This window comes from Thalassophryne amazonica, chromosome 4, assembly GCF_902500255.1.
Source record: "Thalassophryne amazonica chromosome 4, fThaAma1.1, whole genome shotgun sequence".
Classification (NCBI taxonomy): domain Eukaryota; kingdom Metazoa; phylum Chordata; class Actinopteri; order Batrachoidiformes; family Batrachoididae; genus Thalassophryne; species Thalassophryne amazonica.
In genome coordinates, this window is record NC_047106.1 from 94430066 (window position 1) to 94500726 (window position 70661).

At 44.7% G+C, this 70661-nt stretch overlaps 1 long non-coding RNA gene and 1 pseudogene across 1 annotated transcript; one reads left to right on the forward strand and one right to left on the reverse strand.

Annotated features, from left to right (window-relative positions):
* Nucleotides 1-10483: 10483 nt before the first annotated feature.
* Nucleotides 10484-24823, reverse strand: LOC117509236. The gene is made up of 4 exons (XR_004560325.1): nt 24810-24823; nt 16321-16327; nt 13524-13529; nt 10484-10632 (listed from the first exon to the last, which is right to left on the reverse strand). It is a non-coding gene; the product is annotated as an uncharacterized LOC117509236 (long non-coding RNA).
* Nucleotides 24824-42016: 17193 nt separating this feature from the next.
* Nucleotides 42017-59984, forward strand: LOC117508499 (annotated as a pseudogene).
* The last annotated feature ends 10677 nt before the right edge of the window (nt 59985-70661 follow it).

A 70661-nucleotide genomic window follows, 5' to 3' on the forward strand; every position in this document is an offset into this window, starting at 1 on the left:
GGTATCGGTTACGAACCATGATTTCGTTCAGCCCCCTGTAATCAATGCATGGACGAAGTCCGCCATCTTTTTTTCCCACAAAAAAGAAACCTGCACCCATCGGGGAGGTGGAATTCCGGATCAACCCGGCAGCTAACGAGTCCCGGATGTAGGTCTCCATTGATTCGCGCTCAGGTCATGAGAGGTTGTACAGCCTGCTGGACGGGAACTCAACGCCTGGAACCAAATCAATGGCACAATCGTACGGATGGTGCGGGGGAAGGGTGAGCGCCAGGTCCTTACTGAACACATCCACAAGGTCGTGGTACTCCACCGGCACCATCCCAAGATTGGGCGGGACTCTGACCTCCTCCCTAGCCTGGAAACCGGGAGGAACCGAGGAACCTAAACATACCCGATGGCAGGTCTCGCTCCACTGAACCACTACCCCAGACGGCCAATCGATCCGGGGATTGTGTTTTAACATCCAGGGGAACCCGAGAATCACACGGGACGTGGCAGGAGTCACAAAAAACTCGATCTCCTCCCGGTGGTTCCCTGACACCACCAGAGTTACTGGTGGTGTCTTATGTGTGATTAGAGGGAGTAGGGAGCCATCTAGTGCCCGCACCTGCACAGGTGAAGTAAGCACCACCAGAGGGAGCCCTGCCTCCCTGGCCCATCTGCTGTCTAGCAGATTCCCTTCAGAGCCCGTGTCCACCAGTGCTGGGGCCTGAAGGGTTAAATCCTCATAAAGGATTGTAACTGGGAGTCGTGTGGCAATATGGGTATGTCCCACGTGAATGTCTTGGCCCACCCCTGGCCCAGTTTCTAGGGGCGGGCGTTGGTGTTTAACCGTTCGGGGCAGTCCCTCACTTGATGCTCTATTGAGCCACAAACAAAGCACGCTCCGCGGACCAGCCTCCTCTGTCTATCTGGTGGCCTAAATGTGGCCCTGCTCGTGTCCATAGCTTCATCAGCAGGGGGAGCTGTAACCACACGGAGCGTAGAGGCCGTGAAGCGTGGGGAGGGCGGAACTCGGTCGGAACCGGAAGGGAGAGGGACGGCGCGTGCCCGGCCACGCCCTTCGTCTCGTTTCCGACGGCGTTCTTCTAACCGATTGTCTAATCGTATAGCAAGATCAATAAGCCCGTCTAAATCCCGCGGTTCATCCTTAGCCACCAGGTGCTCCTTCAGGACCAATGACAGTCCGTTTACGAAGGCGGCACGGAGGGCAGTGCTATTCCAGCCGGACCTCGCAGCCACGATGCGGAAGTCGACTGCATAAGCAGCTGCGCTCCGGCGCCCCTGTCTCATTGACAGCAGCACGGCTGAAGCGGTCTCTCCTCTATTTGGGTGATCGAACACTGTTCTGAATTCCCTCACAAACCCATCATATGTCTGAAGGAGCCGTGAATTTTGCTCCCAGAGCGCTGTAGCCCAAGCGCGTGCCTCACCGCGAAGCAGATTAATCACATAAGCTATCTTACTAGCATCAGTCGCGTACATGACGGGACGTTGTGCGAAGACGATCGAACACTGCATAAGAAAGTCCGCGCACGTCTCCACACAACCCCCGTACGGCTCTGGAGGGCTTATGTATGCTTCAGGGGAAGGTGGGAGGGGTCGTTGAACGACCTGTGGAACGTCACTGTTGCGAACAGGATCGACAGGAGGGGGAGCCGCAGCAGCACCCAGAGGGCGCGCTTCCACCTGCGCGGCGAGAGCCTCCACCCTGTGGTTAAGGAGGACGTTCTGCTCGGTCATCAGATCCAACCGAGCCGTAAAAGCGGTGAGGATTCGCTGCAACTCACCGATCATACCTCCTGCAGACGCCTGTGCACCCTGCTCTTCCATTGGCCGTTCAACAGCCGGTTGACGCCCCTCGGGGTCCATGACGTTGGCCGAGATATCCTGTTGTGAAAGTGTAGGAACACGGACCCACAACAGGGGGCGCAAATGAACGGACAATGGAGGAAGTCAAATAACAACACTTTACTGTTGTGAATAAGCACAACAAACACGGCGAATTACAATAATAGATAAGAAGTCAATTCACAAAATGTGTCACGTGGGCAGGCTCGAAGATAAGAGACGTCTGTCCAAAGCAGAACCGGAACCACACGATTTCCTCCGCCACCGAACCCCGGGAATACTGGAGCCGCCAAGTCCCGAACTCCCAGGTGGCCACTGCCTCCGCTTGTCGGATCTGGTACTGCTGGCGAGGAACAAAAACAGTTAGATGTGGGTGCGTTTGCACCCAGCAACACGTATGGTGGGAAAACCACCTCCACCTCTCGTCGGAAAAAAAAAACAAAATATCTGCTATCCAACACACAAAGCAACAGGTATTCCTGTCAGGAAGACAACACAGTCGGCTGAGTATATTACCGCCTCGGTAGAGCGATATCTCGGCAAAGAGGTGGAGATGTCATCTTGCTGATATACCACTGAAGAGCAGATGATTGGTGACAGCTGTCATAGGTGATAAGTGACAGCTGTCACCCCGGCTGCTCCTGTGAGGCGGCAGCGCCCTCTGGTGCCTGGAGCCTGCACTCCAGGCAGGGTGCCCTCTGGTGGTGGTGGGCCAGCAGTACCTCCTCTTCAGCGGCCCACACAACACTACCTTGAGTTTTTAGAGTGTTTACATAGTCTTTGAAGGATTACGTCAAAACTCCATCACGGATTCTCACCACATTTGCACCACAGATAGATATTAGGACATGGAAGACTCCACTGAATTTTGGAAGTGATCTGGATCCAGATTCTGGATCAAGATTTCTCTTTATATAGGCTTTCTCTTTGTTTTGGCTTTTATATAGGCTCTTAATGGTGCGACTGTGTCATCCCATGTAGACGCACCACCTTTGGCCAGATGGCTCTTATCTGTCAAGGGTGGTGATTTCTGGAATACCGTACCATCCATTGTTAGGGAATGCTCCACTTTTAGTACTTTTATAAAACATCTGAAGGGATGGTTGACGTCTACTCAAACCTGCCCTCAGTTATTAGTGTTTGATATTATGTGAAACTTGGACATTGTGTAAAGGGCTGGGAATGTGCCACAATCAGTTGTAGCAGCTTTGCAGAGTACACTGTGTTTAATATGATTTTATTATGTGTTTTTTATTTTACAACTATAGGAATTTGCCTGTACCATCTGGCAGGGGGACTGAAATCAGCCTATGGCTGCAATTGTGTACATTTATGATTTTATTGTTATTTCTTTTAAAAAGAAAATGTTCATTATTTTACGTTGTCCCTCTTCACAAATAAAATTGAGAATTGATAATTGAGAAGGGTTGAGTCAAATCTACTTCACGGTATCTCACCAAATTTGCACCACAGATATGTTGGGAAAGTGAAGTACATGGACCCACACCAGGGGGCGTAAATGAACGGCCAATAGGAAGTCAAAATAAATGACAATTTATTATGCAAATGTGCAAACAAAACCAAATATGCTTCAGTCAGTCAGTAATCAAAAAGGTGACGCGTGGGCAGGCCCGAGGGGCACCTATCCAGAGGAGAGCCGGAACCCACAAAGTTCCACCACCAACGGAGACCTGCAACACACCAGAGCCGCCAAGTCCTGATTCCCCCAGGTGGCCGCCGCTCATGGCTGTCAGACCCGGTACTGTTGGCAGGAACAAAAACAGGTTAAGGGTGGGTGAGTGAACACCCAGCAAACAGTCAGCAACTCACAGTAATCCTCTTGTAGGAATAAATCCAGATACTCCCAGAGTGCAGAGGAAAAACTGGAGGACGTGCAGTGTCAATTGTTATACTTAGTAAGTCAGAAGTGAGGAGTGGAGACGCCAACTCCTCCAACTTCCACAAACTCGGCTACAAGCTGCAAGTATAAGTCACAACTGCAAAGACTTCAGAAACAATGAATGTACGAACGGCACAAAATGGCTGAGAAAGTTTACCTGCGTGGTAAGCTGATAACTCGGCAGAGTTATGGTGTCTCTCCCAGGTTCTTATGGATGTGGTGATGAATAATGACTGGCAGCTGACAGCCAAAAGGGTGCACCTGGAGGATCCAACCGGTACGAGCGCCCTCTGCAGGGCAAAAGGTGCCAGCATGGCAGGGCGCCATCTGGTGGTGGGCCAGCAGTACCTCCTCTTCGGCGGCCCAAACAACAGGACCCCCACCCCCCCCCTCAACGGGCACCTCCTGGCACCCGACCCTGCTTGTCGGGGTGTTCCATGTAGAAATCCGCCAGGAGGGCGGGATCCAAAATGAAGCTCCTCTTTACCCTGGAGTGTTCTTCTGGGCCATAACCCTCCCAGTCTACCAGGTACTGGTACCCCTGACCCCTCCGACATACATCCAAGAGGTTTCTGACAGTCCACGCCAGTTCGCCGTCGATGATGCGGGCAGGAGGCGGCGCCGGTCCGGGGGTGCAGAGGTCAGATGTGTGATACAGTTTGATTTTGGAGACGTGAAAAACTGGGTGAATCTGCAGTGAAGCCGGGAGTTGAAGCTTCACTGCAGCGGGGCTGATCACTTTGACGATCTTAAACGGTCCAATGTAACGGTCGGTGAGCTTTGGTGAGTCGGTCTGAATGGGGATGTTTTATTGGATAGCCAAACCTCCTGCCCGGTGTGATAAGCTGGGGCCAGGGCTCGTCGGCGGTCTGCATGGTCCTTAGCACGCGTCCGGGCCTTCAGGAGAGCAAAGCGGGCTTTCTTCCACACCCGACAGCATCTGCTGAGGTGGGCCTGGACTAAGGGCACCTCGACCTCTCCCTTGACAGCTGGAAATAACGGGGGTTGATACCCCAAGCACACCTCGAACGGGGAGAGGCTGGTAGAGGACGACACTTGGCTGTTGTGTGTGTACTCGATCCAGGCCAGGTGTTGACTCCAGGCCGTCGGGTGCGCAGATGTGACACACCTTAAGGCTTGTTCTAGGTCCTGGTTAGCCGCTCTGCTTGACCGTTTGTTTGAGGGTGGTACCCGGACGACACGCTCACCATGGCCCCCAGCTCCTTACAGAAGCTCCTCCAGACCTGCGAGGAGAACTGAGGACCACGATCTGACACTATGTCCGTCGGGATACCATGCATATGCACGACGTGGTAGACCAGGAGGACTGCAGTCTCCTGGGCAGTCAGGAGCTTCAGGAGGGCCACGAAGTGGGCCGACTTGGAGAACCGGTCCACTATCGTTATGATGACAGTCTTACCCTGGGACGCAGGGAGACCCGTGACAAAAGTCCACTCCTATGTGGGACCCTTCTCCGGCTGGTGTGTAACCTTGCCCCTGGCGCAGATGGTACATGCCCGGATGTAGTCCCTAGTGTCGGCTTCGACTGACGCCCACCAGAACCGCTGCCGGACCACTGCCACGGTTCTTCGCACCCCTGGATGGCAGGAGAGCTTGGAACCATGACAGAAGTCCAATACCGCAGTCCGAGCATCTGGTGGGACGTACAGCCTGTTGGGAGGACCACCTCCAGGATCTGGGTGTTGCGTCAGGGCCTCCCTGACCACTCCCTCCACATCCCACATGAGGGCTGTGATGATAGTGGATTCCGGTATGATGGTGTCCGGTGGGTCCAACAGCCTTGCTCCAACTTCCTCTTCATGCACCCGGGACAGGGCGTCAGACCGGATGTTCTTGTTCCCAGGGCGATAGGTGATCTTAAAGTTGAAGCGTCCGAAAAACAGTGACCATCAGGCTTGTCTGGGGTTCAGACGCTTAGCGGTCTGGATGTATTCCAGGTTCTGATGGTCAGTGAGAACCACAAATGGGACCACAGCTCCCTCCAACAGATGTCTCCACTCCTCGAAGGCCTCTTTCACCGCCAGGAGTTCCCAATTGCCAACGTCATAGTTCCATTCAGCGGGGGTTGACCTGCGGGAGAAGTAAGCAGAAGGGTGGAGAACACTATTGGACTCCCTGCTCTGGACAGCATGGTTCCTATCCCTGAGTCAGAGGCATCCACTTCAACAATGAACTGGTGGTTAGGATCGGGCTGCACCAGAAGTGGTGAAGTCGAAAACCGGTGTTTCAACTCCCAAAATGCGGCTTCGCACCGATCCGACCAGGTGAAGGGGACTTTTGTGGAGGTCAGGGCTGTAAGGGGACCGAGTACCTGACTATAGCCCTTAATGAACCTCCTGCAAAAATTGGCGAACCCTAGGAAGTGTTGCAGCTTCCTACGATTTACCGGTTGGGGCCAATCTCTCTCCGCCACTACATTAGCCGGATCGGGTGTGACGGAGTTGGAGGAGATGATAAACCCCAGGAAGGACAAAGAAGTGCGGTGGAACTCACACTTCTCGGCCTTCACAAACAGCCAGTTCTCCAATAACCGCTGCAGGACCTGACAGACATGCCTAACATGAGTCTCACAGTCCGGGGAGAAGATGAGGATATCGTCTAGATATACGAAGACAAATCGGTGCAGGAAATCCCGCAGAACATCGTTAACCAAAGCTTGGAACGTCGCGGGGGCGTTGGTGAGGCCGAACGGCATGACCAGGTACTCAAAGTGACCTAAGGGGGTGTTAAATGCCATCTTCCCCTCGTCTCCCTTCCATATCCGAACCAGATGATAAGCATTTCTAAGATCCAGTTTTGTGAATATTTTGGCTCCATGCAGAGGCGTGAACACTGAATCCAATAGAGGTAATGGGTATCGGTTGCGAACCGTGATCTCGTTCAGCCCTCTATAATCAATGCATGGATGGAGACCGCCGTCCTTCTTGCCCACAAAAAAGAAACCTGCACCTAACGGGGATGAAGAATTTCGGATTAGCCCGGCAGCTAATGAGTCCCGGATGTAGGTCTCCATTGATTCGCGTTCAGGACGTGAGAGGTTGAACAGTCTGCTGGACGGGTACTCAGCGCCTGGAACCAAATCAATGGCACAATCATACAGTTGATGCGGGAGCAGGGTGAGTGCCAGATCCTTGCTGAAGACATCAGCAAGGTCATGATACTCAGCCGGCACCTCCGTAAGATTGGGGGGGACTCTGACCTCCTCTTTAACTTCATCGCCGGGTGGCACCGAGGATCTTAAACACTCCCGATGGCAGGTTTCGCTCCATTGAGCCACAACCCCAGACGGCCAATCAATCCGGGGATTGTGCTTAACCATCCATGGAAATTCCAAAATAATCCTGGAGGTAGAAGGTGTTACAAAGAACACAATCTCCTCCTTGTGATTTCCAGAGACAACGAAAGTTAAAGGCTGTGTCTGGTGTGTGAGTTCTGGTAGTAGGGTGCCATCTAGTGCCCGCACCTTCACTGGTGAAGGAACGGCTACCAGAGGGAGCCCTACCTCCTTAGCCCACCTACTGTCCAGTAGGTTCCCTTCCGACCCCGTGTCGATCAGTGCTGGAGCAGTAAGGGTTAAATCCCCACAGAGGATTGTGACTGGGAGTCGTGCGCATTTGCGTGGGACACCTGTATGGTTAGTATGACTCACTCTTAGCCCAGTCTCTAAGGTTGAGCCTTGTTGTTTAACCGCCTGGGGCCCCTTATTCTATGCATGCTCATTCGAGCCGCAGTAAACACACTCTCCATGTGTCAGTCTCCTTTGCTTTTCCTTTTTTGTCACTTTTGCCCTGCTTGTTTTCATAGAAACATCAGCAGGGGGAGCTGGTGTAATGCGGAGAGCCCTGGCTTTGGAGCGGGGAGAGGACGGCACTAACTCTGATCTGGTTGGGAGAGGGACAGCGCTCACCCGGCCATGCCCTTCGTCTCGCTCCCGCTTAAATTCCTCTAACCGATTGTCTAAGCGAATAACCAGATCAATAAGCCCAACTAAATCCCGCGGCTGATCCTTAGCCACCAGATGCTCCTTTAGGGCCGGAGACAGCCCGTTTACAAAGGCGGTGCGGAGTGCCCTTGCTGCCGCAACACGGAAGTCTATTGCGTAATCAGCTGCACTCCGGCATCCCTGTCTCATTGACAGCAGTATATTTGAAGTGGACTCGCCTCTATTGGGATGATCGAACACCTGTCGAAATTCCCTGATAAACCCAGTATATGTCGAAAGGAGCCGTGAGTCCTGCTCCCAGAGTGCCGTAGCCCAGGCGCGTGCCTTTCCCCAAAGCAAATTAATTACATAAGCCGCCCGGCTGTGGTCTGATGCGTACATCACGGGGCGTTGCGAAAAAACGAGCGCGCACTGCATCAAGAAGTCCACGCACGTTTTGACACAACCCCCGTATGGTTCCGGGGGACTTATGTAAGCTTCGGGTGACGGGGGGGAGACCTTTGAACGACCACTGGATTTTCTGTGTTTAGCGACAAGTCCACAGGAGTAGTGGCTGCAGCCGCGCCTGATGCGCGCGTCTCCACCTGAGCGGTGAGAGCCTCCATCCTACGGCTGAGGTGAATGTCCTGCTCAGTTAATAGATCCAACCGAGCAGTGCGGTTGGTGAGAATGTGATGCAGCTCACCCAACGCACCTCCTGGTGGAGCCTGCGCACCTTGCATCTCCATTGGCTGTTCAATTGGTGGTGAATGCCCCTCGGAGTCCATGACATGGCCGAGTTATCCTGTTGGGAAAGTGAAGTACACGGACCCACGCCAGGGGGCGTAAATGAACGGCCAATAGGAAGTCAAAATAAATGACAATTTATTATGCAAATGTGCAAACAAAACCAAATATGCTTCAGTCAATCAGTAATCAAAAAGGTGACGCGTGGGCAGGCCCGAGGGTAGGAGACGCCTATCCAGAGGACAGCCGGAACCCACGAAGTTCCACCACCAACGGAGACCTGCAACACACCAGAGCCGCCAAACGCGGCTGTCGAGCTGAAGTCCTGGTGAGGCTACAGAAAACGGCCGTATAGACCGCCGCTCCCCAGTGTTTTTCTTTCTAACGTGAGATCACTGGCGAATAAGATGGATGAGCTGAGGATGCTTGTGTGTAAGAACAGACTCGTGAGGGAGTGCTGTATGCTGCTTCTCACTGAGACCTGGCTCCACTCATCCATCCGCACCTTGGCCAGTCAGATCACATGTCCCTGCTTGTGAGGCTAGCATACATCCCCCTCAGGACAAGTGCTTCTGTTATATCCAGAACTGTTAAAATCTCGACTGATGGTGCTATTCAACAAGTCCAGGACTGCTTCAAGTCCACAAACTAGTCTGTTTTTGAACATGAGGACTTGGAGCAGTATACAGCAGCTGTCTTGGGATATATCAGGTTCTGCACCGACATGGTCACTGTGGATAAGTACATCCGTGTTTATCCCAACACGAAGCCTTGGATGACTCGTGAGGTGCAGAACCTGCTCCAGGAGTGGAACTCCGCCTTCAGCTGTGGTAATGGGGAGCTGTACAGCGCCGCCAGAGCCAACCTGAAGAAGGGGATCAGATGTGCCAAGACAGCTTATAGGAGGCGAATAGAGGACTGCTTCCAGAGTCAGGACTCTTGGCGGGTGTGGCAGGGTGTTCAGCACATCACGAACCACTGACCCAGCACCCTGTTGGCAGACTACAGTGATGCCAACAGGGCAAAGAAGCTATTGAGGTTCTCTGCCTCACTGGCAGAGAACCTCAAATGCTTCTTTGCCCGTTTTGAGGTGCAGTTATCAGAGACAGTCATCGTCCCCTCACCTGCCCTCAACAGCCACGCCCTCACACTAGAGGAACAGGAGATGAGGCAGGTGTTGAGGGGGGTGAATTCAAGGAAAGCTGCGGGTCCGGACGGCATCTCAGGACGGGTGTTGAGGGAATGTGCAGCTCAGTTAGCTGGTGTGTTTACAAACATTTTCAACCAGTCCCTGAGTCAGGCTGTGGTCCCCCCCTGCCTGAAGTCCTCTATTATTGTCCTTGTCCCCCTCCCTAAGAAGACCAGGATCAGTGATCTGAATGACTATCGCCTGATGGCACTAACTCGGATTATTATGAAGTGCTTCGAAAAGTTAGTCCGGGCCTACAACCTCCTGCCTTCCCCCTGGGTTTGACCCTCACCAGTTTGCTTATCGTGCAAGCAGGTCCACGGAGGATGCCATCATTATGGGTCTATATGCTGCTCTGTCCCATCTGGAGCAAGCAGGGGAAGCTATGTGAGGCTGCTCTTTGTGGACTTTAGCTCAGCATTTAATACCATCATTCCAAGCAGACTGGTGATTAGTTGTTGGACCTGGTGGGTGTCCCCACTCCATTGCCGGTGGATCTTGGACTTCTCACAGACCGCTCTAGGAGGGTGAGAGTTGGCCCTCACATCTCTCGGCCATTAGCCTCAGGACAGGCTCCCCTCAGGGCTGCTTGCTGAGTCCTTTGCTCTACATCCTGCTACACCTAGGACTGCCACCCCCTCTCACTCCTGCAACAATATCATTAAGTTTGCTGATGACACTACTGTGGTGGGACTCATTTCTGGTGAGGATGAGTCTGCTTATAGAGAGGAGGTGCAGTGGTTGTCAGTCTGGTGTAGGGAGAACAATTTGATCCTCAACACCTCAAAGACAAAGAAGATGGTGGTGTGGACTATAGAAGGGGGAACAACAGTCATCCAGTCATGGTCCTCGATGGGGACTGTGTGGAGTGGGTCTCTGAATATCGTTTTCTGGGCGTGTATTTGAGAGACGACCTGACTTGGAGCACAAACACTATGGCTTACCATCAAGAAAGGACAGCAGAGACTCTATTTCCTGAGGGTTCTCAGGAATAACCATCTGGCCACAGACTGCTGGTGTCCTGTCGTTGCTCCATAGAGAGCCATTTGACCTACTGTCTGTGTGTGTGGTTTTCCAGCTGCACAGTGACAGACAGGAAAGCTCTCCAGAGGGTTGTTACCACAGCCCAGAAGATCACTGGTTGTCTCTTGCCTTCATTAGAGGAACTGTATACAAGTTGTTGTCTCACTTAAGGCCAGAACAAACAGACTTAAAAATAGCTTTGTGGGAAGAGCTATTTGTGCACTGAATGATGCTGGTCCTGCCATTTTATGATTGCAATTGAGTGTTTTTAACTAGGTTTTATGTAGAATTTTTTAGGGTTATTTATTAATTTTATTTATTTATTTTAATTGTGCTTTTAAGAGATTTTTTTATTTCATTGTCATGCACAGTATTTTTTTTTTTTCTGGTGTCATGTACAGTGATAATAATAAATTCTGTTGGGGAAAGTGAATGCACAGACCCACGCCAGGGGGCGTAAATGAACGGTCCATACGAGGTCTGTCCAAAAAGTATAGGACCTTTTTATTTTTTGCAAAAACCATATGGATTTGAATCACGTGTGATTGCATCAGCCAAGCTTGAACCTTCGTGCGCATGCGTGAGTTTTTTCACGGCCTGTCGGTTGTGTCATTCGCCTGTGAGCAGGCTTTGTGTGAGCAGTGGTCCACCCTCTTGTCGGATTTTTATTGCGAATAAATGTCCTGAATGATTTGGAGCTTTGCTGCATCAAATTTTTTCCGAAACTGTGAGAGACCTCCAGCTGGACGCCATTCGGAAAATTTAGATGGCTTTCAGCGATGATTTTATGGGGATTACACAGATTAAGGAGTACTCCAGCCGGTGTTTAAAGACCGCCCACAGCGTCTGAGAGCGCGGCGCGCTCCGAGCTCCGATCGACAGGCTGACACTCCGCTGAAACAACCAGATCATTTCCAACGTGAAGGCTTTGTTGATCTGGAACATCGCCTGACTTTCACAAAAAAGGCAGAAGGCGTGGACATCAGCACTTTTTCGGCACATTCTACTGTTACAGGAGTTTTTTTCATGGAAAGAGAAGCGGAGGATTGTGCCACCGTGCCGCTCATGGTGCGGGACAAAACCACCTCCGTGTTGGTCTCACAGGACGGCTTTCAGGTGGCTTTCAGATGACTTCCGGTTGCTTTTCAGTCGTGTGAGTATCCGAGAAATTGTGCATGAGCTGGACATCCCCCAACATGTCCTGAGAGGCTTCATCACAGCTTTGCTTTGAGCCATGCGGCTCCGCCGCGATCAATCAATCAATCATTTTTTTTTTATATAGCGCCAAATCACAACAAACAGTTGCCCCAAGGTGCTTTATATTGTAAGGCAAGGCCATACAATAATTATGTAAAACCCCAACGGTCAAAACGACCCCCTGTGAGCAAGCACTTGGCTACAGTGGGAAGGAAAAACTCCCTTTTAACAGGAAGAAACCTCCAGCAGAACCAGGCTCAGGGAGGGGCAGTCTTCTGCTGGGACTGGTTGGGGCTGAGGGAGAGAACCAGGAAAAAGACATGCTGTGGAGGGGAGCAGAGATCGATCACTAATGATTAAATGCAGAGTGGTGCATACAGAGCAAAAAGAGAAAGAAACAGTGCATCATGGGAACCCCCCAGCAGTCTACGTCTATAGCAGCATAACTAAGGGATGGTTCAGGGTCACCGATCCAGCCCTAACTATAAGCTTTAGCAAAAAGGAAAGTTTTAAGCCTAATCTAAAAGTAGAGAGGGTGTCTGTCTCCCTGATCTGGATTGGGAGCTGGTTCCACAGGAGAGGAGCTGAAAGCTGAAGGCTCTGCCTCCATTCTACTCTTACAACCCTAGGAACTACAAGTAAGCCTGCAGTCTGAGAGCGAAGCGCTCTATTGGGGTGATATGGTACTACGAGGTCCCTAGATAAGATGGGACCTGATTATTCAAAACCTTATAAGTAAGAAGAAGAATTTTAAATTCTATTCTAGAATTAACAGGAAGCCAATGAAGAGAGGCCAATATGGGTGAGATATGCTCTCTCCTTCTAGTCCCTGTCAGTACTCTAGCTGCAGCATTTTCAATTAACTGAAGGCTTTCAGGGAACTTTTAGGACAACCTGATAATAATGAATTACAATAGTCCAGCCTAGAGGAAACAAATGCATGAATTAGTTTTTCAGCATCACTCTGAGACAAGACCTTTCTAATTTTAGAGATATTGCGTAATGCAAAAAGCAGTCCTACATATTTGTTTAATATGCGCTTTGAATGACATATCCTGATCAAAAAATGACTCCAAGATTTCTCACAGTATTACTAGAGGCCAGGGCAATGCCATCCAGAGTAAGGATCTGGTTAGACACCATGTTTCTAAGATTTGTGGGGGCCAAGTAAAATAACTTCAGTTTTATCTGAGTTTAAAAGCAGGAAATTAGAGGTCATCCATGTCTTTATGTCTGTAAGACAATCCTGCAGTTTAGCTAATTGGTGTGTGTCCTCTGGATTCATGGATAGATAAAGCTGGTATCATCTGGTAACAATGAAAATTTAAGCAATACCGTTCTAATAATACTACCTAAGGGAAGCATGTATAAAGTGAATAAAATTGGTCCTAGCACAGAACCTTGTGGAACTCCATAATTAACCCTAGTCTGTGAAGAAGATTCCCCATGTACATGAACAAATTGTAATCTATTAGACAAATATGATTCAAACCACCGCAGCGCAGTGCCTTTAATACCTATGGCATGCTCTAATCTCTGTAATAAAAGATTCCCCCGCACGTCTGTCTCAATGTGCTGAAAAAGTGCTGATGTCCACATCTTCCGCAATTCCTGTGCTAGTCAGACGACATACCGGATCAAGACAGCGACCAGTTTAGAATGAACAGCACATTCCACTGTTACAGGAGTTTTTGTCATGGAAAGAGGAGCAGAGGAACTCCGCACGTTGCGGCGGAGCCGCATGGCACAAAGCAACGCCGTGATGAAGCCTCACAGGACATGTTGGGGCATGTCCAGATCATGCACAATTCTTGGATACTCACACGACTGCTCCAAATCGTTCCGACATTATTCGCAATAAAAATCCGATGAGAGGGGTGGACCACTGCTCACACAAAGCCTGCTCACAGGCGAATGACACAACCGACAGGCGTGAAAAAAGTCACACATGCGCACGAAGGTTCAAGCTGGCTGATGCAATCACACGTGATTCAAATCCATATGGTTTTTTGCAAAAAATAAAAAGGTCTGATACTTTTTGGACAGACCTCATAGATTTCCCAAATAAATACAATTTATTTTGCAAAAGTGCACAAATAACCAAATATGCTTAGACTGTTAATCCAAAAACGGTGACGTGTGGGCAGACCGAGGGTAGGAGACGCCTATCCAGAGAAGAGCCGGGACCCACAAAGTTCCACCGCCAACGGAGGATCTGCAACACACCGGAGCCGCCAAGTCCTGAATCCCCAGGTGGCCACCACTCCAGCTGTCAGATCCGGTACTGCTGGCAGGAACAAACACAGGTTAATGGTGAGTGTGTGTACACCCAGCAAACAGTCAGCAAAAACACAGTTCCTTCCTGAGGGTAAATCCTGCACTCCCAGACAGCAAGAAAACTGAGTACGTGCAGTGCCTAATGTAATACTTAGGAAATTGAGGAGTGGAAACGCCAGCTCCTCCAAACTTCCACGACACCAGCTCCAAGCTGCAAGTATACACAAGGTTTACACCTGCAAAGAGTTCAGAAGCAAATACATGTGCGTACGGCACAATAACGGCTGAGAAGTTTACCTGTAAGGTAAGCTGATAAACTCGGCAGAGTTATGGTGTCTCTCCCAGGCTTTTATGGAATGGTGTGATGAGGTGATGGATGACAGCTGACAGCTCAGGTGCTCCTGGTGATTCAACCAGGCCACTGCGCCCTCTGGTGCCTAAAACCTGCCAACAGGCAGGGAGCCCTCTGGTGGTGGGCCATCAGTACCTCCTCTTCGGCGGGCCCACATAACAGGACCCCCCCCTCAATGGGCGCCCCCTGGCACCCGACCCGGCTGTCGGGGTGTCGCTGGTAGAAGTCCACCAGGAGGGCGGGATCCAAGATGAAGCTCCTCTTCACCCAGGAGCGTTCTTCAGGTCTGTATCCCTCCCAGTCCACCATATACAGTACCCCCGACCCCTCCGACAAACATTGAGGAGCTTCCGTACGGTCCATGCTGGCTCGCCGTCGATGATGCAGGCAGGAGGTGGCGCCGGTCCGGGGGTGCAGAGGTCCGAGGTGTGGTATGGTTTGAGTTTTGACACTCGAAACACCGGATGTATCCGCAGTGAAGCAGGGAGTTTGAGCTTCACTGGATAGCCAAACCTCCTGCCCGGCCTGGTAAGCTGGGGCCGGGGATCATCGGCGATCTGCATAGTCGTTTGCCCGCATCTGGGCTTTTCAGGAGAGCAGAGCGGACTGTTTTCCACACCGACAGCATCTCCTGAGGTGGGACTAGACCGAGGGCCCTCGACCTCTCCCTCCATGGCAGGAAACAATGGGAGCTGGTACCCCAAACAGACCTCAAAGGGGGAGCGGCTGGTAGCTGACGAGATCTGACTGTTGTGGGCATACTCGATCCAGGCCAGATGTTGACTCCAGGCCGTCGGGTGCACAGAGGTAACACACCCTCAAGGCCTGTTCCAGATCTGGTTTAGCCCGCTCTGCTTGGCCATTAGTCTGGGGGTGGTACCCGGACGACAGGCTCACCGTGGCCCCCAGCTCCCTACAGAAACTCCACCAGACTTCGGAGGGAGAACTGGGGAACACTGTCCGAGACGATGTCTGTGCATGCAGACGCATGACGTGGTGCACCAGGAGGTCTGCAGTCTCCTGGGCTGTCGGGAGCTTCGGAAGGGCCACGAAGTGGGCCGCCTTGGAAAACTGGTCCACTGGTCGTCAAGATGGTGGTCATTCCCTGGGACGCAGGGAGGCCCGTGACAAAGTCCAGGCCGATGTGGGACCAGGGGCGACGAGGTACAGATAGCGGCTGGAGGAGTCCTCTTTTCCGGTGGTGACTGCCTTGCCCCTGGCACAGGTGGTACAGGCCCAGACGTAATCCCGGGTGTTGCTTCAACCGACGGCCACCAGAACCACTGCCGGACCACTGCCACGGTTCTTCGCACCCCTGGGTGGCAGGAGAGTTTGGAACCATGACAGAAGTCCAATATGGCAGTCCGAGCGTCTGGTGGACGTACAGCCTATTTGGTGGTCCACCTCCGGGATCCGGATGTCGCGTCAGGGCCTCCCTGACCACTTCCTCCACATCCCACGTGACGGCGGCGACGATAGTGGACTCTGGTAGGATGGTATCAGGTGGATACGACAGCCTCGTTCAATCTCCTCTTCGTGCACCTGGGACAGTGCATCAGACCTCAGGTTTTTGGTCCCAGGGCGATAGGTGATCCTGAAATTGAAACGTCCGAAGAAGAGTGACCAACGGGCTTGCCTGGGGTTACGCTTAGCGGTCTGGATGTATTCCAGGTTCCGATGATCAGTAAGAACCACAAATGGGACCACAGCCTCCCTCCAACAGATGTCGCCACTCCTCAAGGGCCTCTTTCACCGCCAGGAGTTCCCGGTTGCCAACGTCATAGTTCCACTCAGCAGGGGTCAACCTGCGGGAGAAATAGGCACAAGGGGGAGAACACTATCGGACTCCCTGCTCTGGGACAGCACGGCTCCTATCCCTGAGTCAGAGGAATCCACTTCAACAATAAACTGTGGTTAGGATCGGGCTGCACCAGAAGTGGCGCAGTCGACAACCGTGTTTCAACTCCCTAAACGAGGCTTCGCACCAATCCGACCAGGTGAAGGGGACTTTGTGGAGGTCGGGCAGTAAGGGGGACCAACAACTTGACTATAGCCCTTAATGAACCTCCTGTAAAAATTGACAAACCCTAGGAACTGTTACAGCTTCCTACGATTTACCAGTTAGGCCAATCTCTCTTTGCCGCTAGCTTGGACGGATCGGGTTGCGACGGAGTTGGAGGAGATAATGAACCCCAGGAAGGGACAAAGAAGTGCGGTGGAACTCGCACTTCTCGCCATTCACAACAGCCCGGTTCTCCAACAAACCGCTGCAGGACCTGACGGACATTCTTAACATGGGTCTCAGAGTCCGGAGAGAAGATGAGGATATCGTCTAGATATACGAAGACGAATCAGTGCAGGAAATCCCGCAGAACTCATTAACCAATGCTTGGAATGTCGTGGGGGCGTTGGTGAGGCCGAACGGCAGGACCAGGTACTCAAAGTGACCTAAGGGGGTGTTAAATGCCGTCTTCCATCATCTCCCTTCCGGATCCGAACCAGGGATAAGCGTTTCTGAGATCCAATTTTGTAAATATTTGGCTCCATGCAGGGGCGTGAACACTGAATCCAATAGAGGTAATGGGTATCGGTTGCGAACCATGATCTCGTTCAGCCCTCTATCATCAATGCATGGACGGAGTCCGCTGTCCTTCCTTGCCCACAAAAAAGAAACCTGCACCAACGGGGATGAAGAATTTCGGATTAGCCCGGCAGCTAAATAGTCCCGGATGTAGGTCTCCATTGATTCGCTCTCAGGACGTGAGAGATTGTACAGCCTGCTGGACAGGTACTCAGCGCCTGGACCAAATCAATGGCACAATCATACGTGGTGGTGCGGGGCACAGTGAGAGCCAGATCTTTGCTGAAAACATCAGCAAGATCATGATACTCAGTCGGCACCGTCGTGAGATTGGGGGGGACTCGAACCTCCTCTTTAACAGCATCACCGGGTGGCACCGAGGATCTTAAACACTCCCGGTGGCAGGTTTCGCTCCACTGAGCCACAACCCCAGACAGCCAATCAATCCGGGGATTGTGCTTCACCATCCATGGAAAACCCAAAATAATTCTGGAGGTAGAAGGTGTCACATAAAACACAATCTCCTCCCTGTGGTTACCAGAGACAACCAAGGTTAAGGGGTGTGTCTGCTGTGTGATTTCTGGAAGAAGAGTGCCATCTAGTGCCCGCACCTTTAATGGTGAAGGAACGGCCACCAGAGGGAGCCCTACCTCCTTAGCCCACCTACTGTCCAGTAGGTTCCCTTCTGACCCCGTCTCGATTAGTGCTGGGGCAGTAAGGGTTAAATCCCCACCCAGTATAGGTCGAAAGGAGCTGTGAGTCCTGCTCCCAGAGCGCCGTAGCCCAGGCGCATGCCTCGTCTCGAAGCAAATTCATGACATAAGTCACCCGGCTGTGGTCTGACGCATACATCACGGGGCGTTGTGAAAAGACGAGTGAGCACTGCATTAAGAAATCTGCGCACGTCTCGACACAACCCCTGTACGGTTCCGGGGGGCTAATGTAAGATTCAGGTGATGGGGGGGGGGGGGGGGGTCCGTTGAACGACCACTGGATTTTCTTGAATGAATGAATGAATGAATGAATGAAAACTGTTTATGAATGAATGAAAACTGTTTATTTCGAACATTTGATACAACAACAATTACAAGATAGATCAGTAAAGACAACAACAAAAAAGTTCCTACTGTGTACCCAACATGTCCGAAAAGGGGTAGGGTGAAGCATCAGCTTATTTATCCCTACCCCTTCTTCCCCACAACCAGTAATACCCTTTGCCACATATACACATAAATTCCTACACACCTAAACCGATATCAATATATATATATATACATATACATACACATATATATATACATACACACATCAACATACATACACATATACTACACATATATACACATATACATATATACACATATATATACACAAACTAAATATACACCTACACATACCTACTTACATACAAATACTATATATTTACAAGCCGAAGCAAAAAACAAAAACACCCTAACCCTCATTACCCTTCCTCCTCCCTATACCCAGAAAAAAAACATATTTTTGTACCGCTGTTTGAACTGGTTCATGCTTGGACATTGCTTGAGCCCCACTCCCAATCTGTTCCACATCCTCACCCCACAGACAGAAATACAGAAACCTTTTAATGTTGTTCGTGCCCACTGATGCTTTTAAATTAAATTTCCCCCTCAGACTGTAATCCCCTGATCTGTTAAAAAACATATTTTTAATATTTGCTGGAAGTAAATTGTTTATTGCTTTATACACAATTTGTACTGTTTGAAAATGAACCAAGTCTGTGAATTTTAAGAATTTGGATTGTAAAAATAGTGGATTTGTATGATCTCTATAGCCAGTATTATGAATAATTCTATAGCTATTTTCTGCATTACTGATAGTGATTGTGTTGTACCTTATAAGTATTACCCCATACCTCTGCACAGTACTGTAAATATGGTAAAACCAGTGAGCAGTAAAGAATGCGGAGTGAGTTGTGGTCCAGAATATGTTTCGCTTTGTTTAGAACTGAAATGCTTCTTGACAGTTACTTTGTATATGTTTTATATGAGTCTTCCAGTTTATCTTATCATCTATTATCACCCCCAGAAACTTATTTTCATGTACCCTTTCAATATCTACCCCCTCGACTTGTAACTGAACCTGTATGTCTGTATTACAATAGCCAAATAACATGTATTTTGTTTTACTTAAGTTTAATGATAATTTGTTTCTGTCAAACCATATTTCAATTTCCCATTCTATACTGATCCTCCTCAGTAACTCCTGCAAATCCCCCCCTGAACAAAAAATGCTTGTGTCATCTGCAAATAATACTAATTTTAATATTTTGGAAACATTGACATATCATTTATATAAATTAGAAACAGTTTTGGACCCAATACTGACCCCTGTGGGACGCCACAAGCATTGTCCAAGCATGATGTATATTCCCCCAACTTCACAAACGTTTTCTGTTACTTAAGTAGCTTCTCACCCAGTGCAACACCAACCCCCTAATCCCATACTGTTCAAGTTTATTGATTAATATGTCATGATTAACTGTATCAAAAGCCTTTTTAAGGTCTATAAATATTCCAACTGAATGTAATTTGTGGTCTATGGCGTTTGTAATCTCCTCAACTGATTCTATTAATGCAAGTGATGTTGAACTATGTGCTCTGAATCCATATTGACTATCAGTAAGTAATTTATGTTTATTTATGAATTTGTCTAATCTATTATTGAATAACTTTTCTAATAATTTGGAAAATTGTGGAAGCAAAGAACAGGTCTAGAATTTGTGAAGTGGTGTCTATCCCCAGTCTTATACAGCGGCACAACCTTAGCTATTTTCATTTGATTGGGAAATTTACCGGTTTGAAATGATAGTTACAGATGTATGTTAATGGTTCTACAATCCATTCAATGACCTGTTTTACCACCACCATATCAATTTCATTTAAATCGGTAGATGTTTATATTTACAATTATTCACAATGTCTATAATTTCATTTCCATCCACTGCTGTGAGGAACATTGAACAGGGATTTCTTTCTATGAGATTATTATCCCAATCCTCAGGTTGGGAATCGGGAATTTTTTCTGCCAAGCTTGGTCCAATATTTACAAAAAAATTATTAAAACCGTTGACTACCTCATCCTTATTTTCCTTCTTGACATTATTATCAATGAAATACTGAGGGTAACTCTGTTTTTTATTACCATTTTTGATAATGCTATTTAATATATCCCATATTCCTTTAATATTGTTTTTGTTATTATATAATATGTTACTATAATATTCCTTCCTACATACCCGTATAATATTAGTTAATCTATTTTTGTATTTCTTATATCTATTTTCTGCCTCTTTAGTCTTTAGTTTTATGAATTCTCTATACAGTGTATTTTTCTTATTACATGCATTTCGTAACCCTTTCTCATCCATGGTCGAGCTTGGATTTTTTGTTTTCTGTAGTCTTGTTTAATTGGACAATTTTTATCATATAATGATGTAAATATTTGTAAAAAAGTTTCATATGCACTATCAACATCACTTTCACTGTATACCTTTTTCCCAGTTTTGCTCCTGTAAATCCTTCTTTAGTGTGTTCATGTTTTCCTCTGTCCGCACTCGCCTGTATTTTATTTTCTCCTCTGGCTGATTCCGCCGATGGTTTCTATTATAAACGATGAAAACTGGTAGATGATCACTAATGTCATTGATTAATAATCCACTCACAGTGTTATTCTCAATATCATTGCTGATATATTATCAATTAAGGTAGCACTATGGGATGTAATTCTGCTTGGCCTGGTGATTTTTGGATATAAACTCATACTGTACATTATACTGATAAATTCATCTGTTATTTTATGCTTATTGGATTGAGCAGATCAATATTTAAGTCACCACAAATGAACACAGTTTTTTGATTAGTTTTTGATAACATTTTTCCCATACAGTCAGTGAATGTTTCAATACTAGATCCTGGTGCTCTATATATACAGCTGACTAATACATTTTTGCTTTTTTCTTCACATATTTCAATAGTTATACATTCTAATAAGTTATCAATCACAGTTGTCATATTGTCTACTATTTTATAATCCATGTTCTTATCCAATACACAGCCACTCCTCCTCCACTCTTATTTTTTCTGTTTACACAATTAAATTCATATCCATCCAGTTCAAAATCCATTCCTTATCTTCATTGATCCATGTTTTCTGATATAGCAATTATGTTAATATTTTTTTAAACTGACTTAAATATTCTTTAATGTTGTTAAAGTTTGCATATAGACTTCTGCTGTTGAAATGGATTATTGATAATTTGTTATCCGTTTTAATGATCAGATTAAACTGTTAATCTGTATAATAGCAACAACTGTCATTGATATTTGAGAAGAAATTATTGTCCGGGTCTATATCATGCTCCAAGTCCAGTACATTGTGGTCTGTGTATTTAAATGTTCTCAGTTCTACTTTTCCATGATCAGCAATCCTTTGAGTTATATCCTTCTTGTCTCCAGATGTAGATGAATAGGTAGTAGATGAATAGGTTCCTCTGGTCTGTGTCATGGTGTTGTGATGTGTTTATGTCCTAATACCTTATTGGTCATATTTGTCCAGATCCTCGCTTTAAGAAACACTATTGTTCATATTTGTCCAGCTCCTCGATGTTCCTTATTGCCATGACTTTTGCTTGTTCTGGTGATCTGTTCAGTTTGATGAATATTTTACAGTTTGAAGTCCATGTGTGCTGGATTTTTCCCTGTTTCTTCAAGAAGCGTGCTTTCCTGGCGATGTCGGCATTCCGTTTGGTGAGATGTTCATTGATGAATACGTTTGTCCCTTTCAGTTTTCTTCCTTGTTTTAACAGTGCTGTTTTGTGTTTTCTGTTGATGAATCTCATGATGACGGTTCGTTTATCACCGTCATTTCTCCGGGGCAGAGGGTGGCACGCTTCAATGTTATTTAAATCCAATTCTATACCTTTAGATAGGAGGAAATCAGCAACCTGTTTTTCCACAGAGCTGACCTCCTGTTCACTGGGCTCCCCTCCGCTCTCATCTGTTACCGCCCGTGCGTACGACCGTGGTTTGATATGAAGACCTGTGATGATGACGTCGTTAATTCTGGTGTACTGCTCCAATTCAGCCACTCTATTTTCCAGCTGCACCAGATGCCGGTCTTTCTCGGCATTCTGGAGCCGTAATGCCTTCACCTCCTCCACCAGATCCATAATTGATTTCTGTTGCTGCTTCACAACAGAAATCTCCTCTGATAGAAAGTCCAGAGATTTTTTAATATCGTCACCTTCCTCCGCTGTCAGAACCTTCTTAGGCCCCATGGTCGGCTTATGAGCAGCTTGTCGATCGCCGATGTTAACAGCCTGCGTTGTTTGTCACCGGGATGGATCTGCACTGCGCTGGTGCCGCGCGGCCTCGGTGTTTCCGCGCTGATGGATCCGCGCTGATGGATCCGCGGTGGCTGCACGAGGCCTCGGGGAAGCGGCACTCGTGACGCGCGGCTCTAATGATGCAGCGCGCGGCCTCAGTGAATTCACCACGTTGGGCGGGCCTCGGACGTTGTTGCTGTCCAGTCGCGGGGCTAAGTTGCCGGTTGAGGTGGTATTCCCACTGTCCGGGTTGGCAAACACCGGCGTGGCAGATGGCAACTACAAACACCACCTCTGAAAACTCAGGTACAAACTTTTTGCAGCTCGCTCTGATGACACGCAGCTCTGACTGACTGAGGTGTGTCTTCTTTATTTTGCAACAGGTCCGCAGGAGGAGAGGCTGCAGCCGTGCCTGGTGCGCGTGCCTCCACCTGAGCGGTGAGAGCCTCCATCCTACGATTGAGAAGTATATTCTGTTCGGTCACTAAATCCAACCGAGCAGTGAGGTTGGTGAGAATCTGCTGCAACTCACCCATTACACCTCCTGCTGGAGCCTGCGCACCTTGCATCGCCATTGGTTGTTCACTCGGTGGTAAACGCCCCTTGGAGTCCATGACGTGGCCGAGTTATCCTGTTGGGGAAAGTGAATGCACAGACCCACGCCAGGGGGCGTAAATGAACGGTCAACAGATTTCCCAAATAAATACAATTTATTTTGCAAAAGTGCACAAATAACCAAATATGCTTTAGACTGTCAATCCAAAAACGGTGATGCGTGGGCAGGCCCGAGGGTAGGAGACGCCTATCCAGAGAAGAGCCGGGACCCATGAAGTTCCACCGCCAACGGAGACCTGCAACACATTGGAGCCGCCAAGCCCTGAATCCCCAGGTGGCCACCACTCCAGCTGTCAGATCCGGTACTGCTGGCAGGAACAACCAAGGTTAATGGTGGGTGTGTGTACACCCAGCAAACAGTTAGCAAAAACACAGTTCCTTCCTGAGAGTAAATCCTCCACTCCCAGAGAGCAGGAAAACTGAATATGTGCAGTGCCTAATGTAATACTTAAGAAATTGAGGAGTGGAAATGCCAGCTCCTCCAAACTTCCACAAAACCAGCTCCAAGCTGCAAGTATACACAAGGTTACGACTGCAAAGAATTCAGAAGCAAAAACATGTGCGTACGGCACAATAACGGCTGAGAAGTTTACCTGTAAGGTAAGCTGATAAATCGGCAGAGTTATGGTGTCTCTCCTAGGCTTTCATGGAATGGTGTGATGAGGTGATGGATGACAGCTGACAGCTCAGGTGCCCCTGGTGATTCAACCAGGCCACTGCGCCCTCTGGTGCCTGAAACCCGCCAACAGGCAGGGCGCCCTCTGGTAGTGGGCCAGCAGTACCTCCTCTTCGGTGGCCCACACAACAAAATTCTATTCTATTCTAAGGAAAACATGCATAGCCTACATGATGAGATGTTTAACAGAAGACTCACATTGGATATTTATTTTTGTTTTGTTTGTTTTTTATTCATATTTTGTCTATATCTGATCCAGTAATTCTGGCCAGTATTGGACCATCACCATCAGAGTTTGGTGATGTCACAGCATGTGAAAGCTATAGATGAACCTACAAAAAAAAGAAATTTAAAAATACATTTAAAACAACACTTGGACGAATGCTTTAGATCACAAGAAAATGTGCTCAGGTCCTTTTCAGTCAAGGTGAGTAGGGCAGTGGCACAAAATGTAAGAGTTGGACACAGGTGAAAAGTTCAACACTGTTACAAAGATTTTACATGTTGAGGCATTAAAGGAAGATTTCTTAAGTTGATGAAGGGCTAGAAAAGTATTAAGATCCAGCAATGTCAGGCAATCAGAGTATTGTTGTGAAAGTGTAGTGACACGGACCCACAACAGGGGGCGCAAATGAACGGACAATAGAAGGAGTCATATTTGAACACTTTACTGTTGTGAATGCCACAACCATACACAGCAGATTATAGAATGATACAAAGTCAATGGATAAAGGTGTCGTGTGGGCAGGCTCGACGATAGGAGACGTCCGTCTAGAGAAGAACCGGAACCACACGATTTCCTCCGCCACCGAACCAGAAGGATACTGGAGCCGCCAGGTCCCGAGTCCCCCAGGTGGCCACCGTCTCCGCGTGTCAGATCTGGTACTGCTGGCGAAGAGCAAAGACAGTCAAGTGTGGGTGTATGTACACCCAGTAACAACAACGGTGGGAATTCCACCTCCACCTCAAATCACACACTCGTGCAGCTCCTGTTTAAGCACTTATCTGTAAAGAGTGAGAGGCGAAGACGTTGGCACTCTCACAAACCACCAATCAGCTGACAAGGCACCACAGGACAACGGCTGCTAACAGAGCACACGTAAGTTATAATTCCTTTAGTACGGCAGAGAATATTACCTCCTTAGAAGAACGATATCTCGGCGACGTGGTGGAGGTGTCATCCTGCTTTTATCCGGGATGAACTGCAGATGATCGGTGACCGCTGTTACAGTTGATGAGTGACAGCTGTCACCTCGGCTGTTCCTGTGAGGCGGCAGCGCCCTCTAGTGCCTGAAGCCCGCACTTCAGGCAGGGCGCCCTCTGGTGGTGGGCCAGCAGTACCTCCTCTTCTGGCGGCCCACACATCAAGTATTCATTCATTCATTTTCAATACCCACTTACTCCAGTTAGGGGTCATGGGGATGAGGCAGAGTCATATGAAGCAGAGTACACTCTGGACAGGATGCCAGTTAATAGCAGGGTCACATATCGACAAACATTCACAAATACATACTGATGGTCATTTTAAAGTTTCCAGTTCACCAAACATGCATGTCTATGGATGTGGGAGGAAGCCCTGAGCATCGGGTTTGAACCCATATGGACACAGGGAGAACAGGCAAACTCCACACAGAAAGGCCATATGGGAAATGATCAGAGCTCTGCAAATTACGCAATACTCTGCTAAGTATTGCTTAATGTAATTTGCAGAGAAGGTCAATTTAAACTTTCACATCTCTTTGGCAGTGTCCTTCTCTGTTTGTAAAGCAGGTAGAACAGTGGAATAAAAAGCTGGGCTGCCAAAATATAGACCTGGGTTTGATTCCTGGTACAATTTCCTGTCTGTGTCATTGGATGGGACACTTCATCTACATTGCCCCTGTGCACTTTACTGTAAATGGGTACCGACCTTAGTTGGGGAAGTAATGTGCATCACACTGGCAACCCATCCAGGGGTAGTCGCAGACTCTAATCTGCTTATGCGCCAAATCTGGGGATAACCACCAATGGGCTTCAGTGCCTACACTGTAAAATCACCAGTATGAAACTAACACTGACAGTGTCAAATTAACACTGACAGTGTACATATGGTCCCACTCTGGCCAGAGTGGGACCATATGTTCGCTGTCAGTGTTAATTTAACACTGGTGATTTTACTGTGTACAGAGTACTGAATTCTTTGTTCGTCAATCTACACACAAAGTTCCTCAATGCACAGTCACTGAAGCTTTGGTCTCTTTCAGAGTTGTCATGGGTGTGTTGGTGGCTTCCTGCACTTGTCTCTCACTTACATGTTGACTCTGTTTTGAGGATGGTTGGCTTTATAGAGATACACCACATGGTACTGCACTGTTTACATTTACTACTGATTGATTTTAATGAACTTCAAGAGATATTTACTTTGAAACGTTCATATACAGTGCATCTGGAAAGTATTCACAGCGCTTCACTCTTTCCACATTTTATTATGTTACAGTCTAATTCATTTTTCCCTCAAAATTCTATTCACAACAACCCATAATACCATCATGGATTTTTTTTTTTTTTTTTTTTTAATTTTTAAGAAATAAAAAACTAAGAAATCACATGTACATAGGGATTTACACCCTTTGCTCAGTGCTTTGTTGATGCACCTTGGCAGCAATTACAGACTCAAGTCATCTTGAAATTGATGCCATAAGCTTGGTGCACATAATTTTGGCCATTCCATCTTGTAGCACCTCTCAAGCTCCAGCGGGTTGGATGGGGAGCATTGATGCACATCCATTTTTTTTTTTCTCTCCAGAGATGTTCAATTGGATTCATGTCTAGGCTCTGACTGGGCCACTCAAGGACATTCACAGAGTTGTGCTGAAGCCACTCCTTTGATATCTTGGCTGTGTGCTTAGAGACACTGGGCCTCATTTATCAACATTGTGTAAAAACAGGCGCAGATATGAGCGCATAATTGGTCTTACGACAAGACACGTGTGATTTATGAAACATTCGTATCTGACCAATCCCAGCGTACGAATGATCGGCTGTTGATAAATGCGGCGGCTGAATTTAATCGTCATTAGCATGTTACGGCCTTAAATATTCATGGTTCAGAAGCCTCGCCCACTGAGCTCAACATGGAGAGAAGAAGCACTGGTAAGAAGAAAAACTTTTCGGAGATGGAAATCGGCATCCTAATATCGGAGGTGGAGAAAAACAAACTTGTACTTTTTGGCAGTCTGAAAAGTGGAGTCAAAGGCGCTCATAAAATGACGTGTGGAAGAGTGTAACGGAGGTGGTCAACAGCGTTGCCGCAGAGGAACGTGTTAGATAAATTATACTGTGAAAACATGTTTATCATTTATCAGCTATTACGTCTGCTCATTTTAAATTGTTCTTTCTGTACCTTAAAATCTGCAAACTGTTTCTCTCACATATTTACAGCTGCAGCCTGTTTACAGTTTGACATTTAGCAAGCTTCAGCAAAATCGCACACTCTGTACTCTATTTTTGGAATGATTCAGCTGTCACTCTGTACATGATTGGAATGATTCAGTTGTTTACAAATGTATCTGCACATGACTAATAAGTACATGTTGTGACCATGGACTCAAGTCACTCCTCTCTTATCCTTGTTTTCCATATGCAATAAAAGGGCCTCGCAAGGATATCACAGTTAGAGAACTGCATGAGGCTGCCAGCCTCTGCTGTGTCTCTCCTTTGCAAAGCTCACTAAAGACATCTCAACTCTGTCTGGGTTCTTTCTTGTATGTCTAGCCGAGGTCAAACCTGACATATTTTGACCAGGGGGAGACAGACCGAAGCCCGTCGATGGCCGGCTCCATAGGGAGACCGAAGGAAAGTCCCGGCGAGTGAATTCTCGACCTGGCCGGTCCTTACAGCCTCACCCTCTGGCCACAGCAGAGGATTGACGACATCCGAACAGGAAAAAATCAACAAACCAGACAGATGAGTAAGTAAATTCTTTTATGGTCTGACAGGGTCAGGACTAAGGTCAAATTTGACAGGGTCAAATTAGTAAATTCTTTCATGGTCTAACAGGGTCAGGACTAAGTTCAAATTTGACAGGGTCAAATTAGAAAACAGTTATGGGGTGACTGTTAAAAAACGTGACAGGGTCATGTCAGAACAAATTTGACGGGGTCAAATTAGAAAACAGTTACGGGGTGACTGTTAAAAAACGTGACAGGGTCATGTCAGAACAAATTTGATGGGGTCAAATTAGAAAACAGTTACGGGGTGACTTTTAAAAACGTGACAGGGTCATGTCAGAACAAATTTGATGGGGTCAAATCAGAAAACAGTTACGGGGTGACTGTTAAAACATGACAGGGTCATGTCAGTAAATTCTTTTATGGTCTGACAGGGGTCAGGACTAAGATCAAATTTGACAGGGTCAAATTAGAAAACAGTTATGGGGTGACTGTTAAAAAACGTGACAGGGTCATGTCAGAACAAATTTGATGGGGTCAAATTAGAAAACAGTTACGGGGTGACTGTTAAAAAACATGACAGGGTCATGTCAGAACAAATTTGACGGGGTCAAATTAGAAAACAGTTACAGGGTGACTTTTAAAACGTGACAGGGTCATGTCAGAACGAATTTGATGGGGTCAAATTAGAAAACAGTTACGGGGTGACTGTTAAAAACATGACAGGGTCATGTCAGAACAAATTTGACGGGGTCAAATTAGAAAACAGTTACAGGGTGACTGTTAAAAGACCAGGGTCACGTCAGAGAAGTCCACTATACGATCAAAGTAACATCAAAGTAAGGCCATAATAAGACCAAAGTAAGATCAAAGTAAGACCAAGGTAACATCAAAGTAAGATAAGACCAAAGTAAGATCAAAGTAAGACCAAAGTAACATCAAAGTAAGGCCATAGTAACATCAAAGTAACATAAAAATAAAATCAAAAGACGTCTAACAGTGTGAAAAGTAATAGTGATCAAATTTACGCAGGATTTTACAACAGGTCATCGCCTAGCTGGAGTTTCTGGTCATGGTTTACATCAGGAAGTTGGTGGCAATTTCTACTATGAGCTTAAACCCCTCTACTGATCATTGTTGCAGTTTTTGCACTCTTATTTTGCTGCGTAGTGCCTTGCCTCTGTTCCATGATTGTAAAATTAGTCTCCAACGCCTTTGTCCAATGTAATGTCAAACAGCGAGACCTCCATCGAGAGGCTACCCATTTCCAACCATTGTCGACCGATGATATTGAGCAGGAATCAGAATATGATGCCTGCCAATCGCCGTATGCCTATGCCTAGCCCTATCAACCACCTGATTACGAGGTCGATATTCCTGAGCGTTTTGACACCGCCCTGGAAACAACTGTCATTTTACAAAGGAAGCAGTATCATTAAAAACGTGGGCTTTTTAAAAATTAATTTTCTTTAATCCATTTTAAGAATCCATTTTGACAGATTTTGTAGTGCTGCGCCGCAAATCCACAGAATCAGATTTGCGTACACGAGCTCAGACCAGACGTGAGCTCTGTCGTGAGATTCGTCTTAGCCTCCACTCACGTCCAAATTGATAAATACCAAAGTTTGCGTAAAAATGGTCGAACACGTTTTCTGCCGTACGTTTGTTTGATAAATGAGGCCCACTGTCTGGCTGAATGGTGAACTGTTCCCAGTGGTGGGCACAGATAACCAAAAAAATTAACTTCGATAACAGATAATTGAAAAGTTATCTTCGATTAAGATAAAACAAACCACCCAAAAATGTATTGGAAGTTACAGATAACCTCCAATATTGACTCTGGTACATTTAAACAAATTTAAGTTTTAATGCCACAATAACTTGTACTAACATTAAAAGTAACAACAAACCCACACACTGAGACCACACTTTTGTCTTTGAACATTCTGCCCCTGCTGGAAGCTCTTACTTACTACAGAGCTCCCAACACAGAAGCACTCTGAGAGCAGCCCTAAAACCAGCTCTTTATCAATTACAACACTCCGGTCAGGCGGAGGTCTTGAAAAATAAAGTCATGCTGACTTATGGTTTTGATTTATAAATAACATTAATACCGATAGAATAACTCCATTAATGTCAATTCTGTCATTTGTGAAAAGTTAAAATATAGCATATATCTTTTAATGTTGAATAATGCACTAATTCTGAGGTTCAGTAACAAACACAGACAAATCGCAAAGGATTCTGGGTAAAAGTGCCTCTGCTAAACACTGATTGGTTCAGTCATTCATTATGTAAACCAACACGTTAATGTGACGTCTGTCGTGTGTTGGTGTTCATTTTTTTATTTGTAAAAACAGGCATTTTTACGGAGCCGTGAGGGGTCGAGAGGTATGTACACTTTGTACAGGTCCCCAGTTTATCATAGCACTGTCACATATAGACAAACAAACATGGAGGAAGCCAGAGTGCCCAGAGGGAATCCACACAAACACGGGAAGAACATGCAAACCATACAGAAAGGTAAGTCAGAAATGAACCCACTACCCTCTCACTGAGGCAACACTACTAAGCTACAGTGATGCACCTATATTACTACAATATTAATTGTTCAGGGTTGCCACATCAGATCAGATACGGATATGCATGGTGATTTGGCACAACCTTTACACCAGATGCTCTTCCTGAACTAACTCCACATTTCATGGAAACTGGGCACTGGTATCTTGAACCAGTAGTCTTGAACCTTCTGCTCTGTAAACAAGCACACTAACCGCTTGGCCACCTCACTGCCATAATAATAATAATAATAATAATAATAATCATAATAATAGTAGTAAGTCCCTTGGACTGCTCCCTTGTTTTCACTTGGGGTCACCCGAGTCAGGTGGATCTTAATGTTATTTTGGCACAAGTTTTATGCTGGATGCCCTTCCTGATGCAACTCCACATTACATGGAGAAATGGGCAGAGGTGGGGTTGGAACCGTGAGCCTTCCACACTGGAACCAAGCACACTAACCTAATACTACTACTACTAGTACTACTACTAATAATAATAATAACAACAGCCATCAGAGATTTCTGATATCTGCCATTCAGGATCCAGATCACTTCCAAAATTCAGTGGAGTCTTCCGGGCAATAACATGTATCTGTGGTGCAAATGTGGTGAGAATTTGTGAAGTAGTTTTAATGTAATCCTTCAAAGACGATATAAAGTGAAACTTGATCCAGGATCTGGATCATTTCCAAAATTGAATGGAGTCTTCCATGGCCTAATAGCTATCTGTTGTGAATATTTCATCAAAATCCATACAGTAGTTTTGATGTAATCCTGCTAACAGACAGACAGACAGACAAATAAATGAATGCAGATGATTTTAAAAAAAAAGACTTGTTAAAAGAACACTGACATCACACTGACAAAATGAGGAACCTTGGGGTAATTTTTGATCCTACATTGTCCTTTGACCTCCACATTAGTAATATTATGAGGACTGCTTTCTTCCATCTGCAAAATATAGCTAGGATTTGTCCCATCCTGTCTACGACTGATGCTGAGACCCTGATTCATGCATTTATCTCTTCTAGATTAGACAGCTGCAATGTTCGATTTTCTGGTTTACTGCAGTCCAGCATTAAGGCTCTTCAATTGGTTCAAAATGCTGCAGCCAAACATTTGACATGAAGCAGAAAGTTCAACCACATTACACCTATTTTGGCATCCCTTCACTGGCTTCCTGTCCCACTGAGATCAGATTTTAAGGTTCTGCTACTCGTCTATAAAATTGTTCATGGACTGGCACCTACCTACTTAGCTGACCTAATGACAGCTCTTGCTTGCGTCTACTGGTGGTTGGCTCTCACTGCGGTATTGTATCACTTCCTGTTCCGGAGCACAGCGGTGTTTTGCTGTATCTGTTAGCTGTTTAATCTGTGCAGTTAGATTAGTTTGATAGCTTTGGAGGCCAGGCTGGGCGAATTGGAGACTCGGCTCCGCACCATGGAAAATTCTACAGCTAGCCAGGCCCCTGTAGTCGGTGCGGACCAAGATATTAGCCGCTGTTAGTTTCCCTCTGGCAGATCCCGAGCAGCCGGGAAAGCAGGCCGACTGGGTGACTGTGAGGAGGAAGCGTAGTTCTAAACAGAAGCCCCGTGTACACCGCCAACCCGTTCACATTTCTAACCGTTTTTTCCCCACTCCACGACACACCCGCCGAGGATCAAACTCTGGTTATTGGCGACTCTGTTTTGAGAAATGTGAAGTTAGCGACAACAGCCACCATAGTCAATTGTCTTCCGGGGGCCAGAGCAGGCGACATTGAAGGAAATTTGAAACTGCTGGCTAAGGCTAAGCGTAAATTTGGTAAGATTGTAATTCATGTCGGCAGTAATGACACCCGGTTACGCCAATCGGAGTCACTAAAATTAACATTGAATCGGTGTGTAACTTTGCAAAAACAATGTCGGACTCTGTAGTTTTCTCTGGGCCCCTCCCCAATCGGACTGGGAGTGACATGTTTAGCCGCATGTTCTCCTTGAATTGCTGGCTGTCTGAGTGGTGTCCAAAAAATGAGGTGGGCTTCATAGATAATTGGCAAAGCTTCTGGGGAAAACCTGGTCTTGTTAGGAGACACAGCATCCATCCCACTTTGGATGGAGCAGCTCTCATTTCTAGAAATCTGGCCAATTTTAATTAAACCCTCCAAACCGTGACTATCCAGGGTTGGGGCCAGGAAGTAGAGTTGTAGTCTTACACACCTCTCTGCAGCTTCTCTCCCCCTGCCATCCTCTCATTACCCCATCCCCGTAGAGACGGTGCCTGCTGCCAGACCACCAACAACCAGTAAAAATCTATTTAAGCATAAAAATTCAAAAAGAAAAAATAATATAGCACTTTCAACTGCACCACAGACTAAAACAGTTAAATGTGGTCTATTAAACATTAGGTCTCTCTCTTCTAAGTCCCTGTTAGTAAATGATATAATAATTGATCAACATATTGATTTATTCTGCCTTACAGAAACCTGGTTACAGCAGGATGAATATGTTAGTTTAAATGAGTCAACTCCCCCGAGTCACACTAACTGCCAGAATGCTCGTAGCACGGGCCGAGGCGGAGGAAAGCAGCAATCTTCCATTCCACCTTATTAATTAATCAAAAACCCAGACAGAGCTTTAATTCATTTGAAAGCTTGACTCTTAGTCTTGTCCATCCAAATTGGAAGTCCCCAAAACCAGTTTTATTTGTTATTATCTATCGTCCACCTGGTCGTTACTGTGAGTTTGTGAATTTTCAGAACTTTTGTCTGACTTAGTGCTTAGCTCAGATAAGATAATTACAGTGGGCGATTTTAACATCCACACAGATGCTGAGAATGACAGCCTCAACACTGCATTTAATCTATTATTAGACTCAATTGGCTTTGCTCAAAATGTAAATGAGTCCACCCACCACTTTAATCATATCTTAGATCTTGTTCTGACTTATGGTATGGAAATTGAAGACTTAACAGTATTCCCTGAAAACTCCCTTCTGTCTGATCATTTCTTAATAACATTTACGTTTACTCTGATGGAATACCCAGCAGTGGGGAATAAGTTTCATTACACTAGAAGTTTTTCAGAAAGTGCTGTAACTAGGTTTAAGGATATGATTCCTTCTTTATGTTCTCTAATGCCATATACCAACACAGTGCAGAGTAGCTACCTAAACTCTGTAAGTGAGATAGAGTATCTCGTCAATAGTTTTACATCCTCATTGAAGACAACTTTGGATGCTGTAGCTCCTCTGAAAAAGAGAGCTTTAAATCAGAAGTGCCTGACTCTGTGGTATAACTCACAAACTCGCAGCTTAAAGCAGATAACCCGTAAGTTGGAGAGGAAATGGCATCTCACTAATTTAGAAGATCTTCATTTAGCCTGGACAAAGAGTCTGTTGCTCTATAAAAAAAGCCCTCCGTAAAGCTAGGACATCTTACTACTCATCACTAATTGAAGAAAATAAGAACAACCCCAGGTTTCTTTTCAGCACTGTAGCCAGGCTGACAAAGAGTCAGAGCTCTATTGAGCCGAGTATTCCTTTAACTTTAACTAGTAATGACTTCATGACTTTCTTTGCTAATAAAATTTTAACTATTAGAGAAAAAATTACTCATAACCATCCCAAAGACGTATCGTTATCGTTGGCTGCTTTCAGTGATGCCGGTATTTGGTTAGACTCTTTCTCTCAGATTGTTCTGTCTGAGTTATTTTCATTAGTTACTTCATCCAAACCATCAACATGTCTATTAGACCCCATTCCTACCAGGCTGCTCAAGGAATCCCTACCATTATTTAATGCTTAGATCTTAAATATGATCAATCTATCTTTATTAGTTGGCTATGTACCACAGGCTTTTAAGGTGGCAGTAATTAAACCATTACTTAAAAAGCCATCACTTGACCCAGCTATCTTAGCTAATTATAGGCCAATCTCCAACCTTCCTTTTCTCTCAAAAATTCTTGAAAGGGTAGTTGTAAAACAGCTAACTGATCATCTGCAGAGGAATGGTCTATTTGAAGAGTTTCAGTCAGGTTTTAGAATTCATCATAGTACAGAAACAGCATTAGTGAAGGTTACAAATGATCTTCTTATGGCCTCAGACAGTGGACTCATCTCTGTGCTTGTTCTGTTAGACCTCAGTGCTGCTTTTGATACTGTTGACCATAAAATTTTATTACAGAGATTAGAGCATGCCATAGGTATTAAAGGCACTGCGCTGCGGTGGTTTGAATCATATTTATCTAATAGATTACAATTTGTTCATGTAAATGGGGAATCTTCTTCACAGACTAAGGTTAATTATGGAGTTCCACAAGGTTCTGTACTAGGTGTTGTGTGGGCCGCTGAAGAGGAGGTACTGCTGGCCCACCACCAGAAGGCGCCCTGCCTGAAGAGACAGGGACGCCGGAGCGCAGCCGCTTATGCAGTCGACTTCCGCATCGCGGCTGCGAGGTCCGGCTGGAATAACGCTGTGCTCCGCGTCGCCTTTGTAAACGGACTGTCGTCAGTCCTAAAGGAGCACCTAGTGGCCAAGGATGAACCGCGGGAATTAGATGGGCTTATTGATCTCGTTATACGGTTAGACAATCGGTTGGAGGAACGCCGTCGGGAACGAGACGAAAGACGTGGCCGGGCGCGCGCCGTCCCTCTTCCTTCCGGGTCCAAGAAAGGTCCGCCCTTCCCACACCCCCTGGCCTCTACGTCCCGTGGGGCGACAGCTCCCCCTGCTGACGAAGCTATGGACACGAGCAGGGCCACATTTAGACCACCTAACAGAGGAGGTTTCCACGCGGGGCGTGTTTTGTTTGTGGCTCAATGGAGCATCAATTGAGCGATTGCCCCGAACGGTTAAACACCAACGCCCGCCCCTAGAGACTGGGCTTAGGGTGGGCCAAAAAATTCACGTGGGACACACACATATTGCCGCACGACTCCCAGTTACAATCCTTAGTGGGGATTTAACCCTTCAGGCCCCAGCACTGGTAGACACAGGGTCAGAAGGGAATCTGTTAGACAGCAGATGGGCCAGGGAGGTAGGGCTCCTTCTGGTGGCGCTACCTACACCATTGCAGGTGCGAGCACTAGATGGCACCCTACTCCCTTTACTCACACACAAGACACCACCAGTAACTCTGGTAGTGTCAGGGAATCATAGGGAGGAGATTGAGTTTTTTGTGACTCCTTCTACCTCCCGTGTGATTCTGGGGTTCCCCTGGATGTTGAAACACAATCCCGGATTGATTGGCCGTCCGGGGTGGTGGTACAGTGGAGCGAAACCTGCCATCGGATGTGTTTGGGATCCTCGGTTCCTCCCGGTTCCCAGGCTAAGGAGCAGGTCCAAGTACCCCCCAATCTGTCGGCGGTGCCGGTTGAGTACCACGATCTTGCTGACGTTTTTAGCAAGGATCGGGCACTCACTCTTCCCCCGCACCGTCCATATGATTGTGCCATCGATTTGTTGCCAGGCGTGGAGTTCCCGTCCAGCACGCTGTACAACCTCTCCCGACCTGAGCGCAAATCGATGGAGACCTACATCCGGGACTCCTTAGCTGCCGGGCTGATCCATAACTCCACCTCTCCGATGGGAGCGGGTTTCTTTTTTGTGGGAAAAAAAGATGGCGGTCTTCGTCCATGCATTGATTATCGGGGGCTGAACGAGATCACGGTTCACAACCGATACCCGTTGCCTTTGTTGGATTCAGTGTTCACCCCCCTGCATGGAGCCAAAATCTTCACAAAGTTGGATCTTAGGAACGCATACCACCTAGTTCGGATCCGGAAGGGAGACGAATGGAAGACGGCATTTAACACCCCGTTAGGTCATTTTGAGTACCTGGTCATGCCGTTCGGCCTCACTAACGCCCCCGTGACGTTCCAAGCTTTGGTTAATGACGTCTTGCGGGACTTCCTGCACCGATTCGTCTTCGTATATCTGGATGATATACTCATCTTTTCTCCGGACCCTGAGACCCATGTACGGCATGTACGTCAGGTCCTGCAGTGGTTGTTGGAGAACCGGTTGTTTGTGAAGGGTGAGAAGTGTGAGTTTCACCGCACTTCTTTGTCCTTCCTGGGGTTTATCATCTCCTCCAACTCCGTCGCCCCGGATCCGGCCAAGGTCGCAGCGGTGAGAGACTGGCCCCAACCTACAAGCCGTAGGAAGCTGCAACAGTTCCTCGGCTTCGCAAATTTCTACAGGAGGTTCATTAAGGGGTATAGTCAGGTTGTTAGCCCCCTGACGGCCCTGACCTCACCAAAAGTTCCCTTCACCTGGTCGGATCGGTGCGAAGCCGCGTTTAGGGAGTTGAAACGCCGGTTCTCGACTGCACCGGTCTTGGTGCAGCCCGATCCTGGTCGCCAGTTTGTGGTTGAAGTGGACGCCTCTGACTCAGGGATAGGAGCCGTGCTATCCCAGAGCAGAGAAACCGATAAGGTTCTTCACCCGTGTGCCTATTTTTCCCGCAGGTTGACCCCAGCAGAGCGGAACTATGACGTGGGCAATCGAGAGCTCCTTGCGGTGAAAGAGGCCCTTGAGGAGTGGAGACACCTGCTGGAGGGAGCGTCAGTGCCTTTCACGGTTTTCACTGACCACCGGAACCTGGAGTATATCAGGACCGCCAAGCGACTGAACCCCAGGCAAGCCCGCTGGTCACTGTTTTTCGGCCGTTTTGACTTCCGGATCACCTACCGCCCCGGGACCAAAAACCAAAGATCGGATGCCCTGTCCCGGGTGCATGAACAGGAAGTCAAGACCGAGCTGTCGGATCCACCGGAACCCATTCTCCCGGAGTCCACTATCGTGGCTGCTCTGACCTGGGACGTGGAGAAGACCGTCCGGGAGGCCCTGGCACGGAGCCCGGATCCTGGAACAGGACCGAAGAACAGACTATACGTCCCACCAGAGGCCAGGGCTGCCGTCCTGGACTTCTGTCACGTGTCCAAACTCTCCTGCCACCCAGGGGTGCATAGGACCGTGGCAGTAGTCCGGCAGTGCTTCTGGTGGGCGTCCCTGGAGACTGATGTCCGGGCTTACATCCAGGCCTGCACCACCTGCGCCAGGGGCAAGGCTGACCACCAGAAGGCACAGGGACTTCTACAGTCACTTCCTGTGCCTCACCGCCCCTGGTCCCACATCGGTCTGGATTTTGTCACAGGCCTCCCGCCGTCCCGGGGACACACCACCATACTCACGATAGTGGACCGTTTCTCCAAGGCGGCCCACTTCGTGGCCCTCCCGAAGCTCCCGTCGGCCCAGGAGACGGCGGATCTCCTCGTCCACCATGTTGTCCGGCTGCATGGGATACCAACAGACATCGTTTCGGATCGCGGTCCCCAGTTCTCCTTGCAGGTGTGGAGAAGTTTCTGCCGGGAACTGGGGGCCACTGTAAGCCTCTTGTCTGGGTATCACCTGCAGACTAACGGACAGGTCGAACGGGCCAACCAGGAGTTGGAGCAGGCCCTCAGGTGCATGACCTCCACACACCCGACGGCTTGGAGTGAACATCTGGCCTGGATCAAGTACGCTCATAACAGCCAGGTGTCCTCTGCCACCGGCCTCTCCCCGTTCGAGGTGTGTCTGGGGTACCAGCCCCCTTTGTTTCCTTTGGTGGAGGGAGAGGTCGGTGTGCCCTCGGTCCAGGCCCATCTGTGGAGATGCCGTCGGGTGTGGAGCACCGCCCGTTCGGCCTTGTTGAGGGCCCGGACGAGGGCTAAAGCCCATGCAGACCGTCGATGGTCCCCGGCCCCCGCATACCAGCCCGGGCAGGAGGTATGGCTTTCCACCAAGGACATTCCACTCCAGGTCGAGTCCCCCAAATTAAAAGACCGATTCATTGGACCCTTCCCCATCCTCAAGGTCCTCAGTCCTACCGCAGTGAGGCTTCAACTCCCGGCCTCACTGCGGATCCATCCGGTCTTTCATGTCTCCAGGATAAAACCGCATCACACCTCGCCCCTCTGTGCACCCGGTCCAGCGCCACCTCCTGCCCGTATTATCGACGGGGAGCTGGCTTGGACAGTTTGCCGGCTCTTGGACGTCCGTCGAATGGTCCGGGGTTTCCAGTATTTGGTGGACTGGGAGGGGTATGGACCCGAAGAACGCTCCTGGGTGAAGAGGAGCTTCATCCTGGACCCGGACCTCCTGGCCGATTTCTATCGTCGCCACCCGGACAAGCCTGGTCGGGCGCCCGTTGAGGGGGGGGTCCTGTTGTGTGGGCCGCTGAAGAGGAGGTACTGCTGGCCCACCACCAGAAGGCGCCCTGCCTGAAGTGCGGGCTTCAGGCACGAGAGGGCGCTGCCGCCTCAGGAACAAGCCGTGGTGACAGCTGTCACCCATCATCCGTGACAGCTGTCACTAATCAACACATCTGGTATAAAAGCAGGAAGACACCTCCACCAAACTGCCGAGATATCATCTTCATCTGGAGGTAATACTCTCAGCCCTTTTTGTGAGATTTATAAATCTGTTATTGTGAGTGTTTGCAGGAGAACCGGTCGTTTTTGCGGAGGCTGTGCAAGACGGCGCTCCTTTTCATCTGAGACCGCTGCAACGTGTTGAGTGAGAGGTGGAGGTGGCATTCCCACCATTGTTACTGGGTGTTCACACACCCACCCTTTGACTGTCTTTTGCTTTCTGCCAGCAGTACCAGATCCGACACGCCGGGAAGGTGGCCACCTGGGGACTCCGGGACTTGGCGGCTCCAGTATTCCTCGGGTTCAGGTGGCGGTGGAAATCGTGTGGTTCCGGTTCGTTTCCAGACGGGCGTCTCCTATCGTCGAGCCTGCCCACACGACACCTTTATTAATTGACTGTTGCACATTCTGAATCTGCTGTGTTTGGTTGTGATATTCACAACAGTAAAGTGTTATAATTTGACTCCTTCCATTGTCCGTTCATTTACGCCCCCTGTTGTGGGTCCGTGTCACTACACTTTCCCAACACTAGGACCAATTTTATTCACTTTATACATGCTTCCCTTAGGCAGTATTATTAGACGGCATTGCTTAAATTTTCATTGTTACACAGATGATACCCAGCTTTATCTATCCATGAAGCCAGAGGACACACACCAATTAGCTAAACTGCAGGATTGTCTTACAGACATAAAGACATGGATGACCTCTAATTTCCTGCTTTTAAACTCAGATAAAACTGAAGTTATTGTACTTGGCCCCACAAATCTTACAAACATGGTGTCTAACCAGATCCTTACTCTGGATGGCATTACCCTGACCTCTAGTAATACTGTGAGAAATCTTGGAGTCATTTTTGATCAGGATATGTCATTCAAAGCGCATATTAAACAAATATGTAGGACTGCTTTTTTGCATTTACGCAATATCTCTAAAATTAGAAAGGTCTTGTCTCAGAGTGATGCTGAAAAACTAATTCATGCATTTATTTCCTCTAGGCTGGACTATTGTAATTCATTATTATCAGGTTGTCCTAAAAGTTCCCTGAAAAGCCTTCAGTTAATTCAAAATGCTGCAGCTAGAGTACTGACGGGGACTAGAAGGAGAGAGCATATCTCACCCATATTGGCCTCTCTTCATTGTCTTCCTGTTAATTCTAGAATAGAATTTAAAATTCTTCTTCTTACTTATAAGGTTTTGAATAATCACGTCCCATCTTATCTTAGGGACCTCATAGTACCATATCACCCCAATAGAGCGCTTTGCTGTCAGACTGCAGGCTTACTTGTAGCTCCTAGGGTTTGTAAGAGTAGAATGGGAGGCAGAGCCTTCAGCTTTCAGGCTCCTCTCCTGTGGAACCAGCTCCCAATTCAGATCAGGGAGACAGACACCCTCTCTACTTTTAAGATTAGGCTTAAAACTTTCCTTTTTGCTAAAGCTTATAGTTAGGGCTGGATCAGGTGACCCTGAACCATCCCTTAGTTATGCTGCTATAGACTTAGACTGCTGGGGGGTTCCCATGATGCACTGAGTGTTTCTTTCTCTTTTTGCTCTGTATGCACCACTCTGCATTTAATCATTAGTGATTGATCTCTGCTCCCCTCTACAGCATGTCTTTTTCCTGGTTCTCTCCCTCAGCCCCAACCAGTCCCAGCAGAAGACTGCCCCTCCCTAAGCCTGGTTCTGCTGGAGGTTTTTTCCTGTTAAAAGGGAGTTTTTCCTTCCCACTGTCGCCAAGTGCTTACTCACAGGGGGTCGTTTTGACCATTGGGGTTTTTACGTAATTATTGTATGGCCTTGCCTTGCAGTGTAGAGCGCCTTGGGGCAACTGTTTGTTGTGATTTGGCGCTATATAAATAAAATTGATTGATTGATTAATTAAACCCTACGTACCGGCCCAGGCTTTGCGTTCTCAGGGTGCAGGACTACTTTGTGTCCTTAGGGTGAATCAGAAGTCTGACGGTCATAGAGCTTTCTCTTATCGTGCCCCTGTTCTGTGGAATGATCTCCCCACGTCAATAAAACAGTCAGATTCTGTGGAGACTTTCAAGTCCAGACTTAAGATGCACTTGTTTTCCCTTTCATATGGCTAGCATACTGGCATAAAATAGTTTTATGCTTTTTGCTCTTTTAATTCATTTTTATTAGGAAACGGAGCGTGCCGCTGCCTCAACTTTACCTAAATTCTGGGTCTTTTAGTGAAGCTTAAGGCTAGTGGCCAGCAATCACCTTAGTATTTCCTGTTTTTCTTGTTGTTTAATGCTTGGTTTCAGTGCAGAAGGTTCTGGGTTCAAGTCCCACCCCTGCCACATTTCTCCATGTAATGTGGAGTTGCGTCAGGAAGGGCATCCAGCGTAAAACCTGTGCCAATTCAACATGCAGATCCACCTTGAATTTGCTGTGGCGACCCCGAGTGCAAACAAGGGAGCAGCTGAAGGGACTTACTTGTTGTTCAATGCTGGCAAATTATACTGTATTTCTTGTCTTTCTGATGCCTGATTTTGTTTTTTCTCTCTGTTTAAGGTGCAGCTCCATCCTGAGATGGGTGTGGTATTCGTGCTGGAGACCCTCCAGACCTGTGCACCAACTGCATTTCCTGTATATTTGTTTTGTGAATTGTTCTGTAATTATGTCTGTAGCATGGCCCAAGCAGAGGGTCACCCCTTTGAGCCTGGTCTGCTTGACATTTCTTCCTCAGAAGGAGTTTTTCCTTACCACTGCTGCTCTGGGGGTTGGTAAGGATAGACCTTACTTGTGTGAAGCGCCTTGAAGCAACTCTGTTGTGATTTGGCGCTATATAAATGAAAAAATAAAGAAAGAAAATTTTTACTTATTTTTTGTCTAAATAGAAAAAATAATCTTGTCAAGCATTTTTTTTTTTTTTTACATAAGAAAAAATATCTTATTGTGGGAAAATCTCACTTTTCTTAATTTTTTTTCTAGCTAATATCAAGCTGTATACAATCAAACAAAGGAACAAGATTGTTTTCCTTATTTTAAAACATAGGCTAATCTTAAAATAAGAATTCCATCTAGTTTTAAGACACATTTTGATTATTCAGGGCTTAGACATTTTTCTAGTTTTGAGAATTCTAACCAAGTAAATTTTTCTTACCCCACTGTCAGATTTTTTTTTTTTTTTTTTGCTTAATTCAAGACAGTTTGGCTCGATTTCGGATTATTTGACTTATTTTGAGAGGAACAGTTTTTGCAGTAAAAATACTACACACAGTGATTCCAATTACAATGCAGACTATTAAGACAGTTTGGAGTTTTTTTCTGTTGTAATATTCACACTGTGCTTTCTGAGCATCAGCGAGTTGGATTTTTCGGCGCTGTTGTCACTGTCACCATTGTCAACGCCCAGCATTTATTGTTTCCTGTTTGCACATAGCAGCTCCACCTGCTTTTGGTCATTACGAGAGCAGCGCTGCGTTCTCTTCACACCAACACAAACTACAAGCAGATCAGCATGGTAAGACTTACTTAACACTTATTACAGATGGATGAACCAAGACGTCGTATGGAATCTATGAATGAGTTACGATAAGATTGTGCTTACACTTCACCATCAGAAGTCAAGTTCTGTTATTTCTTTCATTCTTCTCACCTCCTTTCCTCTCATCACCCCCACCCCTTCTTTCCTCCTCTCAATTATTCTTTCTAGGTGTTAAATTGCTCAAACCTCAATAACCTGCTGGAGCGCTACTACTTGTCGCCTTTCTATGGACTTGAGTTCTACTTTGGTTTCCCCGACAACCTGTTGGTTGTTCTTGGTTACATATTTTGCTTGCCAAAGTGGCAAAGCACCAATATTTATCTATTCAATCTGGCTGTGTCTGACCTTATTTTCCTCTCCACATTACCGAAGCTCTCCATCCTTTTTATGGTTTGGATTAGCATGGACCGCTTCCTGCTTATTAGACATCCAACACGAACCACTTCCTGCTGAGGCCACAGGCGGCGCTGATCGTCACAGGGCTGAGCTGGGTCGCTATCAACGTGGAGGTGGCTCCCCTGATAAGTCTCATGGTCCACGACCTGCGGACAGGAAACTGGAGTATCTGTGAGGATTTTACAAGTCTAACTGGGGACATCAGTCTGTTAGGCTACAGTCTTGGACTAACTCTGACCGGATATGTTATGCCTCTGCTTGTGCTCTGCTTTTCATCCCATCAAATTGCACAAATTCTCCATGCTCAAGAAAAAGCTCTGAAGCACAGCACTAAATCATACAAGCGGCCTCTCAGGGTTGTTACAGCAGCTGCAGCCATGTTTCTGGTTTTATACACACCATACCACGTGATGAGGAATGTCAGAATAGCATCAAGGCAGACCTTGTAGTGCAGGAGCTAGGTGACATTTATTCAACATGAAAGGTGCGGAAGGTCTGTAGTATCAGAAATGCTTATGAGGCTAAATTGTGCCAGGAAATGCGATTCTTAAGTTTTGCAAGTGGTGGGTGTGGCTAGGGGCCACACCCAAAGTACCCCACAAAATGGGTTTACTTAACATCGGAGGTGCAGACTTCGTTCCAATGCCAGTTGATGCAGGTGTATTTACTGAATGGAAAAATCCAACTTAAGAAGATTTTTTTGGTGGAAGCACTAATTAAGAACATAATTAATTAGTGCTAATTACAGTTTTATTTAACATAAAAGGTGCACAGTTGAAACAAACTTCATAACATAGTGACAAATCTCAGTAGTCAGAAAAATGAAGTTAAGAACAAAAATGATGGTGCAAAGACCCCTTTAGAATGGTCATACCAAGATACCCCCAAATGGTATTATATAGCACAATAGGTTTAGACTTAATTTCAATTCACTGAAACCCTATTGTTAAATCCTTTTGGAAGGTCACAGTTGAAAATGACTTCATTACGTAATACGACATCTCGGGATATATATATATATATATATGTATACTCAACAAAAATATAAACGCAACACTTTTGGTTTTGCTCCCATTTTGTATGAGATGAACTCAAAGATCTAAAACTTTTTCCACATACACAATATCACCATTTCCCTCAAATATTGTTCACAAACCAGTCAAAATCTGTGATAGTGAGCACTTCTCCTTTGCTGAGATAATCCATCCCACCTCACAGGTGTGCCATACCAAGATGCTGATTAGACACCATGATTAGTGCACAGGTGTGCCTTAGACTGCCCACAATAAAAGGCCACTCTGAAAGGTGCAGTTTTGTTTTATTGGGGGGGATACCAGTCAGTATCTGGTGTGACCACCATTTGCCTCATGCAGTGCAACACATCTCCTTCGCATCATCTGTGAAGAGAACACCTCTCCAACGTGCCAAATGCCAGCGAATGTGAGCATTTGCCCACTCAAGTCGGTTACGACGACGAACTGGAGTCAGGTCGAGACACCGATGAGGACGCCGAGCATGCAGATGAGCTTCCCTGAGACGGTTTCTGACAGTTTGTGCAGAAATTCTTTGGTTATGCAAACCGATTGTTTCGGCAGCTGTCCGAGTGGCTGGTCTCAGACGATCTTGGAGGTGAACATGCTGGATGTGGAGGTCCTGGGCTGGTGTGGTTACACGTGGTCTGCGGTTGTGAGGCTGGTTGGATGTACTGCCAAATTCTCTGAAACGACTTTGGAGATGGCTTATGGTAGAGACATGAACGTTCAATACACGAGCAACAGCTCTGGTTGACATTCCTGCTGTCAGCATACCAACTGCACGCTCCCTCAAATCTTGCGACATCTGTGGCATTGTGCTGTGTGATAAAACTGCACCTTTCAGAGTGGCCTTTTATTGTGGGCAGTCTAAGGCACACCTGTGCACTAATCATGGTGTCTAATCAGCATCTTGGTATGGCACACCTGTGAGGTGGGATGGATTATCTCAGCATAGGAGAAGTGCTCACTATCACAGATTTAGACTGGTTTGTGAACAATATTTGAGGGAAATGGTGATATTGTGTATGTGGAAAAAGTTTTAGATCTTTGAGTTCATCTCATACAAAATGGGAGCAAAACCAAAAGTGTTGCGTTTATATTTTTGTTGAGTGTATATATATATATATCAATCAATCAATCAATTTTTTTATATAGCGCCAAATCACAACAAACAGTTGCCCCAAGGCGCTTTATATTGTAAGGCAAGGCCATACAATAATTATGTAAAACCCCAACGGTCAAAACGACCCCCTGTGAGCAAGCACTTGGCTACAGTGGGAAGGAAAAACTCCCTTTTAACAGTCAGTACTCTAGCTGCAGCATTTTGAATTAACTGAAGGCTTTTTAGGGAACTTTTAGGACAACCTGATAATAATGAATTACAATAGTCCAGCCTAGAGGAAATAAATGCATGAATTAGTTTTTCAGCATCACTCTGAGACAAGACCTTTCTGATTTTAGAGATATTGCGTAAATGCAAAAAAGCAGTCCTACATATTTGTTTAATATGCGCTTTGAATGACATATCCTGATCAAAAATGACTCCAAGATTTCTCACAGTATTACTAGAGGTCAGGGTAATGCCATCCAGAGTAAGGATCTGGTTAGACACCATGTTTCTAAGATTTGTGGGGCCAAGTACAATAAATTCAGTTTTATCTGAGTTTAAAAGCAGGAAATTAGAGGTCATCCATGTCTTTATATCTGTAAGACAATCCTGCAGTTTAGCTAATTGGTGTGTGTCCTCTGGCTTCATGGATAGATAAAGCTGGGTATCATCTGCGTAACAATGAAAATTTAAGCAATACCGTCTAATAATACTGCCTAAGGGAAGGATATATAAAGTGAATAAAATTGGTCCTAGCACAGAACCTTGTGGAACTCCATAATTAACTTTAGTCTGTGAAGAAGATTCCCCATTTACATGAACAAATTGTAATCTATTAGACAAATATGATTCAAACCACTGCAGCGCAGTGCCTTTAATACTTATGGCATGCTCTAATCTCTGTAATAAAATTTTATGGTCAACAGTATCAAAAGCAGCACTGAGGTCTAACAGAACAATCACAGAGATGAGTCCACTGTCCGAGGCCATAAGAAGATCATTTGTAACCTTCACTAATGCTGTTTCTGTACTATGATGAATTCTAAAACCTGACTGAAACTCTTCAAATAGACCATTCCTCTGCAGATGATCAGTTAGCTGTTTTACAACTAACCTTTCAAGAATGTTTGAGAGAAAAGGAAGGTTGGAGATTGGCCTATAATTAGCTAAGATAGCTGGGTCAAGTGATGGCTTTTTAAGTAATGGTTCAATTACTGCCACCTTAAAAGCCTGTGGTACATAGCCAACTAACAAAGATAGATTGATCATATTTAAGATCGAAGCATTAAATAATGGTAGGGCTTCCTTGAGCAGCCTGGTAGGAATGGGGTCTAATAAACATGTTGATGGTTTGGATGAAGTAACTAATGAAAATAACTCAGACAGAACAATCAGAGAGAAGAGTCTAACCAAATACCGGCATCACTGAAAGCAGCCAAAGATAACGATACGTCTTTGGGATGGTTATGAGTAATTTTTTCTCTAATAGTTAAAATTTTGTTAGCAAAGAAAGTCATGAAGTCATTACTAGTTAAAGTTAATGGAATACTCAGCTCAATAGAGCTCTGACTCTTTGTCAGCCTGGCTACAGTGCTGAAAAGAAACCTGGGGTTGTTCTTATTTTCTTCAATTAGTGATGAGTAGAAAGATGTCCTAGCTTTACGGAGGGCTTTTTTGTTGGGTATTTTCTCCTCCAAACATTCTTAAAACCTTGATAAGACAAACAGAGTCAAGAAACACCAGTGAGACAGAAAGTCAAATTAATCACGCGCGGAGTGCGGCCAGGCTGTACACCAAGGCTACACTAAAGTCTGGCCTGTGCTCCCGCTCTTTTTATTAGAGAAGCCCTCATTACATCATAAAACTTGTCCTAAGGGGGGGGGGGGGGACAACGCGAGACAAGTTTCTTCCCGTAACATAACACATACGTCAATAAGTGCAGCTGTAAGGAAAAACAGTTTCTTTCTTTTACTCTTATCGTCGAAGGTCAGCACATCTCGTTCGTCTGTTGCAGTTATCAGCTGTTCTGCATCTGCCTGGAGTGTCCTGTCGTTCACACTCCTTCACACTAAGCATCACATCACAACAGTCAAAACAACCTTCAGTTCTCTTACTCCCAGTTCAGCCTGACCCCAGCATGCTAAAACAAGGTTGAATAACACGTACAGTCTCAGGGTTAGGTGCAAAACAGCACAACACCGTTCTCATGAGAAAGAAGACAAAGGTACAAATGTTTAACAGTGATAACATATATACAAAATCTTTAACATTCCCCTCCTGTTTATTGCCTGTTAAACATACAGTAGGCATCACCCAGCTTAGTTAGTTAGTTTATTAACTTAGTTTATTCTGTCCACGTTTTTATTAATTGAACACCACCAACAGATGGAAGATTCGAATCCAGCTGCTATTTGATCAACCAGTTTATACTCGTCAGGCACTCCTCTGGGGACTCCTATTGCATCAATATATGTTGGATTTCCCACTCCTTTCCAATCTCTTTTTACTCTATGTCTGGCTATGCCTTTCTGCCAATCTTCAGGAATAAGAGAGGCTGCATATGTCGTAACGTCTTCAGGGGTCATGGGTATAGCTTTAACTGGTAACAATAATGATATTAATGCACAATAACCTGACACGTTTCGTGGCAGTCTGTCAAAGATTCTGTTATCACCACACCACCACCACACGTCACTTCGGCTGACTGGTATAAATGAACCGTTTTTCTGTATTATTCGACTACACCACTTGTCTTATTACTTTTTCAGCTAAAGCTTCATAGGCTAAGAGTGTGTTAACTCATCACGTCAACAGTTCAAGCTTGAACTGGAGTTGTGAGCTTTTCAATATCATCATAATTCTCAGTACAGTCATTATAGTTTTCTCCACTAAGGTCTGACTGTTTCAATGCTTGATATTTTGGCATAGTTTGTTGGAAGGCCAGATTACACTGTACAAATGTATTTGACACCATTTTGCCAACCATTGTTTTGATATAAGGGATCACACAACACATGCAAAGTCCAATCAGAAGTAGGACTATAATAACTGGTGTCACCATTTTCAATAGTAACTGCCAACATGGTCCTGAAGTCAACCAGGACCAGGGATTCCACCGGTTCACGGCTAGGGTGTCTTTATGCATTGCATCACGAAGTTTATTCAGCTCTTCCAATGCGTCCTGCATATCCACTGAATGAATGGAGTCTGGGATGAAAGTACAGCATGTTGTGTTCAGCAGAACACAAACTCCTCCCTGTGAACCAGTAAGCAAGTCTAAAACCATGCGATTTTGCATCACCATGGTACGTAAAGCATCTATTTCAGTGTTTTGAGCTGCTACTATTTTTTTAGTTACATTCATGAACAGACCCAATCGATAATTCAGAGTTTCAATCATTAATGAATTTTTTCCCACTCCTATCCAGGGGAACAATGAATGTGCTATTTTATCTCCTACAGACCACAATTTTTGGTCCTTTGGTACATCCGAGCCCCACATGTGATTATGTGGTAACACATCTGGGTATATCAATCTCCTCCGTCTGGTGCTGCCATTCTTCTCTGTGGAGGTCCTTGGCACTACCACATATGTATGGTCAGTCACCTGGGTAGGTGCACACACACCACCCCAATTTGGTGGGAGACTCATGTACAGTCTGGAACCACAAAGCCAATAGATGTCATCATACACCGGAGTACCATTTACAGGTGGTAGCAAAAACTTACTATCATAAGCACATAATTCATCCGTTCCCCATGGACAGGAGCCTGTATAATTACATCCCCGTCCAATGTGATGAAGATAAGTACCATCCACATATTATGTTTTGGTTAGGCTTAAATTATTTGATAAAACATACGTTTGGGTACACAGACGTTTCTTAATTTTACCTACAGTTTTATTCCCTGTCCCGTAAAAGCAAATTGGGAATGGCCGTTGTGATGACAATTTAACGTGATGATATTTTTTGCGTTTCCCTTCAGTCTAGTCAATGGAGCAGCACTTGGGCACGCTTGTACGTCCTCTGTTGAAATCCCTATCATATAAGTGGTTGCACTGAGGCAAGTGGTGTTAGAACTGCCCCCGAAATACAGTTTGATTATGCATCCGTATGATAAGACATTCTGTCACCCTAGCAGGGTACGGTTTAGCCGTCAGAGCTGGGTGTGTTGAGGATATAGGTATTTGCGAACAAACATAACAATTAGTAACGTAATTCCATAGCCAATAAATGAACATATCTGTACCACATATTAGTATGGTATATATGAGGGTGTCCATCTGTCTCATTCACATTATGAATAAACCTCTTCTGACGTTGCTTGCGTTGTTCTCTGGCTCGGTCCACAGTGAGCTGCAATTCTTGGGTCAACCACCAGGCCAGGAATCCGAGGAGCACGAAACACACTAAGATCACAACGCAACCGGCTGCCCTACCAACAGTCCGGCAGCGGCGGCGCTGAGCACGCCGCTCCGGGGTCTGCTGTAGTTCAGTCATGATTGCTAGGATACAGTGTTGTTAACCAACCTCACCTAATAGTGCAAGGATCTCCCTGCTTCACTGGCATTGAGACAATCTATTGCTAATTAAATAGACTCCCTTTGTAGCCAGACTTCCCCTTACACTGTGGAGGCAGCCAACACACGCTGTATCTTACAGTGATGTATCCACGTTGATCTCTCCGCTATCTTTACTGCAGTTGGTGTTGTTAACAGCACTTGGTATGGACCTTCCCAACGAGGACTGGACCAGTTCTTCCTCTTAATCACTCTGATGAACACCCAGTCTCCTGGCTAGACTACTGGAAGGCCGTCCTGTGGAAGATCAAAATTATTCGGCAGTAAATGTGTTTAAGTTATCTCTTTCTGTGTTAATGTCTTTTTCATAAAATTTGCTAATGTTTGTTCCTCATCTGCTGTTTTAGTATCCATGTCAAAATTGGTAGACGATATGGTCGTCCATAAAGTATCTCAAATGGTGTTAACCCTGATGGTGTTGGTGTTATTCTCATATACAATTTTACTAGGTCCAAACATTCAATCCAGGTTCGTTTTGTCTCTTCTATACATTTCCTTAATCTTATTTTTATTGTGCCCTGTCCTTTCCACTAATCCTGCACTGTGTGGATGATAAGCACAATGATTTTTGAGATTGACCTGTAGCGCTTCTCCTACGTATTGCACTATTGTATTAACAAAATGCGCTCCATTATCTGAATAAACTGTTTCTGGTATTCCAAATCGTGGAATGATGTCTTTGCACAATGCTTTAGCCACTGTAAGTGCATCTGCATGTTTTGTGGGGAACAATTCTACCCATTTTGAGAACGCATCAATTATGACTAAACAAAATTCCTTCCCTTCATGTTTACTCAGCTGTATATAATCCATATGAATCACTTGAAAGGGATATTGTGGTGTTGGAAATTTGCCTCTTTGGGGTCTCAAATTGCCTTGTGAATTGTGTTTTGCACATGTCATGCATGCTCTACAATGCTGTTTTGCATATGCATCGAACCCATAAAGACAAAAAATAGATTGCAATTGCGATATCATACCCCCTGATGAGACATGCGTCACGCCATGGCTCATAATAGCCGCCCATTTAAACATATTTTTTGGCAATATGGGTTTCCTTTGTGGTCACACGTACAAATCATTTGCATATGTAGCTCCTTTATTTATCCACATCTGTTTTTCTCTTTCAGTCGCCTGCTGTTGCATGTCAGCAAGCAGTGTACGACCTAAATGCAAATCTGGAGTGGTGTCCTGTACAACAAAAATAGAAGAAGCTGCTGCTGCCTCTTTTGCTGCTCTGTCAGCAAAATCATTTCCTTTTGAAACACTGTCAGAGCCTTTGGTGTGAGCCGCACATTTGCATATAGCAATCTGTTGAGGCAATTTCACAGCTTGCAGTAGTGCAGTTAGGAGAGTGGCATGAGTCACCGGCTTTCCAGATGATGTCACCATTCCACGCTCTTCCCACAGTTTTGCAAACACATGCACTGTGCTGAAAGCGTACTGGCTGTCTGTATAAATTGATACAGCCGTACCTTTAAACAGATAGCAAGCTGCAGTTAAAGCAACTAATTCAGCTGCTTGTGCTGAAAATGACGATGGCAATGAAGCAGAGTCCAATACTTCTGAATTTATGACAACAGCATATCCAGATTGCGTTTGTCCATAAGCATTTTTTGCAGTGGAAGAACCATCCACACACAATTGTACTGTTTGGGATGGGTGTGTCCCGGAGGTCTGGGCGTGCTTTCGTACAGACTGTTGCTACATCAAGACAATTGTGCGGCTCACCATCCTCAGGTAAAGGTATCAATGTGGAGGGATTCAATGTTGTACAGCGCTCTACCGTAAGGTGTGTTTGTGATAATAGCAAGGACATGCACGAAAGATGTCTTGCTGGGGACAAAAGGCTCATGTTTGTCTGCAACAGAAGTGCAGAAACTGCATGTGGAACTTTCAGTGTCAACTGATGGAATAGAACAACATTACTGCTACTTTGAACAGCCATAGAGGCTGCAATAACAGCTTGTACGCATGGTGGTAGAGCACTTGCCACTGCATCCAATTTAGATGAGTAGTAGGCAACTGGCCGTAATTTTGAGCCATACACTTGAACCAAAACACTAGTCATGAACTTATTCTTACAATCAACTGTTTGAATGAATGGTTTACTATAATCTGGTAGTGCCAAAACTGTGGATGACACTAATGTTTGTTTTACTTTTACAAAAGCTTCCTCAGCTTCTTTGTTCCATTCCAGCACAGTTGACATTGAAATATCATCCTTGTACATCAAATCAGAAAGTGGACTAGTCAATTCTGCATAACAGGGAATCCATGCCCTGCAGTAATTAGTCAGTCCAAGAAATGACATCATCTGCTTTTTGGTTTGTGGTTTTGGAGCGTGCAAAATTGCTTCCTTCCTGTCAGACAGGATCGTGCGCCCAGTGGCTGATAATTCATGTCCTAAATATTTTACTTTATCCCTACACAACTGAACTTTGTTTTTACTCACTTTGTGGCCATTATCAAATAAGAAACATAATAATGCCACTGTGTCAGTTATGCAGTTTTCTCGTGTGTTAGAGGCAATCAAAATGTCATCAACATACTCCTGCTGCTAATAAATCCTCTATTACTGGCCTGATTCCTTCAATTGCATCAGGTTTCAATGGATACTGTCTTACACATGGTCTGTATTCTGTTTTTGGTCTTATAACTACAGGTTGTGCATTTTTAATCAGTCCTACGTCTGAAGGACCTGTTGTCCACAATCCTGATGGTACAGAAGAGAGAAGATCATCCTCTTCAGGACTCAACTGAAACACTCAGGATTGTGAAGTGGACACATCAATATGTGTTCCAGCTGTCAGCACCAGTGAGACATTAACTGGCACTTTATACAATTTAGTTGATGGACTGAACTCCGTTCATGGTCCAACTCTGCTCCAATCAGTGGCTGACAAAGCTGTTATGACTGTCAGTCCCAATTCTTGCCATTCTGTCAAATATGGCTTACAAAGTGACACATGTAATGGCATACCTGTGAATCTCAATTTTAAAACATCTTCAGTGGCACCTGTCACTGTTATGACAGCTGTGGAGTTGCCATCATGAATCAAATCTGTCATTGTCAGCTTCACAGGTGAAATGTCTTTCAATTTGTTTTCATACACAGGTGTTCCTGGCAATATGCCACTGTGGACCATAAATACACTCTCAAATCTGCATCTAAACTCTGTCCATGGTTCTCCTGCTTTCTGTGTTGTCCTGGTAATTTCAGTGTAATTTATTTTTGGTCCTAACACACCTTTTGCTCGTGTAATCATAGCCTTCACTCGTGTTTGCAAGACTGGATCATCATGTGGCAACGGTACGCCATCCTGGTCTGCAGGATTCCAGTCTCCGCGTATCTGACTCCATTTAGGGCCACATGCTTTCATCCACACCTGTTGGACTTCAGGTCCACTAAGGTGGTAAGAACTTCTAATGTTTTCTATATCCTGCATAAATCCCTCGATATCGACATGTGGCGATGGTATCATGTCGACTGCTGCTTTGATATCATCAGCATTCCATGTTCGATATACGAGCATGGTTGATCAATGTCCTGCTGTTCCTGCACGTGGATTTGGTACTTCTATCATAGGATAGGCACCTCCCTGGTCACTGTGTTCCACCATGGGAGGGGCTGTAGGCACTCTCGCTTGACTGCGTGTTTGTGGTTTTTCTGGTTTTTCTGGTTTTTCACTTTTTACCTTAGGTTTTACTGCCAAATCATACTGTGGTGGCGGTACATCGTCATCCTCTGGTAGAGGAGATAAAGGTGTTGTTGTCACCGACGATCCAGCCGGCGGTGGTTGTTGAGGCTGTTCTGGTTCTCTGTGCTGAATTATCACATCTTCTTCTGCCTTACCTACAGCTTTCTTTTTCCTTGCTTTCTCTAATCGTCGCTTCTCTGCTCCCTTCCGTCTGTTCTCTGCTTCCTCCTCCCAAAATGCCACTAAATCTGCCCCTACTTTCTGCATCTTTTTCTCATCACCTTTATGTTCCTGTTCTAACTCCTTCTTTAGCTTCTGTATGCTGATCAGGTTCAGTCGTCCGTCAAAGTCATGTTTATTTATCCAGGTCTCCAATTTCTTTGTTGCTTTTGGATTTTTTGCTTCCATAAATTTCCAGTCGTCAGTTGATAAATTTTCCTTATTTTTAGACGTCTTACCCCCCATTTTTATTATCCCTTGTTATAATTTGGACTTCAGACGGGGGCACACCTAGGGTGTTCTAAATCTGAAGTTTTCACTTCTTTGGATGTGACAATTAATTTGCCATTGTGTGGTTGATTCCTTTCACCTCCCCGTAGGAAGCGGAATCACTTGCCTTCGCTTCCACACGCACGGTTGTCACTAACGTTGTCCAAAGTATTACACTTTCACACAGTTATTCTATTTACACTTACACAAAACACTATTTACACATAGAAACACCTTTAATAACCGTACGCGTATTCTTAGGCCAGGGGAGCTCGCCCTCCCGTGAAATTTAACTAATGTCCTGCATTAGGGGACTCCGCCGTCGCTGCTAGATTTAACTGCCTTTTTACAGTGCACGTATTTCTACCCGGGATTTCCTTTACGTATTAAAACAGAGGAGTCCGTACCCTCCTTCAGAATTTAACTACGTGCGCTCCTCGCAACCGTAGAGGAGTCCGCCCTCCTTACAGAGTTTAACTGTGTTTCATTAACAGACGATTCTGTATCATCGCTTACGGAGTTTAACTGTTTTATGTGATCTGATCACCACTCACTCAGTACTGTTACAAAGAAATTCTACTCACTGACTCGACCTCCTGTCTGTCTCCTTCGGGAAAATCTCGTCAACCAGACGATGCCAACGGCGGTCGACAATTGCAGACACGATCAATCGATCGGACCTTGGCCAAGGATTTACGTCTGGACTTGACGACCTCCGCCGGACACCTCCGGTGTTGTTGAGATCCCGGACGAGCCCCCAGTCAATGTTGGGTATTTTCTCCTCCAAACATTCTTAAAACCTTGATAAGACAAACAGAGTCAAGAAACACCAGTGAGACAGAAAGTCAAATTAATCACGCGCGGAGTGCGGCCAGGCTGTACACGTACACCAAGGCTACACTAAAGTCTGGCCTGTGCTCCCGCTCTTTTTATTAGAGAAGCCCTCATTACATCATAAAACTTGTCCTAAGGGGGGGGGGGGGGGGGACAACGCGAGACAAGTTTCTTCCCGTAACATAAACACATACGTCAATAAGTGCAGCTGTAAGGAAAAACAGTTTCTTTCTTTTACTCTTATCGTCGAAGGTCAGCACATCTCGTTCGTCTGTTGCAGTTATCAGCTGTTCTGCATCTGCCTGGAGTGTCCTGTCCTTCACACTCCTTCACACTAAGCATCACATCACAACAGTCAAAACAACCTTCAGTTCTCTTACTCCCAGTTCAGCCTGACCCCAGCATGCTAAAACAAGGTTGAATAACACGTACAGTCTCAGGGTTAGGTGCAAAACAGCACAACACCGTTCTCATGAGAAAGAAGACAAAGGTACAAATGTTTAACAGTGATAACATATATACAAAATCTTTAACATTTTTATAGAGCAACAGACTCTTTTTCCAGGCTAAGTGAAGATCTTCTAAATTAGTGAGACGCCATTTCCTCTCCAACTTACGGGTTATCTGCTTTAAGCTACGAGTTTGTGAGTTATACCACAGGAGTCAGACACTTCTGATTTAAAGCTCTCTTTTTCAGAGGAGCTACAGCATCCAAAGTTGTCTTCAATGAGGATGTAAAACTATTGACGAGATACTCTATCTCCCTTACAGAGTTTAGGTAGCTACTCTGCACTGTGTTGGTATATGGCATTAGAGAACATAAAGAAGGAATCATATCCTTAAACCTAGTTACAGCGCTTTCTGAAAGACTTCTAGTGTAATGAAACTTATTCCCCACTGCTGGGTAGTCCATCAGAGTAAATGTAAATGTTATTAAGAAATGATCAGACAGAAGGGAGTTTTCAGGGAATACTGTTAAGTCTTCAATTTCCATACCATAAGTCAGAACAAGATCTAAGATATGATTAAAGTGGTGGGTGGACTCATTTACATTTTGAGCAAAGCCAATTGAGTCTAATAATAGATTAAATGCAGTGTTGAGGCTGTCATTCTCAGCATCTGTGTGGATGTTAAAATCGCCCACTATAATTATCTTATCTGAGCTAAGCACTAAGTCAGACAAAAGTTCTGAAAATTCACAGAGAAACTCACAGTAACGACCAGGTGGACAATAGATAATAACAAATAAAACTGGTTTTTGGGACTTCCAATTTGGATGGACAAGACTAAGAGACAAGCTTTCAAATGAATTAAAGCTCTGTCTGGGTTTTTGATTAATTCCATTCCAGCTGGAATGGAAGATTGCTGCTAATCCTCCGCCCCGGCCCGTGCTACGAGCATTCTGACAGTTAGTGTGACTCGGGGGTGTTGACTCATTTAAACTAACATATTCATCCTGCTGTAACCAGGTTTCTGTAAGGCAGAATAAATCAATATGTTGATCAATTATTATATCATTTACTAACAGGGACTTAGAAGAGAGAGACCTAATGTTTAACAGACCACATTTAACTATTTTAGTCTGTGGTGCAGTTGAAGGTGCTATATTATTTTTTCTTTTTGAATTTTTATGCTTAAATAGATTTTTGCTGGTTATTGGTAGTCTGGGAGCAGGCACCATCTCTACAGGGATGGGGTAATGAGGGGATGGCAGGGGGAGAGAAGCTGCAGAGAGGTGTGTAAGACTACAACTCTGCTTCCTGGTCCCAACCCTGGATAGTCACGGTTTGGAGGATTTAAGAAAATTGGCCAGATTTCTAGAAATGAGAGCTGCTCCATCCAAAGTGGGATGGATGCCGTCTCTCCTAACAAGACCAGGTTTTCCCCAGAAGCTTTGCCAATTATCTATGAAGCCCACCTCATTTTTTGGACACCACTCAGACAGCCAGCAATTCAAGGAGAACATGCGGCTAAACATGTCACTCCCGGTCCGATTGGGGAGGGGCCCAGAGAAAACTACAGAGTCCGACATTGTTTTTGCAAAGTTACACACCGATTTAATGTTAATTTTAGTGACCTCCGATTGGCGTAACCGGGTGTCATTACTGCCGACGTGAATTACAATCTTACCAAATTTACGCTTAGCCTTAGCCAGCAGTTTCAAATTTCCTTCAATGTCGCCTGCTCTGGCCCCCGGAAGACAATTGACTATGGTTGCTGGTGTCGCTAACTTCACATTTCTCAAAACAGAGTCGCCAATAACCAGAGTTTGATCCTCGGCGGGTGTGTCGTCGAGTGGGCAAAAACGGTTAGAGATGTGAACGGGTTGGCGGTGTACACGGGGCTTCTGTTTAGGGCTACGCTTCCTCCTCACAGTCACCCAGTCGGCCTGCTTTCCCGGCTGCTCGGGATCTGCCAGGGGGGAACTAATGGCGGCTAAGCTACCTTGGTCCGCACCGACTACAGGGGCCTGGCTAGCTGTAGAATTTTCCATGGTGCGGAGCCGAGTCTCCAATTCGCCCAGCCTGGCCTCCAAAGCTACGAATAAGCTACACTTATTACAAGTACCATTACTGCTAAAGGAGGCCGAGGAATAACTAAACATTTTACACCCAGAGCAGAAAAGTGCGGGAGAGACAGGAGAAGCCACCATGCTAAATCGGCTAAGAGCTAGTAGCTACACTAAGCTAGCGGATTCCTAAAAACACGCAAAGTGAATAATGTGTAAATAATTTAGAGGTGATTCAGCAGAAGGAGTGCTTTAGTTAAGGCACGTAAAGATTACACTGGGAAACAAATCGTAATCTAGATAACTAGATCAATCTAACTGCGCAGATTAAACAGCTAACAGATACAGAAAAACACCGCTGTGCTCCGGAACAGGAAGTGATACAATACCGCAGTGAGAGCCAACCACCAGTTATATAAAAACTTAAACTGTGTTTTTCCATCTTGATCATTGGGTAAAAGTACAATTTACTACAGGTGTAATATAAATTCAATAATTTGTTGTCCTAGTAAGTAAATGCTGTAATCAGAATAGAGCAAACCGAAAACACAACTTTTTTTCTAACTAATTTTGATAGTGATTATGTTGTTGAGACTCAGAGACAAATGTATTCTGAGATATTTTGATTGTGAATATGTTGTTGCATCAAATGTATTATTAGATAGCTTGCATATGCCTATATTTAGATGGCTTTAGTTACAGTCATACATATTTCATGTCAATCTACAATGCCAAAATGTTGGAAGACTATCCAATTTTGTCTTTTGAACAAAGTATATTTTGCCCAAAATAGTTACAGTTATACCATTTTTCCTCTGATTACCCAATGGTCATTCAACATGTTTTAGAAAGTATAGCAGTTGAATATATCAGTTGCACAGGTAGGAGCATTATGATGTCTGCTACTTAATACTTTAATGATAATGATTTGTATAAAAGCATATATTATACATTATACTTCTTTGCTTTTATACAAATCATCCTTCTTATTTTATTTGTAAGGAGTGACTTTCGGCATTACTTTTTCCTTATCCCTCCGAGATGTGGTATTATGTAATGAAGTAGGTTTCAACTGTGACCTTCCAAAAGGATTTAACAATAGTGAATACCCCTTTAGTGATTGGGGGTATCTTGGTATGACCACTCTAAAAGGGGTCTTTCTGCCATAATTTTTGTTTTTAAGTTAATTTTTCTGACTACTGAGATAAATTAAATAAAACTGTAATTAGCGCTAATTAACTATGTTCTTAATTAGTGCTTCCACCAAAATAAATGTTCTTAAGTTGGGTTTTTCCATTTAGTGAACAGTCCCACATCAGTTGGCACTGAAATAAAGTCTGCACTTCCCATGTTAAATACAGTGGTCCATCGCTATATTGCGGTTCACCTTTCGCAGCCTCGCGGATTTTTTTTAGTGCAATTTTGCATGCTTCTTTTTCTTTTTCTTTTTTTTAACAGCGCATTGTGTTCTGCGTCCTCATCAGGCGGGCTGGTCAGCATCACCGCAATTGCTCTCACTGCCTCCGACGCGGCTCCACTGTCTGCTGTGCGGAGTTGCAGCCAAAATCTGGCAACAGGTCCAGAGACTATGCTCGCTGTTTTGATGCAGAGCGCTCCAGCAGCCCGCACTGATAGAAATCAGTAGCGCTGCATGGTCTCGGTAACCTCAGCTGCAAGAGCTCCGTGGCCACTGAGAGAAGTTTGTATCTTTTTTATGACTTGGATTCTTTGCGGGTCCCGCATCCATCCCGCAATGGTAACACCGGAGGCAGTGAGCGAAGGGAGAGCACGCGCATTGTGTTCTGTGTGTGTCTGTTCATAAGAATCTTCTCGCCCAGAAGAAAAAAAGAGCGCCAACAACTACCCATAACTGTGTTCTTCACTCGGAAAAAGACACCTGCACCGAGGTGTCTCTCAGTCGAAAAACACGCTGCACAGCGAAGCCAGGACGAAGAGGCGTGATCAGAGGAACTGTGAAATACTGGTCAGTCACTATTAATAATTTGTTATGTGTCCAACCTCGTAGGTTGATTGTTAAAATTAAATTTGTTAGTTCTAAAAGCCATCATAATTATTTATATGAAAACGTTCTATTTTTATTTCTCAAACAAATGTTTGGGCCTGAAAACAGGTTTTGATCTTTGGTTTCATTCTATAATACTGGACTTATTTTTCTACTAAGGTTTGAACTTTGAGAGTGTTTACACAGGAGAGAAAAGTGAGAAAATGTGTGTAGTGAGGGGTTTTACAGCCTTAAAACATCTATAAAAATTGTAAAAAATAACGCTGACTACTTCGCGGATTTCACCTATCGTGGGCTATTTTTAGAACGTAACTCCCACGATAAACAAGGGACCACTGTAAATCCATTTGGGGGGGGGGGGGTGGCAGGGGGTGGCCCTTCTTAAGGGGTCTTTCCACCATCATTTTTGTTCTTAAGTTTATTTTTATGACTACTGAGATGTGTCACTATGTTATGAAGTTTGTTTCAACTGTACACCTTTTATGTTAAATAAAACTGTAATTAGCGCTAATTAACTATGTTCTTAATTAGTGCTTCCACCAAAATAAATGTTCTTAAGTTGGGATTTTCCATTCAGTGAACAGTCCCACATCAATTGGCACAGAAATAAAGTCTGCACTTCCCATGTTAAATAAATCCATTTTTTGGGGGGGGGGTTCTTAAGGGATCTTTCCATCATCATTTCAACTGTGCACCTTTCATGTTAAATTAAACTCTAATTAGCATTAATTAATTGTGTTCTTAATTCATGCTTCCACCAAAAAAATTTTTCTTGAGTTGTATTTTGTCATTCAGTAAATACACCTGCATCAACTGGCATTGGAACGAAGTCTGCACCTCCCATGTTAAATAAACCTGTTTTGGGGGGTATTTTGGGTGTGGCCCCTAGCCACACCCACCACTTGTGAAACTTAAGAATCACATTTCCTGGCACAGTTTAGCCTAATAAGCATTTTTGATACTACAGACCTTCCGCACCTTTCATGTTGAATAAAAGTCACCTAGCTCCTGGACTATTGGTAGGGCTGGAGTCATGCACAATGAAGTACATAAAGGTTGTGTACATTGTGACCCGACCGATTACCTACTTGCACAGTCATCAACCCAGTCTTCTACTTCTTCATGGGTGATAAGTTCAGAGAGTTACTGTTAGCAAAACTGAGACAGGCAGTAATGAAGACGGAGAGACAAAGGGAACCATAATCTTAAAACTCAAGAGACCAGTACAAAAAGGAAAGACCTGTATAAAACACCTGTATAAAAAGAAACAGAACTGAACTGTGTGCGGATGCACATGTGTTACTAAGTTTATTTTGTTTTCAAACTGTAATTTCTATGTTTTGTTTCAATGTTACTCAGTGCCATCTATTAAAATACAGTCTTGTATGTTTTTGTGATGTATGGTCTCATTTGTGTTAATTGTGTGTAAATTGTATATGAGTTTTTATGGGTATCTGTGTCTGTTTTTCGATTTTTCCAAATGGGCATTGAACACTGCTTAAGTATTGATGATGGCAGTACTTATTCCCAACTTGTAGGGAGCGACTGAGTTTGATTTCTCCCAGGCTGGCTCCTGACCACGCTCTCACAAGTGCCACTAGCTTAGCTTATGTCTAGCTAAAAGTGGATGCTCTTGTTATGGCAGAACAACTTTCCACAGTTTCTGGGGATTCTGTGTTAGTACACGCCCGTGGCCGGTGTGCTTGTGATATATTCCTGAGATAATGACTATATCTCATCTAAATCAATTCTAAAATTTACCAGTAATAATATTATAACGAGAACTGAAGTTTTAAGAGTTGCCATAATAAATATTTAAGAAACTTAAAAGTTTATGAGCATTGTAAACATTGACATGATGGAGTTTGATGCGGAAGAGTTCAGAAAGATACAATTGGGATGTTTTGATTACCATTTACAGTTGGCGATGAAAGACTTGGGTGTTAACTTTGTGTTAAAGTCAGAACAAGAAGCTGCACTGAAACAGATCTATCTGGAAAGAGACACATTCTGTGTGTTATTGCTCCAACGAGAGTGGCACGCTGAGCAGTTTCACGAAAGTAGTCCGACGAGCTCAATCTGTGGGCGAGCAGCTATCCCACAATGTCAAAATAGCAGAAATGTTGGTCCAATGAGAGTGGCGCTCTGAGCAGGGTGGCATCCTGACTTTGCAGCTTCTGTTTTTTGCTTTAATGTTTTTTTTTTTGTCTTGTTTTTTGTTTGTTTGTTGTTGTTGTTTTTGTTTGTTTGTTTTTTCTCAGAGCAGCAGAGAATTTGAAGAAGGGAAGTCGCATCTGGGTATCTCCGCCTTCATCTGTTTGAGGAATTACTATCTCTGTTACCGTGTTACATTCAAGTCTGGTACCCGTAACAGTATTGCATGAAATCTCAGGTCTCTACACACAGTACAGATTATGCGATGTGTACCCTGCAGCATCCAACTTTCATTTATTTATTTTGTAAATTCATATGAATTTATGTATTATTTCCAATTGATGAATGCACGAGCCAACAAAGAGATGCTAACGTAGATGTATTACAACCACACACACAAAAAAAAGATTAGATTAGATATACATACTTTATTGATCTCACAATGGAGAAATTACATTTACACTCCAGTTACCTCAGACAGCAATTAGTACACAATTATTACTTGTTTATCGTAATAATGGCACACATCAGAATTAAAGGCAACACATACACATATGACATTGTTTATGTGCAATAAGTTGGACGAAGTCCGTTATCCGAATTGAGGCAAGTGGGTGAAGGCGATTCAGCAACCCTGAGTTGTACCGCCATCAGCTTGGGGGGAGGACGTGGGCTTGCAGCTAAAACTGCACCGCCCCCGCCGAAGGGAGAAGGAATGACGATAAGCAGGTGCCGGAAAGGGTGGGTGTTGATGTGGGAAGGAGGGGTGGGGGGAGGGAATGGAACATGCTTCAGTCCTGTGAAAAGCAGTTTATTGTCTTTGTGAGATAAACAGCCAATGTTCCCCAGGCCGAAACAAATCCCTCTGGAGGAAACAGTCGGGCAATTTGACCTTCAGGCTTGATAAATGTAATGTTATGGTTACAGCAGTGAAATCACTTTTTAACAGTTCCATTTGCACAACCAAATCTCAATTATGAATTAAGAATATTCCCAATTATGAATTAAGAATATTTACCGGCCTCTGAAATCTTCAGCTTCAACTGCAAGGCACGCATCTGTTCCAAGATGTGATCCAATTTGTGTCTGAGTTCAAGAGTCATCGCAGTCTGAGAATGCACTGCCTTGCCAACCTCATTAATCATGATGGACAAGCGAGGGGCCGTGGTTCTTGATGCCACTGTCTTGCCAATTTTCCGATAGATCAGGGCAGCACATAAGCCAAAAAGTACCAGCCCTGCTACCATGAGACCCATGGTGGGTCTCCCGTTCTCCTTTGCCTACAGAGGATAGAGTGGTTTCTTCTGAAAACAGCTCTCTTCTATTTGCAGAGGGTAGAACAATATACCTATTAGGAAACTTTTAGCAGGTAGGTCTCAACTGCTTTTAAGTTTTAAAAACGTTTTTCACTGTTCAGCTTGGTTTACTACGTTATCGGTCTAAAAGTTATCGGTTGGCAATTCATCGGAAGATAATTAGTCCATGATGGTTTTTAAAGTTATCTAAAAAGATAATCCGATAATGAAAACATTATCTTCAATAATTATCTGTTATCGGATTATCGGAAGTGTACCCACCACTGTATATACATCTGAAATTATGTTTCTGACTGTGTATACAGTACATTCATCATATGACTTCTGTGTGAATTAATTGTTAAGTCATTCATACCAATCAGTCATAAATATCTGCTGAGCACTATGTGCTTGACATCATCCATCTAGGCTTCTTGGTTGTTGAGATATACAAAACATGTCTTCTTCACTTTGGCCAAACTCCTCTAAAATCTATTCACCTCTAGATCTCTATCCAAGTAATATCCCCACTATATTTGATTAATTTGGGCTACTTGGTTTTTGAGAGACAGACAGTGGTGGGCACAGATAAACAAAAAATTAACTTTGATAACAGATAATCAGATAACTGAAAAGTTATCTTTGATAAAGATAAACCGATAAACCACTCTAAAATGTATCGGAAGTTACAGATAACTGATAAATTCCAGTATTGTCTCTGGTACATTTGCAACTACTAACAAGCTGAATTTGAGTTTTAGCACCACGATCGCTTTTGGAAGCATCAAAAGCGACAGAAGACCCAAACAATGAGCCAGTACTTCTATGTTTGAACATGCTGCCCCCTGCTGGAAGCTACATGACTACAGCACGGAGACAACCTGAGAGCAGCCACAAAGCCAGCTCTCTACCAATCATAATGCTCTGGTCAGGCAGAGGTCTTGAAAAATAAAGTCATTGACTTATGGTTTTGTGTGCATACTAATAGAATAACTCCATTAATGTCAGTTCTGTCATTTGTACATAGTTAAAATATAACATATATCTTTTAATGTTGAATAATGCACTAATTCTGAGGTTTTGTAACAAACACAGACAGATCGCAAAGGACTCTGGGTAAAAGTGCCTCTGCTAAACACTGATTGGTTCAGTCATTCATTATTTAACCCAACACGTTAATGTGACATGTGTCATGTGTTGGTGTTTACAGATAAATGTGCTTTTGTAAAATATTCCACTTTTTATTTGTAAAAACAAGCATTTTACGGAGCCCTGGAAGTGTCATCACAAAATGTTTTGCATGTGGAGAGAATGTGCGCACGTTTAATGATGTTGTAAAACGTGCACTCAATATTGTCTTGACACATAAATGTTGATTTTACACTGTGCCCTACACTGTGAGTTTTGGCCCTTTGTCAGATGTTTTTTCATTTGTGCGAGAATTTTTTCAGGTTAATCGCGCGTCCTGCATCGTGTAGTGTACATGGAGTAACAAGCTGCGTTCAACATCTCACGACCACCTCCTAATCGCCGATCGTATGGTCGAATGAAAATCAAACCTGTTTGATATTATTCTGTATCCTGCTGCTGAAGAGCTACAAGCTTCCAACCGCTTGCACTGTGCATGTGCATACACCACAGAACTGTCTTGTAATGTTTTTTTGTTGTTGTTGTTTTGTTTTTAAACTTAGTTTGTAAAAAAAAAAGCCATCTGCAAAGCCAAAAACTTGATTTGACAACCATCTGATATAACCAGGGTCAAAATAAGTAGAACACTGCCATCTACTGGTGCCCAGACGCTTAGTACTTAGGGCGAATACTGCCATGAACACTACTGGCCAGTAGATGGCAGTACAGGCCTTGAAAACTTGCCAAAGCAAAATTCCAGATAATTTGTGTCAGCTACATTTAAGATGCGTGGAATTTCTCAAATGCAAATACAATAACATCTATAAACCCAGAGAATATATTCACGAGAGTTTTAGGCACTAGAGTTTAATGCTGCTGTCCGTGGAGCCTGAACAGAGTGTCTGAAATGCATTTGTCCTGTCGTGAACGTACTGAGATTACACTATCCTACCCATAATGCACTGCTGGGCACAGCATGTGCTCACAAAACCTTAAAAATTATCACATTACTTTAAAACTAAAACATATATCTGATATTTTCACTTTATAAAACTTCAGATGTGACAGTAATTGTAAATAACTTGTCCAAAATTAGTGTGGTTAAAATTTGAACCATAAGTTAAAAATGTATGCCTTTGGATAGATAGATATGAACTTTATTGTCAGATCATAAATCTGAAATTTGTTTCGCATGTTCAGCAGCTCCGTATAACACAAGGACAATAGACATCATACATTAAAACAATTACATCACACAAAGAAAACAATAAACAATCATCCATTTGCCTTCACACTCTGACTCTATGAACTAAGCTCCTCATTTAGTTTCAAGATAGACTGATGTATAAATGAGTTCTTAAGCCTGACTTTATTATAGCGTGGCACACAGTAGCGTTGGGTGAGTTGGGTGATATTGCCAGTGTATCAGTATGGTGTTAAGGAAAATATTTTTTTGTTTTTTTTGTGACCAGTTCTCCTTTGCCTGCAGAGGATAGAGTGGTTTCTTCTGAAGGCAGCTCTCTTCTGTTTGTAGAGGATAGAACTATACATGTCTTAGGAAACTTTTAACAGGTAGGTCTCAACTTACTTTAAATTTTAAAAATGTTTGCTGCTGTTCAGCTTGGTTTACAGTTATCGGATGATTATCGGAAGATAATTAGTCCGATAATGGTTTTAAAGTTATGTAAAAAGATAATCCGATAATGAAAACATTATCTTCGATAATTATCGGATTATCGGAAGTGTGCCCACCACTGGAGATACAAGAGCAAAAAAATGCATTTTTGCACACCACATTTCCCATGAATATTGACCAAAGTACTCCAAAATCTAATGATCTCTAGAAACCTATCCAAGTAATATTCAAAACAATGTTGAAGAAAATCCAGCCAGCATTTTTGAATTATCCGATACATACGAGGTCTGTGAGAAAAGTATCCGACCTTTTTATTTTATGCAAAAAATATATGGATTTGATTCATATGTGTTTACGTCAGCCAAGCTTGAACCTTCGTGCACATGCATGAGTTTTTTCACGTCTGTCGGTTGCATCATTCGCCTGTGGGCAGGCTTTGAGTGAGCACTGGTCCACCCCTCTCGTCGTTTTGTCATTGCGAGGAAATGGCAGAATGATTTGGGCTTTGTTCCATCAGAATTTTTTCAGAAACTGTTAGAGACAGGCAGCTGGAAACCATTCGGAAAATTCACATGGCTTTCAGTGAAAATTTTATGGGCTTCACAGAGATTAAGGAGTGTTACTACCGCTTTAAGGATGGCCCACAATGGCGCACGGCGCGCCGCGCTCTGAGCCGCGATTGACAGGCTGAAACGACCATTTCATTTCTAAACGGATGGCTGTATGGATCCGGGACCATCGTGTGCAGTTTCTCTGGTTATCACAAGAGCTGGACATCAGCCATTTTCCGGCAGATTTCACTTTTAACAAGAGATTGTGTCATGGAAAGCCGCGTGGAGGCTTCGCGGGTCACAACGGATTCGCTGATGGAGCGAGACAAAGAACACCTCCGTTTTGGAGTGTCAGAGGACAAGTTGGGACATGCCTATCTCAGCTTTCAGTGGCTTACCAGTCGAGTGAGTATAAGAGAAACTGTGGAGAACTGGGCATGTCCCAGTTCTCCCAGTTTAGTTATAAAGTAATCTGCTACTTTTTAAGGTTTTGTGAGCACATGCTCTGGCCCGCAGTGTATTATGGGTACGATGATGTAATCTCAGTACGTCACGACAGGACAAATGCATTTCAGACACTCTGTTCAGGCTCCACGGACAACAGCATTAAACTCTAGCGCCTAAAACTCTCTTGAATATATTCTCTGTGTTTATAGACGTTGGTTTTGTATTTGCATTTGTTAAATTCCACGCATTTTAAATGTAGCAGACAGGGATTATCTGGAATTTTGTTTTCAAGGCCTCTACTGCCATCTACTGGCCAGTAGTGTTCATGGCAGTATTCGCCCTAAGTACTAAGTGTCTGGGAACCAGTAGATGGCAGTGTTCTATTTATTTTGACCCCGGTTATATCAGATGATTGTCAAATCAACTTTTTGGCTTTGCAAATGGCTTTTTTTTTTTTTTTTTTTTTTTTTTACAAATGAAGTTTAAAAACAAAACAAAACAACAGCAAAATAATAATAATAATAATAACAAGTCAGCTCTGCAGTTTTTGCACAGGCACAGTGCAAGCTGTTGTGTGGGCCGCTGAAGAGGAGGTACTGCTGGCCCACCACCACCAGAGGGCGCCCTGTCTGGAGTGCGGGCTCCAGGCACCAGAGGGCGCTGCTGCCTCACAGGAGCAGCCGGGGTGACAGCTGTCATTTATCGCCTACGACAGCTGTCACCAATCATCTGATCAGCAGTGGTATATCAGCAGGACGACATCTCCACCTCTTTGCCAAGATATCGCTCTACCTAGAAGGTACCGTACTCAGCCGACTGTGTTGTCTTTTTTGACGTTAACCCTTTGTTACTTTTGTGCGTTAAATAGCAGACATTCTTCCAACGAGAGGTGGAGGTGGTTTTCCTGCCATACGGGTTGCTGGGTGCAAACGCACCCACATTTAACTGTTTTTGTTCCTCGCCAGCAGTACCAGATCCGACACGCGGAGGCAGTGGCCACCTGGGAGTTCGGGACTTGGCGGCTCCAGTATTCCCGGGGTTCGGTGGCGGAGGAAATCGTGTGGTTCCGGTTCTGCTTTGGACAGAAGTCTCTCATCTTCGAGCCTGCCCACGTGACACATTTTTGTGAATTGACTTCTTTGTCTATTGTTGTAATCCGTTGTGTTTGTTGTGCTTATTCACAACAGTAAAGTGTTGTTATTTGACTTCCTCCATTGTCAGTTCATTTGCACCCCCTGTTGTGGGTCCGTGTTCCTACACTTTCACAACAGCAAGCGTTTGGATGCTTGTAGCTTTCAGCAGCAGGAAACCCTCACGACAGCTGACCACAATAATATCGAACAGGTTTGATTCTCATTCGACCATACGATCGGCGATCAGGAGGTGGTCGTCAGATGTTGACCGCAGCTTGATACTCCACATACACTACACGATGCAGGATGCACGATTAACCTGAAACTCGGTCCAAAAAATTCCTGCATGAAAAATCATCTCGCACAGTGTAAAGCATGTTTTACAACATCATAAAACATGCGCACATTCTCTCCACATGCAAAACATTTTGTGATGACACTTGTAGGGCTCCGTAAAAATGCCTACAAATAAAAAAATGGAATATTTTACAAAAGCACATTTATCTTTAAACACCAACACATGACAGATGTCACATTAACATGTTGGTTTACATAATGAATGACTGAACCAATCAGTGTTTAGCAGAGGCACTTTTACCCAGAATCCTTTGCGATCTGTCTGTTTGTTACAAAACCTCAGAATTAGTGCATTATTCAACATTAAAAGATATATGTTATATTTTAACTTTGTACAAATGACAGAATTGACATTAATGGAGTTATTCTATCGGTATTAATGTTATTTATGAATCAAAACCATAACTCAGCATGACTTTATTTTTCAAGACCTCCGCCTGACCGGAGCATTGTAATTGATAGAGAGCTGGCCTTATGGCTGCTCTTGTTCTTGCTACTGTTGACAGAGTGTGTGCGTACTTTTTGTAGTTATTCTGGTGTTCTTATTGACAGTCTGTCACAGTAGTTTCAGTTAGTGGAAATTGTGCCCAAGTACTTTTCAGTACTTACCAAAGAATTTGTCCCAATATTTGTTAGTCCAGATTGTCTATATTATATTGTATAGTACTTGTCAATATGTTGTCAATATAGCAGATAAGCCATTGCAAAAGGATAATAGCCCAAAACAAAATGCAAAAGCAGCAACAAGATGATGCCATCCCAACAGGATCCATGCTTCCCAACTGAATCAAGTCCTCAGATGTATGATGTGGCAAATCCAAGACGAAACATCTGAGCGGCATTCCAAATGTGAAGCAACAAATCAGGCAATGGCAAAACTTGAAACCTTCTACCAGAAAGTCAACAGGCCCTCAGGAGGATAATAGCCTTGTCAAATGAGAATGCCATGGTAAGAGTCATTCCAAAGAACCAGAGGGAGTTCCCAGGACAATTGGGAACCTCCCAAGATGCATGTTGGGACTCACAGTTAATACCATCTGTGATGACATCAAACAAGTGTGATGAAAGGTTAGCAGTATCTGTAGGGAATACTCATTACAGCAAACTTCTGGGTGTGTCCTCCTACAGTGAGTCGATGTACAACCAGCTGTTAAGAGTGGAATTGTTTAGACAAAGTGGTGAACATAGCCTTTGACACCACAGCATCCAACACAGGCCATCTAACTGAAGCCTGCATCAGCATCAAGAAGGTGAGCCAGCTCTCTTGTGGTCAGTCTGCAGACATCATGCTGGCGAGATTGTGCTGGACCATGTCTTCACAGACCTCAAGATTCCAGCATCTAAATCCCCAAAGGTGACCCTTTTCTCAAAGTTTAACAATAATTTCTCTCTCTTACCTGAGTGTGAACCATAGGACTTGTGCAGACTTGATGCACACCTGTGCATTAATCATGCTGTCTAATCAGCATCTTGAAGTGCCACACTTGTGAGCTGGGATGGATTATCGCAGCAAAGGAGAAGTGCTCACTAAGAATTCCAGATTTGTTAACAATATTTGCGATAAATAGGTCTTTTGTGTATATAGAAAATGTTTTAGATCTTTGAGTTCAGCTCATGAAAAATGGGAGCAAAAACAGTGTTGCATTTATATTTTTGTTCAGTGTATGTATATATATACACACGTGCCTGTGATCAAAAGATTTTTGGCTATTGTTTGTTGAGGTAAAACACACCATTGGCTTTTATGATAATTAATTAATCATGGCCACACAGAAAGAGACAGAGAGGCAGACAGGAAGAGGGAGAGAGATAAAGAAAGAGACAAAGACAGCGAAAGAGACAAAACGAGAAGGAGACAGAGTGGGGGAAGGGAGAGATACATCCTTATAACAGTAGGAATTTATTTTAGTATGTGTGCAGTGCACATAGGTTTAAAGTTTGATTGTATTCTTTTTCTGACTACTATTGATGCATCTTAGCTAAAATTACCATAAAAATGTTCATTTTGTGATAAAAGCATGGAATTTGGTACATTCTAAATTAACTTATATTTTCAGGTATGGAGCCATCCTGGAGTTGACCTCTAATGAGCTACAGGGGTCAATAAAGAATTAGAATGATTGGAGCATTTTTAAACTTTGACCCCTGTGTAATTCTTTGACCCCTGTAGCTCATTAGAGGTCAGCTCCAGGATGGCTCCATATCTGAAAATAAAGTTAATTTAGAATATGTGTGCCACATTCCATGCTTTTATCATAAAATGAACAATTGTTTTGCTATGCCTCCCCACTATAACACCAAGTAACGAGTTACTTCTAGACAATGAAGAAGCAATATATTGCATTTTTTTAAACTAGCGAGTAATGTGTAATATGTAAAATACACTGTGAATAAATAAATGTGAAATACACTGTTTCGGAGTAATGACCCCAACATTGATGAACGATGACATCCTTTTCCAACCCCAATCAATCTGTGTCGATGCATTTAGCTGTAGAAGTGTGGTCTACAGGTTACATCTCTATTAATCAATGGTCATCTGTGTCTCATTTAAGAATCTAACCACTCAGCGGATCCAACAGGAAATGTTTCAACCCCATGGTGACAAAAGGATTTGGTGCGGCTAAGTCACTCTACACAGTATAAAACTCCCTGCTCTCATACAGTACACAATGAAGTGTATTTTTCACCACCACGACTGTTCCTCTTTTCTACTGTCTCTCCATGTTTTAATTCAAAAGTGTTGAGAAAAAAAAAAAGAAACTGATGCCTATGGACATCAAAGCTGCAGAAGATGGGGGACTATTTATAGATATTCATGGCTGTGACCATATAGCATTTTCTTCTGACGGGAAAAGCACAGCATGAAACACTTTATCCCAGTGATTTCAGTAGAGGGGGTGGGAAGGGGGATGGGGGCTGTGATTTGTTTCAATGGTAACAAACAGCAATCAATTAGTCTATAATGTGTGGTGTTTAAAAGTACCCACCCTCAACAGGAACATAGCTTCTGTCCAGTCTGCTGTCTGATGATTTTTTTTTAAATCTATTGTAATAGATTCTTACTGACAAATTAGCTTTCATCTTTCTAAAAAGTTAAACATGTTTCAACCCAAGAAAAAAAAACAAACAACAAAAAAAAAACAACACGGGCTGTTTAACTGATTAACTCTTATGAG